The following is a 72,089-nucleotide window of genomic DNA, read 5'->3' on the forward strand; positions in this document are numbered from 1 at the left end:
CGCTTCTGCAGCCACTTGACCACGAATTCATCAGTAATGTTAAACTGTTCTATCAGTCATTCTATAAAGACATTTGTCAGCAGACTCATTAGTTGAGTTACAACAAATCGAGGCAGAACTCTGAGTGACCAGGCTCTACCAGCTAACCAGGAGGAGGAGGAGGAGGAGATGGTAGACAACCTGACTCCTGGCACCTCACCTCCCCACAATCATAAAGTGTTATCAGTCTGTGAATTTTGGAAGAAATATATTATTAAAAATGCAGTGGACAGAACTGTTGAGGCATGGCGTAAGATTAATGTTGCAACAGTACTACACGCATGGAAGTCTTTGTTCGCTAACTCCGAGATAAGTGGGGCAGAACAGACCGTGGCAAGCGGAGAGAGCCAGTCCGTGGCGGCAACACTAATGGACACAGTGGAGGCAGCGCGCTCAGTCCCAGCACCGGGATTTTCAGATGTTCAGGTGGAAGATTTGCAAGAAATCGTTGGTCAACATCAACAGCAACCAACAACTAAAGATATGTTGGAGAAGGATGAAGAACAAGAAGTCCATCAACCAACACAAGAGGATTATGTTAAGCCTGGTGAACCTACAGCACGCCAGCTGAGTGAGTTGCTCACAAACATCGCACGTCTCAGTGAACAGCTAAAAGAATACGATACCAGGCCTCATCCTTGGAACCTAACATGCTCTGCCCTTGTTAAGGGTATGGAGGAATATAAGGCCTTGTACATGCCCTTATTACTCGCTACCTGTGCAAGGCCCAGCCTGTTAATGCCTTGACAATCATCGCTTTAGGAGGTGATGATGGCACCACCAATGATGATAGTGAATTGTTGGGCAACTTCCTGGTGGAAGAGCTGCCTCAAGACTTTGAGGGATTTGATGCTGAGGTTAGAGGAGGTGTAGATGAGGGAGCAGGGAGGAAGCAGTAACCAGCCCTCCCTGCCTCGGAACCCATCAACCAGCCCCGTCAAGCATTTCACTGACTCCATCAAGATAAATTATTCTACAGTATGAGTGTATATAAATATTGTTATCAACAATATGTACAATATAACATGCATGAATACATTACTGTAATGTCATTTTCTTGGTGGGTTGTAGGTCATTACAGGGGGGTTTGGGTGACACCACAGAACTGATTAGGCTTATTTATATGTATTTCAATGTCACTCGTTTTGCGATTTTAACTTTCGAGACGGTAAAACCGGTACCAATTAGTCGCGAATTATGAGATCCTACTGTACATGTATATGTATTGTACAAGTTATAAAGTAATTAGTTGAAATGCAAATTCACACGATATATTAACCCCTTGCATATGGGTTCCCTCTGAGCTGAATAAAATCATATGGAGTTAGCCAAATAAAATATTAAAAGTCGTGTCCCTATAGTGAAGGGGTTAAATGTTGCAGAAAGGTAAATGGTCTTAAAATCCTGGCCAAATCCCCACTACTCAAGTTACTGAACTCAATAACTGCTCTTACAAATATGAGTCCAGATATTACTACCATCTCTCATCACTCAACATTTGTCATCACATACAACTATCATCGCCCCTTACGAGTGTACAGGTACTGCACATATTATTAATCCTCATCACTTATATTTATAGTAACATGCACTACACAAACATAACCTTTGTCAGATCTCATAATTGCTGTAAAGTACAAGACAAACAGGATCAATCACAGCTGTCAATTCCCAGTCTGGCAAAAGCTTTCAAATCGGGACTGACCGGGAGTTGGCGATGTACTACAGTCTATGAACTAACCTTCTCCGACAGCCAACACACGCCACCGTCTGAGCCAGCCTTGTGAACAACACTTTCGAAGGAACCATCAGAGCAGCTACAACTTCATCCTTGCTCAGAGCATTGTACTGTCTTGTGAAGGATTCATCACATCGCCGTTTTGTTGTGCCTCCGGTAAATTCACATCCATCACATGACTCTCCGAGCTGCATTGTCATCTGGTAAATGAGCAAGAAAAAAAACTTTTACAATAAAATAAATTAATAAAGTATAAATACAATGTACAGTAACCACACTAAAGAATATTATCAATACCTGTACAACTAATGACATCTTTTACTTGTTAGTTTTAATATTTTATTTAAATTAAAGAAAAAACATCATGATCTGCTTCACTAAAGAACATCTTGCAATGTCAGATTAGATGTACAGTATTGTATACTGTACTGTACAGTATATAGTACAGTACCTCAATTCACGATAGGATTATGTTGATGCAAACCTTATTGTAAACCAGGACTTAAGGTAAAAGTGTTCAGTGTATGTCGAGATGATGATGTTTTTGTTTTGGAGGGAAAAAGCAGTGTGACATCCAGGGGGTTGAGGTGTTTCTCTGTTTATTTTCATGTTACTGGTGAGTCAAGGTATTCAGTCCATGTTTATACTGATTCAGAGAAACCCTAAGTATTAAGGATTTTATGTGAAGGATGTAATGGATAATTATCTAGTCCGCCATGAAGATATGAGATATGTTCCTAAGTTTTCAGGGCGAGAGAACTTTTGTGTGTAGTACATATTTACAGTTCTGTTTGTCGGTAGGTGCTGTACTCACCCCTGGGTGATCTAAAGGATTACGTTAAGGAAGAAATAAAGGAAATGTGACTTGAGCGACCTTTCTCTTACTATTGACTTTAGCTACTGTGACCAGGTTAACTTCCCGGGCTACACATGTCAGCATCACCTGTCATCTCAGGTCATCGTCAAAGAGAATGACAAAGTCTTGCAGAGCCTGTTATCCCCTCCCCTACCTGAGACCTAACAGTGAGGTTAGCTAGAAGCAGTATTTTTCAACTCAGGCCATTATTAATCCCCTCCTCAGAGATGTGATAGCTCGTGAAATTGGGGTCAACCTGCTTCTGGTCACAAAGGTTGAAACAAAAATGTAGGGTGTCATTAATCAGCCTGTCAGTTCATATATAATAAGGCAGTCCTAGCAAGTCACTTCAGTTTTAGAGACACATCAATGTGTGAACTTGTGGATTTATTTCGCTGAAAGACTTTATATTATAAAAGGTAAGAATCATTCAAATTAATTGTGTAAAAAGGATTATGCTTTCTAAAACAATATAAAGAATTTAGTATTTTGTTATGATTACGTCCAGAGGCACATTTCAATAAGTCTCGCTAGTCATCCCCCCCCCCCCCTTCAATCACAATATATCTCTGTCAATGTACACATCCACTTCAACATTCTCATTTCAGCTCACTCGAGCTTGTTTATGTCTTCCTCTTTAACTGCCATACAACATCACACTCCTCGTGCCAATCTCATACGTTCGTCTTTTCACACGAAGGGAAGGGCCTTTTGCCGTCCTCCAGCCACTTCTGACTCTTGCAGCTAAACAGGCCTTCAGCACCCCCACTAGCACTGATCATGTTACCCAGGTAACAGAACTCATCGACACAGTCCTGGGAAATATCCCCATGTTCAGTTTCTCCAGCCGTACTGTGGGCACATGGGTACCTGTACAATGTACAGGTACCCATGTGCCCATTTTCTGTATGTACAGTGTACATACAGAAAATCAGCAACATCATGCAGTTTGTTATCTACTCCACTGCAACTCTAGTGTAACCACGTTCCACATTCATTGTACATTATGGAGTTGCTGACAAGCCCTTTCTTTGATGACAGCATATGGTCACTTCCACCATGGGTCCCTCTCTCCCATACCACTAATCAGTATTTTTGTTTTTATCACATTCAATCTCAGGCCCTTCCATCCAACCCATTTCTTGAATTTCTCCACTGCCTCTTTAATACACTATCTGCAATCAGCACTAAGTCATCAGCATACAACAACCCCAAGGGCAGGCCAGTCCTAAAGTCCCATAAACCAGTGATACCTCCAGCACCATAACAACAGTTGGGGGTTCAAGAAGACCCCTAATCCAAACACAAAAATTTGATTCTACAAAAAATGGGGCAAATTTTCGAAATAAAAATTGTGATATTGTATAAATATATTGTACAAAGACATTTTTTTGTAAAACAATTCATATGATTTGTCTTGGTACACATCTGGGCCCGGATACTTAAAACTCCTCGTAAGTTACACACTCGGCGATCTTGTAACTGAGTTATGGTATTCAAACTTACAAACTACTAATAATATTGTATATCCCTCATATTCAAAACTATTTTGCAATGTTGTTAGGGTACTGTAACTCAAATGTAAACACTGAGAGTGCGTCTTCCTGCTGGCCGGTCATCCAATCACAGATTCATCCAGAGGGAAAATTGTGAGGGTTACCCCACCACCATACTACCATGTTAAATAAGTAATCCTCCACTATTCTGTTTTGATATACAGGTATGTGCCATCTAGCGATCATTCACTTAGCGATAATTCAAATTCTGTTTAGTAGCAGTAGTTTGCGAGTGAAATGGGCCCCAATCCGACTAGGCTCCAATATGACCTAACAATAATAAATAAACTTAATGAATGTCACTGTTTGTTTGGTAAAAGCCATCATGGACAACAAATGAATAACTAACAAGACACATTGTGGAAATTAAGTGAAACACTTGCAAACTGGATTTCCTTTCTACGAGCAAATTAGTGTACAGGTATAGGTAGATTTATCGGGGTACTGTACTGTGATAGCTGCTTGCCTCTCATCACTAAGATCCAGTAAATAGTGAAGAGGATAAACAAGACAAACGGTGTACCAAGGAAAGGTCTGGTAACTCCGATCCCCCTCGCAGATGGTCATGCATATACAGTACGGTACAGTCCTGTACATACTGTTTCTTTCAAAGTCATTTTAAAAGGACACATCTCATGCCAAATAGATATAAATTTATCAAATATGATTCATTTTAAGTGCAAAATAGATGAATATTTACCTAATTTAATATCCAACAGGAATTCTGGTAAAATAACTACAGCACACTATTTCCTTACTTAATTTACTTAAGTTGTAGAATATGGGTGCCATCTTCTTATGGCCAAAAATATTTTCACTCGATAGTGAAAATATTTTTTCTTTATTTGCACCCGTATATATATATATATATATATATATATATATATATACAGTGACCCCTCGGTTAACGAACTCAATCCGTTCCAGAAGGTCGTTCGTTAACCGAAAAGTTCGTTAACCGAAACCATTGTTTCAATGGGTTTTTGGGTAATTGGTTCCAGCTCACCGAAAATTTCCTTAATTCAACAAAAATGGTAGAAAAGTTCACTTACTTTGAGGTGTGTATGTAGAAGGCTCCTGGATGATGATGATGATGGGAATAAGAATGGGGGTGGAGAAGGAAGAAGAGAAGGCATTGGGGTGGAAGAGAAGTCACCCCATGGCACCATTTCACCCATAAAATTTTAGTTCTCTTGGTGTATTTCAAGATTATTTTCTTTAAATCAACACTGCACTGCATTATATATTGTCAATATGTAAAATATATTTCAAAATGACCAATAATTTGCTTGGAAACACAGAAAAAAAGCGTTTAGTTGAAGAGAGTCTCAAGCAAGATGTTACCTCCACTGAAAACAGAGAGAGACTAACACCTGTCTGGTGTGTTAACAGGCTGGATGGCACGCCAGAAACTAGTTTCTTTACCATCAATTATGTTCAGTAATTGTTAAAATGACTAAAAAAAGTTAATATTAAACTTTTAAAATTATTGAATAGTATAAACTTCTTGATATTTACTAAAATAGTAAGGAATTTAAGCCCTAAAACCGATTACTGTATTGGCGGACTGATACTAAAGCTGGTTGCCCGGCCAGTGCAAGCGAAAACATGTTGAGGTCGGTTCGTAAGAAATTCGTTAACCGAATTTTTGTTCGTTAACCGAATTGAAGATCCTTATGGAAGGCAGTTCGTTAACCGAAATTTCGTTAATCGGCGTTCATTAAACGAGAACTGTATATATATATATATATATATATATATATATATATATATATATATATATATATATATATATATATATATATATATATATATATATATATATATATATATATATATATATATATATATATATATATATATATATATATATATATATATATATATATATATATATATATATATATATATATATTACATGTAAATCCACAGCGTGGATAAGATAAATCTTGATAAAATCACACGGGAAAATGGAAACAACGGAGTACCTTAGCTTTAGTCTTTATTCAAGACATCTTCAGAGGCAACTGCTCCGAAGATGTCTTGAACAAATCATATATATATATATATATATATATATATATATATATATATATATATATATATATATATATATATATATATATATATATATATATATACACGAACTGTCTCTTAAATTGGGTACGAGTTGACATGTTCTGATGGGTACGATTTGCTTGAGTACGAGTTGTCCAGCATCCCCATATTAAGCAGAAAGAACTTACTTTGACATCTGGTACCTAATCAACCTAAACAAGGAGATAGTGAAACTGTTATCAGCACCAGAGTTTTTTGTCAGTGCAAAATTCTTATAAAATTTGATAATAAGTGTTGAAGTATCGGGTTCAAATATTGGTTTATCTATTTGCACCAGATTTTCGTCATCAAGGGGTGTCAGTGCAAAAATTGGGTGCAAATGCCAAAAATCATTATTTGCACTATCAGCTGCAAATACCCATTTCATCTTCTTATATGGAATATGGTGTATTGAGACAATCTTCCTTCATGTATTCATTTGATGTTTTGAATGCAATCATTGAAAGAAAAAGAAAAGCATGTGTAAACAAAAATAACGAGATCTCCACATAATAACAACAGCACACGCTTGGGTCAGTTACATTAAGTTAGTTTATTTTGTCTCCTGTTGGATCAAACTGGTACGGTATATACTGTACTGTACTTAGTTCCATAGACATGTCATAATGCTTGGGGTAAATTTACAGTTTCAGCCACAACTTCTGTTCGACCAAATTTTTTTGTTTTTCCCATGGTATTTGGTGCGATTCATTTGAATTTGACCTTCATTATCGTTGAAAAGGAGTCATTTTGAACTTATCACCCACCCACACAACCTGACCTAACCAACCAAAGGAACTTGCCTAACCTTACCTAACTTCCTAGCTGTCCCCCACTATAGTAAACAGAAATTAATTATTTTGATATTCTGGTACCAATCAAAGCAACTTTGTTTAAGCATCATGGTGTAATTTTACGAGTCAGTTGTAAACAAACAGGTGACATGCGGTGACTGCAGATTTACGCTAATTTCTTACGTGAATTTAGTGTCTTGGTTAATATCCATTTGCGAAGGAAGTGGTAGTATTAGAAAATTTAACCCTATTGACAAGATATGACTAATGGTAAACAAAAAATTGCTCTAACCGAGTTGGGGCTGAAACTGTAATAATACCAAGTTCGGCAACCAGATACTGTTACAAAAAATACTAAGAGATGGAATCTCCGGTGATCAGTAGCAAATAACGTGCATGGTACTGTACATTGATGGCTGGGCGTAACACTTGCAGTATCTCTACTGTTGAGTGTAAACACCCATTCTGTATTTAAATTCAATGCATCAAAACTAGGCTGAGGCTAATTACATGGACAAATCTCATCATGCTATCTCTAGCAACAGCCGAGAATTGGATGATTCTCGAGAAACCTAACCTAACCTCGAGTAAGAGCTATGAAGAGCATAACTTCTCAGCCTTCACAAAACATGACGAGATTTGTCTGTACAATTAGCCGCAGTATCAAAACAACATTATGGTAAAATTCCCATGTATAAATATTTGTTAATAAACATAACTTTTCCTACCGTAAAACTGTACCTTAATCATTAACCTAGAATTTGAGTAATGTCTAAGTTAGGTTAAACTCTCGCTAAATCCAGAAATACCTCAGAGATGGCTTACTTCTGTTCATCAGAGAATGCAAAGGCAATGACCTACTTTTGAACAAGTCAAATGGATTCTAACATTAGTCATTTGGTAAACCTGCTCAATATTTTTATATCAATTTCAATGTTGTAAGTTAATTCATAAGTTTTGGCTCAATTTGGCAATATAATATTAATATCATACAGAAAGATATACAAATTAATAACGTTACCAGAAACATACAAACATAACCTCATTTAAATTTAGACTACTTATGTTTCCTTGGGGCAGCTCATACTTATGAATGGTAAATGCACTTTAATAGCAGCACACAGAAACATCTGAAAGTAAATAAAACATTACAAAACTGATTAATTAAGGTCAGCAATTTTTTTCCATCAGTTGTGTCCTTCCGTGTGTTGATTTGATGTGTCAGTGACATTTCACTTCCAGCAGCATCACCGGGGCCGCCATTAACCATCATGTGAGGCTGTGGTTTAATTACTGACACTACAGGAATGATTGTACTGCCATACTTACTATTTTGTTATCATATACAGAGAGGGGAAGTTGTAGTCTTCCCAGCCTGACTTCCTCCTGGTCGTCGTAAACACCCACCAACTTAGCCATTTTGACCTTATTTCCGTAACTTTGGGAACAAAACTTAAATGACTTCCTTCACCAGGGGCCCCCCGTGTCACCAGTGATCACATACGTCCCTCCTTGGGTTTAAGGATGAGTAATTCTCACAAGAGTGTTGGTGGAGTGTCTTTACTTGCTGTTTCACATTGGTTTGGTTGATGGCAACTGTCCGAATATCTTCACAACATGGAAAAAATATATATCTATTATGTTCACTTGATTCTTGAAGAAACCGTTAAAAGCTTCAAGTAAATATAATAATCATTAAACTTTATATCACTGCAATGTATGATTATTTGTCAAAGTAAACCTTCAATTTGAGAATTTATGATGATGTAGGATGTTAATCGGACGAGGGATTGAGACCGGTTGTGAGCATGCGCAGTAGAGATGTGGTTCATGCTCCATGGAGGGATCGAAATTTAATATTTACTACGATTCTAGAACTGTTTATAAATTCTAACTAATACTAATTACAAAATATTATTTATTAAACAGATATGTCATAGTAAAACTACTATGCAGCTATATCTCCATAAACGTTTTCATATCCTGAACAGATATTTTTCCTAAATCTCTTTAACTTTTTGTCACTTTATATATTTTCTAAATTATTCAGATTTTTCTCATGTCTTCACGAAAAAAGTACCTTCGCTAAGGATTGTAGAATTATTTTCATTTATAAATCAATAATTTTTGATCACACTCTTAAGCGATACTTGATTTATGGATCTCACTTATCCGGCGCGGAAATAAATCTTGTCATTTGTCATAGCCGCACTGATTGTCTCTTTAAGAGCATAACAATACAATAAAACATAATAAACACGATGACATAATAAATAATCCATCAACCTGTTAAGAACCGGAAATATAATATGTGACACATTTTCTTTAAAATAAATACAAAATTATATGACTAATGTGACAAATATTATGTTATGTTAAGCATGATGGATTGTGAATTACACCAGTGAGTGTGTCAGGTATATCACACTCAGGCAACATGTAATGAAAATATTAATAAATAAAACTACACTGAACAGAATTTGCGTCCTGCAAGACAAATATTTGGAAATATTTCTACACACGGATGGTAAACTTAGTGTAAAGAACATATCTATCAGCTCAAGCCGTGGAAACGAGAACAATATTACAGGGCTTCAGTGACGCCCTTAATAATATGAATACAAAAACAATGGAGGGATCCTACACAGGCTACTGGCCTCCTTTCCTCGGCATGGCCATTAGGTCAGCGTCTACCACCTTAGATGGAACACGTCGTTCCAAAGAACTTACAAATCCTTGTTAGCTTATTATAAAAGTGTTAGGCAAAGTATAGGACCCTTACGTCCTTTGTTGCTATATTTGTTAATTTATGTTTTACAACTGTCAATTCAGATTGCAAAATGCCACATTTATTGCCCTTCGTACGTGACCACCAACTGAAAAAACTGTTCATTCAGGCCGAAAAATTTTGTATCTTGGCAATAGTCATTATTTATGTTTTATCTGTAAGTAATAAGGACAACAATCAATCTTCTATCATTATCATGATAATAGTACAGTACTGTGGCCATACATCATGAACCAGCCTATGCCTACGATGCCTTGTAGGAAGACGCGGCTGAGGTATTATTCTACAGTGCTTAAGGAGGGAGCCTCTTGGTGCTACTCACCTCCACCTTCACCATCAACAGATATCATACAAAATTTAAATCTATCTGTAACTGTTACTGAAAACTGTCACATAAATATACGTAACCGTCGTATCTGTTCGGAAGGGACAAGAAAGAAAAAAAGTTGAATTTAGGAAACAAGGGTTCAAGGTTATCAACCCAAAAGTAATGTCATGCAATAGTGGCTGTTGTATATGAGATGTATAGTATATATCAGGTGCCTCAAAGACAGCTGAGGTTCTCAACTGGCTCAACCATGTTAATATTGTTATTATTATCCACTTTGTATCTGTATTTTTCTGACTAAATAAAATGTTTCAATTCAATTCAATTCAACAATTCAAGATTAGATAACACAACAACAAAAATTGCTCCAGGGCAGAGGAAGGCGCGAGGGGGGGGGGGGGTAACTTAGGCCTAAACATCCCCAGGTACATATAACATACAACTGGAGTTGTTGGAACTTAGCCTACAAGTACACAACTCAAGCAGGTATACTGCATGTACAGAAGCACCAGCGTGGCCGAGGGAGGGGGAGGGGGACATGTCCTAAACCTATACAATTTATTATAACTATTTGCATACATAGCGTCCGCAGACATAAACACAATGGGCCTGCACCTATAGTTTAATATTCAAGGACCCAGCGGCTTCCCAGTAAAACAGGTATTAAAAAAAATGAAATTGGTTTCTGGGGTATACAGGGTTCATATCTCTATTGTTGTCTCAAGGAAAACCATTTTTTTTTTGGCAATGATTCCTCTATATCTGATTCTTCTTTAATGATATCTCCCAGTTAATTATATTTACTTTGTCCCTTATGAGCTGATAATACCCATGGTTGAAGTTATAGTATTCATCCTCAACTATTTTCCCCCTCGACTTTAAAATGTATTCCTTGTTAAAATCTGTAGTGGACGCTGGCCGGAGTTAATTTTTCCCGACTTCCCCCTCCGAGAATGAGTCAACACTATAGCACACACCTACTGACAGATTGCTTTTGTTTTGTGCCATAAAATTACACCAAATGGATTTTGATGATCCCATTTCATTTAGTGCGCCATTACTGCTTACTGTCAAGTAGTTGTTGAGATACATTAGTTACTTAGTACACCATAACCTCTTTTAGATGTGTCCCTGAGTGGATGGTGGGCGACACATTGCTCTGCCTTATGACTCGCTGATCCCAATGATGTCTGGGTGTGTCCTCATAAAGGTCAGGTTTTTAATACTATGCTCTTTGAAGGCTGTAACTCCTATGAACCTTAAGGAGAATCATTGTATGTTTATATGTAATTACGTATGCTGTATTATGTGTATACGCCATCGATCAAACTCAAATAAAACTTAAGTGGACTGAATAAATGTGATTCACACACATATTGTATCTTTAATTATTCTGTGTGTATTACATATTTAACACCCCATCCGCCCAACACCTGATGACCCTATCCCCCAGATAAAACATCCTGGCCACGTACAGGTGTAGATTTATCTAAGTCTGCACCAGCATCTACTTACTATCTAAATGAAACTTTTCTTGCTTGAGTCAACAATCTATTATCATCAGTGGCCGGTCGGTGACACCATAGTTAGTGCCTGTTATCTAAACTTATACAAATGATGGAATCCGTTTTCTCAAGACCCACAAGCAGAACTATTGGCGGGGTGTCACACCCTACGACGTTATTGACAAAAATACATTTGGAATACAACGAATGAACGTAATTCTAAGTTCGTGGAACTTGGATGACAAAAAAGGAGAGGGGGAATATAAGATTGCTGCTCTACAGCAACAACCTTGAGTTACAATGGAACACATGACACGACCGATGATCGCCGCGCGTGGGCCGAATTCATAAACATAAACAATGTTACTTTGTCAACAGTGGCGGCTGCCTCACATACCTCACTGGTCTCGTGGCGTGTTTACAGGGCTTAAGCCCACCCGGGCACAGGTCACCTATCCACATTGGTGCCTGGGGGAATATAAATTGAACCAAAAGTAAATACAGAAATGGACAAAATTAAACAAAAATCAAGAGTGAGAAATGATATATGTGTTGTTAAGGTAAGAGAAACAATTGAGACCCTGCAATTGTGTGTAAATGAGGCAGAGAGTCAGATCAGCAACCTGGGACTTGGTCACAATTTTTGTGATGCCAGATGGCAGTAGGGTCTACCATTAAACAATACATTATGCTTCCAATATCTTCCCAGGGGGTAGAACCTCCCTGGTTGATACTGTCTACTGCCTATGAGATACCGTTAGCTATCTAATGAGAGGTTCTATTATAATTACTATCATCATTTTTAGGATAGGTATTGCCTACTTACAGGAGACGACGGTTACCTACGTTACAATATCTAAGTAAGCCCCTTGACCTTCCGCAAATGCAATTTTATTGAAGGGGGAGATACCGTACTAGGCAGGAGGTGGGCAAATCCTCCGCCATGCCACAGCAAAGTCCACGAGTTATATGCGTACCAAGTTTAGTTCAAATCTGCGAATATTTATTCCAGCCAGTTATTGCCTGAGAACTTCGGGAGGGACAAACCGAACTACACACGGACGATAAACATGGCTGGGGAAAATTGGTAGTTTTTTATTACTACCGTGTGTGAAACCTGAGTGGTTAGTTGACAAAGAAGAATTAAATAGTCATTGTATATACTGTAATGAAAGTAGAGATTATTTTACCTGAGATAAACCATCCTCATCAGAACAGCCAAGTAGCGTTCGAGTGACCGCGAGATGTTAATAGTAAAATGAACATCATTCCTTCACTTCTGGGTCGATTAACAAGAGAATTGTCAGGTTGCACTTTGATCCTATGTGTGCCCAGATCTTTTTTTATTTTGTTTTGAATTTTTTAAGAAAATCTAATGGAACAAAAGATTAATCAACCCCAAACCATTTAGTGAGTTATTTAATTATTTTCGATATCAGCATAATCATCAATTGGATTATTACCACAATTATTGGTATAATCAGTTGTTACTACCATTATAAGCATTGGTATTTCGGATCGGGGAAATTCTTCAGGTAGGTCAAGGGGTACGCTCAGGACTCAGGTAATGCGGTCAAAGGGTACGCTCAGGACTCAGGTAATGCGGTCAAGGGGTACGCTCAGGACTCAGGTAATGCGGTCAAGGGGTACGCTCAGGACTCAGGTAATGCGGTCAAGGGGTACGCTCAGGACTCAGGTAATGCGGTCAAGGGGTACGCTCAGGACTCAGGTAATGCGGTCAAGGGGTACGCTCAGGACTCAGGTAATGCGGTGTCAGGGCCCTCGGTCGGGGGGGGCTGGGTAACCAAGACTCAGGTAATGCGGTCAAGGGGTACGCTCAGGACTCAGGTAATGCGGTCAAGGGGTACGCTCAGGACTCAGGTAATGCGGTCAAGGGGTACGCTCAGGACTCAGGTAATGCGGTCAAGGGGTACGCTCAGGACTCAGGTAATGCGGTCAAGGGGTACGCTCAGGACTCGGGTAATGCGGTCAACGGTCTTTTAGGTTTGGTAAGGTTAGGTTAGCCCCTAATCTAACAGACTGCATTGACTAGTGTTTTATTTTTATTTTTTATAAAGTCGTTTGTGCTTATGTTGTATTTTAGTGAGGGTGAGCCATTCATCAGTTAGAACAGGGTGGGGGGGGAGAGGTTCTTCATATGATTCGTTATCTCTACTATTACTAAAATTACGATTAGTTCTGTTATTATCATTATCACCATGATTCTTATTATAATAAAGTTTTACTATTTTATCACTGATATCACCGAGGTTCATATGATTTCCATTCTTATTATTATCATCACCACCATTATTCTCATTTTGCTACTATTATCACTGATATTACTGCCACCATCATTATTATTCTTATTATTACTGATGTCATCATTATTCCCATTAGTAACATTATACCACTATTAACATTACTATTTCTACTACTAATGTTACTATTATTATCAACCTTATTATTACTTTTACTATCATTATTATCCCCGGCGGGTGAATGTGTTGACGTGTCTGGTGAATGTTTACACTTTATAGTACAGTAGTAAGTTGCGGTGACGACCACGACCGTCAGCTGGGGCAGGAAGTGTCTCATGATGATATGCTACGTGGAGAGAGAGAGAGAGAGAGAGAGAGAGAGAGAGAGAGAGAGAGAGAGAGAGAGAGAGAGGTAAAATACAGAGAAGAGAAAGTGATAGAGAAATAAATAATCGAGGAGCGAGGAATACACTGATATCTTGGGGGGGAAGAGGGAGCCGAAACTAGCATTTAACCTCCTTTGAATAAGTTTACTTTTAGCCAAATTATTCTCGTGAAACTACATTACTTTTTTTTAAGAGCAATGAAGCGTAATTTCAGAATGTTCTAAACTCAAGTAAATAGACTTTTTGGATCGCCATGTTTATTAAAGATGTTTGTTCTTGTATCTGATAGGACATTTTCTGGTTGTTGTGCCATGTTTATCGTCATTCCGTCTGTCTGGCTACTTTTTGTTGTTTTTGCATCTGATTGGCAAGTTTTTCTTATCCTTTATCCCTGATCCGAATTACTCATTCATTACAATACATACATGACTTTGATGGGCTAACTTTTATAATGTTCGCTTCTGATCGTCCACCTTTTTACAATATTTACATCTGACTGGCCATCTTTGTGATAGCTACTTCTGATTGGATCTTTATTTTTTTTTTAGGGTCGAAAGACAGAATCTCCTCGTGATTGGTCAGTCTACTGTACCCATAAGCATCTCGACTCTCAAATATATTTTACTAACGTTAGTTAATATTCTCTATTCACTGTGGAGGAAAGATCACAGCGAGTTAACATAAGAGTCTCAGTGTGATTCCGACGCCATATTTCAGTCCCTGTATACTGTCAGAAGGCCTCCCTGTATACTGTCAGAAGGCCTCCCTGTATACTGTCAGAAGGCCTCCCTGTATATTGCCAGAAGGCCTCCCTCTTATGCCCCAAATCACATTCCCCGGCTCTTATCTATATTCAGGACCTCCCTTGAGTGTCAGCAACCTACACACTCAACCTGGGGCTTATGTATGCTCAGGGAGGAAGAGGGAAGGAGGGAGGGAGGGGGCGATGGAAATAAAAAATGGAGATGGAGGGAAGAAAAAAGGTAGAGGGGAGAGATGGAGGGTTGGAAGGGGCGGCGGACGGACAGATGGAAGAGTGGGAATAAAGAAGGAAAATGTTAAGAAGAAGGGGAGAGGAGGAGGAAAAGAGGGATGGAGGAAGAAAATGAAGATGAGGGAAATAGGGAAAGTGGATGAAAGGAAGAAAAGAGTGAGAGAGGTAAGCAGGGAAACGGAGAGATATTTTACTAGACGGAGGCAGTAGAAAATAAAAAAAGACAAACTTAAATGTAAACAGACAGACACAGAGACGTAGAGACAGACATGTGAGCAGACAGACGATAACAGGATATGAAAGGGTCGTGTCCTGCCCAGTGCTGGTCAGACAGTCTCAGTAAGTCCAACTAAGCTTCGTTAATCCCCGAGCAAGTCCTAGGCCTTTCTCACCGCTTTATTAAGTCCCCAATGTGTGTGAGTGTGCGTGGTTCACTTCAGCATCACTACATAAACTCTGATGTTACATGGTTCTTAAGTAAAAAAAATTTCTCTTAAACTGAACGTATCTTGGTATGGCAAAGTTACAGTTGATCATTTTGGCTCACACGGCTTGACGTCGTGAGCGAAGACAGTCAGTGAGAAGAGTGTTGCATCAAGTTAGTGGAGATGTTTTACGTGATTACTGCTAACCTTTAAGAATTAGTGATGTTTCCTTAAATAATTCAGTCAGAGAGAGAGAGAGAGAGAGAGAGAGAGAGAGAGAGAGAGAGAGAGAGAGAGACTTTAAATACCCCACTACAGTATACCTGTATATCCAAGCTACCATTAATATATAAATCTTTCATCGTCTCTGAAGTCTCTTTTTTTTCTACTACCTCAGTGGAATTTTGAAGTGTTCCTAAACCTGCCTTAAGTTCCCCTTCCTAACTTCATTAACATTCTCCTCCACACACAAGCTGACTTAAGCCCAAACAGCGTAGCCAAATACTCCAAGAATCGTTCGTTCAATTTATCGATAACACATTTGGTTACTCCACGCTGCAATTTCGATGCTATTTACGCCACTATATTTATGTTGTAACTATAATACAGGTAGTCTGATGTGTTCTAAAGTCAAGGATAATGGAATAAATTTAACGTAAGAATTCTTGAACGTTCATCTTTGTTTCTTAGCCTAAACGAGCCAGGAAGTGTGTTTTTAAGCAATCACTTAGGGGGAAAATGAACGTAAAACTCATTTCAATCAATTTCATAATCTAAATGAGCCAGTTAGATGCTTTCATACGTTAAAAGTTAGGGTAAAATCCTTCAGAATCTCCACCAAGGATGATAACATTCTACGGAAGGTGAGAATCATAATGGAATAATATTGACCCACACCTTTATATACAGCCGACGATCTCACAACTCAGGTATACGACACTCGACTTTATGTACGCTACTGATGATCAAATAAAAAAATATAATATAATATAAAATAAAATAAATTACATCTCGAGCGCATTAGGGGTTTTCTCACATGAATTACGAGGAAAATCGTGTAGGAATCTTTGATAATACGCTCGAGACTGGTGATGGTTAGTAGAGGAGTCAGATGAGGAAGGAGTAGAAATTATCTCTCAGTCTGGGAGGAGAGAGAGAGGGGGGAGGGGGGGGGGGTACTCCTTGTATCACCGGAAGACCTGGCGTCGAACGGCTTTGGGTTGATGTAGGCAACCACAGACAAACTTCCGACTTTGCTGTGGAGTATGAACATAACAAAACACGGACTACATGAAGTATTAAACACCCCAGTTTATTTTACTAGAAAATTAACCAACCTAACCTCATCTAACGTTAACGTAGTGTTAAGGTGGTTAATCATCATGTGAAATAAGCTGGGGTGTCTAATCTTCAGGTGTTCAAAAGCATATTTACTGACGCAATTAGAAAGAATGGATACCGGTGAATGATGGGTAGTATATAACTCGTAATTCCAACCACCCTAGAGAGGTCCTGAATCAGTTAAAGAAATAGATAGAAAGGTATCTAGATAAACAGATAGATATATAAATATTCGATATATAATTGGACACACAGCTAGATAGATAGATAGATAGTGAGATAGACCGGGAGGTATAGACAAACAGATGGTGAGATACGCGTGTGGGGTGGCTGGGTGATTGTGTGGTGGTCGCTTCCACTACCAAGTGTCTCCCTAATCCAATCTGTAATTTTATTTCGTCGTCGCTCGAGCGTGACGGAAATGTTAAGTATTATCGAAGTCGTGTCTGGGATAATAATAATAATAATAATAATAATAATAATAATAATAATAATAATAATAATAATAATAATAATAATAATAATAATAATAATAATAATAATAATAATAATAATAATAATAATAATAATAATAATAATAATAATAATAATAATAATAATAATAATTAATAATAATAATAATAATAATAATAATAATAATAATAATAATAATAATAACAACAACAACAACAACAACAGCAACAACAACAACAACAACAATAACAATAATAATAATAATAATAATAATAATAATAATTTTATAATTAGAACAAATCATGTTTTATAATATTACTTTTGAGGAATTTTTTAAAGCCCATTAATTTGGGGTCGTGATCTAAAGCTCACAGAAATAAGTGGGGTAAAATGCAATCTTAACTGGCATTACAATTAATTAAACAACAGCTTAGTTTGATTACAACAGTTTAAGACAAAGTGACGTAATACAGTTTACCTACATGTAAGACACTCACGTCGGTCTGTATCAAGAAATATTGATAATTTACCTTTATTTATGTCCAGATGTGCATAACGTACAGGTGTGAATATTTCAAGTGTGGTACTAAAATGGGCAGAGAAAGTATGTATCAGTGTTTGATGCTGTCACTACTTAGTTGTCCCATTTACTGAAATTACGTTGCCCATTATGTTCAACGCATGACCGAACGTATGTTTCAACATCTTGGTTAAATTTAGGACAATTTGTTTAGGTAAATTTTGTTTGGGATAACAAGAGAGAAAACACAGCCAGCAACTGTGGGAAAGGATACCCCGAACATCCGAGCCTACAATAACTGCTCGTCGGCCTCGTCCAGTCCACTCTTAAAGAAATTTTGGCTTGCTTACCTTGGCGAAGAATGAAAAGAGGCAATCTGAAGAACTTTATACCTGTAACTCCGCTTCAGCCTTCAGCCTACACCAACTTGCAATATCACACCGTGTTAACAGGGTATTTGAAAAATTATCCTGTTTACAGACGCTTATATATAAGATTAGTATGAATTCTGGTGAAAATTAAAGAAAACCGAACAAGGTTCGCCATCCCATAGCGAATTAGAGACTGTTTTAGTAAACAAAGAGTCAGCTGGGTGGCCTGCGTCTGACGTGAGAGGGTATTTAAACATGGCGGCCACTGTTTTTTAAAGGGATCCTATATATATATATATATATATATATATATATATATATATATATATATATATATATATATATATATATATATAGATGCGTACGCGCACATATATGGGAATAAGTAGTAAAGCTCGTCAGAAACCGTAACTAACCGGCTCGATAATGAAATAGAAAGAAGAGTATAAAAGTAAAAATTAAATTAACAGTGATAGAAGAACACTCATGGTTCAGACCCAACCGAACACCAATACCAAGATATAACTACCAACCTTTAAACGGTATAATAACAAAATAAAACCCCAAAAATCGGATAAAATGAATAGCCAATTAAAACACTACCAATACAAATTTCAAACTGTTCAATTAAATAAAAAGATAGGACCACCTCCCTGAGAACCAAAGTAGCAAGTTGCAAAAACTTTTCCCTTCCCACCTTTATTAAAGCAAAAGATACTACAGTATGTCTATGATCAGCCAGCTCCATAAAGAACCTGGCCAGAGATCGTCTCCTCTTCCTTGGAATATTGGCTACTGCAGCGACGAAACATGATTTCGAGAAATATGAATGGCCTGAGAGCTAGAATTATTAGTAGTACAAAAAATGAGCCCAGAATCTTAAAATACAGCATATCTTGTTGAACCCGTATACTATTACTCTCCTGCTTCCTTCAAATGTCCCCCTTAGTTACCTACTATTCTAAAACTAATCCTTTCCCAACTCCCAAATTACTTACAACCCTAATCCAACCGCCTCACTCAACAACAAGTCTCAAATTCAAGTGCAAATACACATATACACTATCCACAGACTAGAACATACAAATATCCTTATATACACAAAGAATGACATTAGTTTTTGATGATGTTACCCTCGTTAGCGAGCTATTGAGTACAGGGTTGGCTTGAGAAACAGCAGATTTTACATCTGTGGAGAGCAACATCTAGTGCTGGAGGAGGAGCAGCACACACACACACACAGTGACACATACAGTAAGTACATAGATTTGTACAGTGACATTTGGACGGTTACCAGATCAAAATAGGTACCTTCTGTTTAATATGGATGGGGGTTAGGTAGGTTTCATTGGTTGGTTAGGTCAGGTTCTGTGCATTGTTACATCGTTTTTATTACTTTCTATCATTCAAAGAACATCTGTGGAAAAAATTAACGAAATTGAACAACGTTTTCTGATGTTAGCCATTTGCTCCAGGATTACCAACTATCTTACTAACTATTGTACTACTGTTCCTAACAATCTAATACCTTGCATGCATGTTGAGTATACAAGAATGTGTCAAGTCTTTGTGTGCTGTGTTGCCACTTTTTCCTCCTACTCTTTGTCTTGCACTATTTGTCCTATATTATTTACCCCCTCACCCCCCCTTCCTGGAAGTTTCTGACCCACCTCATATATAAATGGGGGAGGAGGAGGAGGTTTGAAGAAAATATTTGTGGTCACTGGTAAAGTTAGCACCATGTCAACACCTCACAACAGTCCTGGTGGTGACAGCATGGAGTGAGGTGTACAGTGAGGTTTTTATGGTGTCTAGTTGGCTCTTGTGTCAGCCTTCTCACCTTCACTCACTGTCATTTGTAATGTACATAAAGGACAATTAAATTCTACTATATTATCCATCATTTGTGCTAATTTAGACACCAGCATGTTACACAGTGTTTGAGTTTAGCCAGTTATTACTAATAAATATTCCATTACAAAGAATCCTCACTTATGAAGAGTTTTAAGTAATTGTAGTAGTAGTAGGCAATGTGTCTCTCGCCTCATGTACTGTACTAATTCTCTCATATGAAAAAATATATAATAATTAAGTAAATTTATAATCATGATTGAAAACTGAAGTATTATTCATCTCATTCAAGTAAGAACGAGCTAACAAGCCGATCAGTGGTGAAGAGGATAAAAGAAAAGAATGGGCATTAACAAACACATTCTTCTATTAATGTGGTGAGATATGAATTACTTGCATCTCCCTTCACAGGAGTGTCAGCCCATGTAGTGTCTCAGAACTGTTACAAATACAATTTCCATGGAAGTTCCTACATAGCAATACAATACAGTATACTGTATATAAATAAAACAAATAATACTGTCCGGGCATTTCCTATTCGTGGCCTTTATTAAAATTTGAAAGAAACAACATAAAACACTGGATAAATTACTCAATAGAAGAAAGATGTTGTACAAATGAGGTAATTCCAGGCAACTTTATGATTGTACATTAAATTTTCACACTGCAGCATAATACAAAGTACAGGTAACACGGTGTATGTGAGTATAGATATAGGTACACAATAGACTCCTCATGAAGGCAGTCATGGCAGCCAAAATGGAGGATAAGGAAAGAAAATTTTTGTTTACTGATTTATTCAAGTACAATATATACATTAGAGCCATCATCACCCCTGCCATGGGGAACAAAGCGATGCTTAAACTCCAACAACTGTTTCTTTACAAGTACTGTAGGGTGTTACCATAATTTTAATGTCTATTTTTTTAAGGTCCATGATTACCATAAATCTTTAATTTAAATTCCAACGAATGTTAAAAACTGAATATAAATATATGCTGACTATAATTGGATTTTCACGAATATATATTCATTTTATTATGATGAAGAGATCCATTATACCTGTACATAAATGGCCTAAACCAATGGTATAGCTGCCTGGTTAAGACTAAATAAACATTAAACCAAATCATGAACTCGTATAATGTACACAATATACAGTACAGTGTACTTTTAAAGACTACATTCACATGCCAAACTAAAAAAAAAGTGAAGGAAAATCATAAAGTAAGAAAACACTAACTCATTTATAGCCACAGTTCCCTCCATTCCATCACAATCACCATTTTACAAACGTGTGGCATTTTTTTAATATACTGTATATATAATCATGAACCTTAGAACCATGAGTTCCTGGTGGGTACAAATTGCTATTCTCTTACATATCACAGTCGGACTAGGCCTATATCAGCCTCCCCAAACACAGGCTCATCTGAGGTCCTTACACACATTAAATGGTCAATACAGTAATACAGATTCTAATTTAAGTTTATAACTGTAATTCCTTTATGCCACTCAGAATTTCCTTTAAGTAAAAGGATCAAATCTGACAGTAGAGAATCTCACTTAAGTTTTGTAGACTTATGGTACATTCCTTTAAACCACTCAGATGTTCCTTTAAGCTAGTTTAGGCTCATACATGCTAATTTAACTTTTAAGAACAGTACACAGAAACTTTTACAACCTTCAGAAGTCACCTTTGGATGTTGGCTTACTACCCAAGGAATCACACTCCAGTTAGCATTGTAGCTGCTTCTATGGTTTATGTTCCATTAATTCTACAGTGGTTCTTGGAAGCTATAGTATATGGAGGCTCTTTATAAGTTCTACTTGCCTCTTGGTAAGCCATGAAGGCTTCTAGAAGCTACACAATGAGTTAGATCTTGTTCAAATGAGTTTGTCTCATGTAGTGCAACAGTACATACCAAAGACACGGTCCTGTTTAGCTGAAGTTTGTCTCCTATAATGTACCAGTACATTACAGACACAAGGTCTTGTTTAGCTGAAGTTTGCCCCATAAAGTGCACTAATACATTACAGACTTGGTTTTTTGTTCAGCTGAAGTTAGCCTCATAAAGGGCACTGATATACTGTACAGTATTACAGGCTCATGGTTTCGTTCAGCTGAAATTTGCCTCGTGTAGTGCACCAGTACGTTAGTGAGACTCAAGGACAACACAAATAATTTACAACAACATAGAACAACAAGTATGTACTGTAATGGGTAAATGAGGCCTTAAACCCTCTAGCTTACCATCTTACTCATAGTTATGTGACACATGAATGAGAATTATGGTTTAAATCTGAAGTTGGTACTTGGATGAACAAAAGAAAACCACTGTAAAAGGATATTGGTTATATACTCCATTGAAAAGAATTGTATGAATTGTAGCTGTCGTGGCAATAACTTAAAAAAAAGAGGCTAATTTGAACAACAATCCAGATTTAGATTAGTTCTGGATACAGTAATTCACAAATTCCTGGGTTTACACATAAATCAAAACAATCCTTCACCTTTACCCCTATAATTATAAAGTATAATATGTTATTTTTTCATGTCATGGCATGTTTTATCAGCTAACAAGAGATACTCAGTTTCAAATGTCTGAAAACTGAATCTAAACTCCCTTTAAAGTCCACATTTTAAAGAACCAGGTTCTGAAGATCCTTATACATATTCAAATGACAAGCTGGAGCTGATGATCCACGCTTTGATAACCCAAATCTGATTCTGAATTTTTGATGGAAGCAAACTTGTAGTTTTGTCACTTCAGTGCACTAAATAAAATGATGAAGGATTTAAAGCATAAAACATTGCAATATCATAAATAAAATATAGTTTTAATTCACACAACACAACCAGCAGTAATAGATACCATAGACGTCACTGTTTGCCTGTCTTATGCATGTGACAATAAGCGTATACAGGTACAGCATTTAATACATATAATACTCATAGTTTCATAGATACAACCAATGCCAGTAACTTAGCTGGGATATATCAAATAAGTTATAAACAGGGTCTTCATATAACCAGGGTTTTTATTCAGAACTGACTGCTGGCCACACTGATTGAGCCAACTGACATATGGGTCACATCAGATTGTTTCTCTTGTAAAGTCTTCATGTATCTGACAACAGAATAAATATTAACTCAATCTTAATTTATCTCTGAACACAACTGTATTCTAATTCTTCTCAACACAGTAAATCAATGTACAGTCTCTCCTCGACTTACGACATATGTGACTTACGACAACCCGGACTTTAGATGGTCATTGTTGTTATATTATATTAAAATATTTTACAATATTTTTGAATTCTAGACGTTTGGTCGTAATGTCTAACGATGCCTTACGACAACTTCGGGTGTCACGCTGCCGCGTGTGTACAGCATCCACGTCGTATCCCGCTCAGTTTGTGTATTAAAAAGGTAAAAGTTTTACAATTATTACCTGTACTATGTATTATTTTCGTCGGTTTGACTTACGACTCGATCGACTTATGACCTGATAGTCGGAACGGAACCTCATCGTAAGTGGAGGAAACACTGTAGTTCATCCTGTATGTTTGATGATCTATCTTACTGCACACTGCATAAGTCATGGACCTCTTCATCCCTGGCCTCTTCAAATCCTCTCTGGGTCTTCTACAGTACTTAAACACTTAGTTAAAACCCTGAACAAAATAACTAGTCGTCTTAATGTTTCTGTTTAGAGATACAAAACTAAAATTAAATACAGTACTGTAGTTTTATCTCTAGTAAATTTATATCATATTTCCATCAACAAAAAAAGGAATCTTTCACTGTTCTTAAAACATAAAAATATCATATGTTGAAAAAAGGGTTTAACTGACAAAAGTTTAAATAATCCGTTAACCTTTAGGATTCACAATTTTCTCCTATTACTGTACTGTATAAAGAAAAAAATGTAAACATAAAATTTGTATCCTTGATATATAAATGAAACTCCAGTACCTGTAGTACAAATTAATAAAGAGAAAGGGTACACTAGATAATGTACGTAGATATGCTGAGGTCATGTTGTGAAGGGGAACACCATACCAGAACCCATTTAGTAAGGTAGATAAAAGAAATAAATGCTAGTGAAGGGGGAGGAGTACCTGTTGATCTTGATTCTGGTTCTGTGTCTTAGTGAGAATAGGCTTGTAAGAAAGAGAAACATTATCATTCAACTGTATACACTTAATGGTAAAATATATCACCAGTACATATAATATCATGTACCTGCACTACTTTTAACTCCTACATATTAAGGACTGTCTTTTCTGAAAGTAATCAACTCAGTGCACAGTTGCAGGTCAGAGGTCCCAGGTCCTAAAGGATACCATTAATCTTAAAGGATTCAACCCTAAAAGTTAGATTAAGTTCGGTTAGACTCCAGCCTCTTAGAACTGGGCCTACTTAACCCACAACCAAGGCAACAAGTGAGGAAAAAATAATGGGAAACAATCCATAGGTCTTCATAAAGTCTGGTACATTTCATCAACCTTCTGCATCAGGACAACTTGGGCTACAGAAATGATGCCCAAAATACTTGCAGGCAACTTCCCCCCAAAATAATATTTTTTTCAGACCCCCCCAAAATGTCTGTTATGATCATTTTAAGAAATAAGCTTTGATGTATTTTTGTTTTCCAAATTTTCCTTTAAAACAAACAAAAATTTCTTTAAAAAACATAAATTTTCCTACAATGTACATAATTGTGTCTTATTCATCTCAGAAGGAAGAATAACACTGATAATTATCAAGTGTAAATAGTTATGCTACAAAACAACAGGTTGCTGGTAATAGTGTAAATAGTTTTCTCATAAAGGGAAGGATGTGTGTAGTGATGAAAGCCATATTGTTGAATGATGCTTTAAATGTTCTGCAGCCTTTCATATTCAGATCTACAATAAGATAAAAATATAATTACCTGTACACAAAATCTGTACTGTACAAGTAATTATATTTTCTGATATTATTTTAAATCCTCCTGAACTATTGTCAACAATACAGATTTCATTGCTTCCTTGAGTCATCAATTTATACAGACAGTAAAAATTAAAACCTCCACAAGGAACACCCACTGTACATTGTAATTGTTCTCGATAATCTGGTTGGCCGCCTGATAATACCGTGCAAACTTTAAATCAATACTGTATACAGTACAGTACACTCATTGGTATACCCTCAGGTTTAACTTACACAGTTCCTGAATACCTACAAGACACATGTAATAAAGAAAATAAAGATATTGACAAAAACATAAGCATAATTACCTGGTGTTTGGACTTAATCTTTTAAACCAAACTATGCAGGCATCCAGTATTTTTTGCATTATATTTGTTTTTTTTCTTTTTGTAAAAAAATAAAACTTGCATCTATTGGCAAAAGAATTCCATCATTGTGGTTGATAATCTAATTCAAACACAACTAGTTATCTCTATGCTACAATATTTCTCTAGATAAATTTATCTGGGAGGTGCACCATACCTAAGCCTCCAAAAAAGAACCAAATTAATCCTTATTCTTAGCTTAATACAAGACAATGTGTTCACTGGCTGAATGTTCCCCTGTTCAGTTCTTACAGACCCTAAATAGCCAAGCCGTTAAGATGGGGCATAACCCCAATAGCCCTTTATACCCCAATCCTAATGGCTAGGTCAGGTTAAATTAGGTGCAGCCTATCAAGAATAAGGGTTTATATGACCTATAATCCACTTGGAGTACAGTACTGTACAGTACTCCAGTCTATCACAGGTGGAGCAACACTGCTCTTGAGCCCCCACTGTGACGTGAAACACTTGACAACACAATACTGAACCAACTTCTGCTATAAATATTCCTATAAACAATCCAAATTCTTGTCTACCATTTTTCAAACAATTAATTAAAGTATAATTAAAGTGTTGATTCCGAAGGTAATGTACTGTTGTAAGTACAAATTTCTGACAATAATACTGTATCCAATTCTGTGTGAATTAATGTGATAAAGTAGGTCATCAAAACCACACCTATGGAAAAATGTCATTATTCCACGAAGTTCAAAGTTCTCAATAATTATGTCTTCATAAGGAAATTAAATACACCAAAGCAACCATTTACATTTTGTATCAATATATATATATATATATATATATATATATATATATATATATATATATATATATATATATATATATATATATATATATATATATATATATATATATATATATATATATATATATATATTTATTTATATATATATATATAAAGTGAACTTTCAACGTGGGTGTGTGTGCACAGAACTGTCTCAACATTAAATACCTGTATACCGATTATTGTACAATAGAGTACAGTATTGTAGTTACTGAGGCTGACGATGGAAGATCAAATGGTTAACACAATCTCACTAAACATAATATGATAATTATAAAAAAAAATTCTCATAAATTGCCGTGGATCCAGTCAAGATTAACTACCCAGCTTCATCATCTTGCATAAATATCTATTCCAAATGAGTTTTCAGAAAGATTATGCTAGAGTACATGGAGGAAAGACACCATTGTTAATTATCTATACTGCAGACAAAACATGTGTGTTGACTGGTCACTTGGGCTCACACCTAATAGACCCCAGTCTTAATGGGCCCCAATCCTGATGGTTAGATTAGGTTAGTTTGGGGACTCAATACTGGGACCTACAGGACTTGGGCCCATTTGACTAGCAACCAACCACATGTGTACAACACTCACCAGTGTATCCATGAAGAGAAAACAATTCTGACTATGAGTCAGACACACATAGAGTTGAAATTATACTAAAACTGACAAAGGCTGGCTACTGTTAGTTCACAATAATATAAATAAGGCTGCCTGCCTATTTCTGGACCAAAGATCAAGAGGAATATTTGGCCTTACACAAACACACATAAGTAATAATTATGAGACTGAAAACTACAACATCCAACATTATCAATAGTTCTATGGTTATTATTAATATTTTCTGACTAAGTCTAGATTGTCTTATTTCCACAAGGTGGAGACGAGTGAAGCAGCACAAGGGATAACACTTCTACACAAGATCAAAAGAAAGTTTTACATAGTTCCTGTGAGTACTAATATGCCTGAAAGATTCTAACTTACACTCTTCCCTCAATGTGAAAGATACCAGTATGCTTAAGACAACATCATATATAATTTACAGCAAGCTTATAATACTGAAAATTGTCAAGTGATATTCTTTTGCAATAAATACTGATGACAGTATACAGGACTCCCGGAACCTGCAGATGACAGAGTGAATATATATGATGAAAAATGATCCTCGGAGTCACTCCCACTGTCATCTGCCTTACGTTGTTCACTCAACCGGGTGTTGCTGCTATTATGCAGAAGTGGGGGATGAGTTGTGGTAGACTCAGACATTATATGTGTTGTATACAACCAACTCAGTGCCTGGCAGGTAGATGGAATACCAACAAAAGAGAACAACATAATAACACGAGTCCTGGCAGTGCCGCTGTGGTTGTATCACTTGCGCTCACCTGCTGGGCTGTGGGCAGCTGGTTCTCACTTTCTGTCGTAGCTAAGGAGTCAGATTGAGGCTTTTTATCATCTAAGGTTGAACCTCCATCAGTTGTTGGTGTTGTGGTAGTTGTGGTTGTGGTCGTGGTGGAGTGAACAAGAATTTGTGAGGTTAAAAATTCTCCTTCAATCTCAGTATTGTCTGAGAGGTAAAAAGGCCTCGAGAAATTAGCTCGTAGTTCAGCCAAATAAGTGTGGATATGAAGGCCAGTGATGGTGCGTGAGCGACGTACTTCATCTTCATACACGGCTGTCAACTTGGCTAAGTATGGGGCTTCATACTTATGCATTACAGCAATTAAGTCCACATTGATGCCAGCACCAGGTGGCAACTTAAACTTCACCAGCTGCTGCACCATGTGAGCCAGTTCATTCTCAATGCCCCAGGTGATTTCCTTCACATTCCCTGAAGGATCCATGACAGTAGTTTCCAGGCCAGTAATAGTTCCCCTAACACGACCCCAGTAAACAATCTCCCTGGCGGTATAGTCCAGCGTTTCGCTTATCTCCTGTTCCTCTACCCCCGGGTTGGTTAATGTTGTATTGGACACAACTTCTTCTGAAGTGGTGGTCTGACTGTGCTCCTCATCCCTCACCACGTGATCCACTTTATAACTCTTGGGTTCGTCCTCAGTCAAAATGGTGGCACTGGTCTGTTCCTGGTACTTGCCATCCTTCAGTAGATAAGCACGGCGCTTTTTAGAGTCGACGTAGCCAGGAGAGACATCACCTTCATCAGACTTGGCGATGGCCAGCAACATTGTTGAGGTGGTGATTCCATGAAGAGGAATAGCTCTGAGACGATCCCACTCCTTGGGCACCACTCTGGCTGAGTCATTGATGGACACTAGCACCTCATATTCAAGCTTCTCAAACACTTGATTAATAAATGGAATGTGGCACTTGCCATCCTTCACGGCTCCAGATATCCAGTTGGCACTATGTCGTGCCCGGCACCACAGAGGTCCATCCTCAGTGATGGTGAGGGCATTGGAAGGCGGAGTTTGGCCAGACTCCAGGTCCACCCACTCCAGGGTGGAAGATGTCAGGGTTCGGGAATGCTTGTCCGTGATCTTGGCCATCTCTACACAGAAGCAACATCCCACCAGGGCCGCCACCATCACAATCACACACCCTGTAAGATAATGTCCAAGTCAGTCCAATATAAATGCAGTATTGTACATATAAACCGGGAGACACCGGATAATTACAGCCTGAATAACCAAAAAATCCATAATTTAGATCCTGATTTTCATTTTTTTCCTGATCAAGGGAAGGAAGCACACAACCCTTCATAATGTTTTCCCTAAAACTATGCTCTTATAACCAACTACTCATACTACTACCACTACCATTATTACTTTTGCCATCATTACTGTATTACTATTATTTTTGTTATTACAACTACAGTGCTGAAATCCTAAACATACTACTACAGTACTACATTTACTACTACTACAACAAATAATATATCTAATAATAATTCTAAGAACACATTCCTTCCTATACGTCCCCCTCCCCTCACCCCCTCATAAGAGAGCAAGATGTAGTGAAAGTTGAGTTGATACCCCCCCCCCTCCTGAAACACCTACGACCATCTGACCATACCCACACCCCATCTGAAACACCTATGACCACACCCATGCCTACTGATCACTCATATGGTGATAAAACACACATACTTCCATCTGGCCACGCCCACGACTCGACATGGTTTTGATTTCAGGCGTGGCGCTGAACATATATGAGAGAGAGAGAGAGAGAGAGAGAGAGAGAGAGAGAGAGAGAGAGAGAGAGACTTTTATTGACAGTGGCGGAACAGTTGGTTGGCCTCATAGGTTCCAGGCGCCTTATGTTGTGAATGTGTCTTGTCTGGAAACCATTTTAAGAATTTTCTCTCATAAGAACGATTACATTTATATTTGTATTTGTTTTAAATGTATTCTGAGGGGAAACAAGTTATTTTTTATTTGTTTATTTGTTGTAGGATGAATGCTGGGAATAATAATAATTTCTTTAGCCATACAGATGAGTTTTCTTTCCTCTCTCACCTGTAACACTCAGCATATAAACATAGCAATACACCTTTAAAACATTCGCTTAAACATTGTATTAGATAATGTCGCACTATTAAAGACTACAGACCACCTGCCTTACTGTATCATGAACTATGTAACTTCTACACTGAATCAGGAGTTTTTGAAGAGATACAGTATTCCGTCAGTTTATCCTAAATTTGTTCGTCCACACTGATTAGTCCTCAATTATAATATAACAGTAATGACTATGACCAATACTAGTATCTCCTCTTGTGTATGAACCTCTGGCCAGCGTGACAGTAATAACAGCTTCAGTGTCAAGACCTGATTGATAAGGCAGAATTGGACCTCAATCTTGCCTATGAAGATGTTAAATTAAAAATATCTCTCTCTCTCTCTCTCTCTCTCTCTCTCTCTCTCTCTCTCTCTCTTCACCTCACACCTGACCTTCTTTCACCCTTTTTCCTCTCCCTTATCCCTTCACTCCCTTCTCCTCTCCCTCACCCTCTCCTTTACCCCCTCCTCCTATTCTCCCTCAACCCCTATTCCTCCCTCTCCCCATCTCTCTCACCCTCACCGCCCCTCCCCCCCTGCAATAAGTAGTTGGGTATCACCATTTCCATTTTTGAGGGAGCTATCCCGGCCTGTGACGAATTATTAATCGGTGGTGGTGGGCGGTAAAGCGGATGGCCTCACCTTCACCACACACCTGTAGCCCACACCTACATACACCTGTAGCCCACACCTACATACACCTGTAGCCCACACCTACATACACCTGTAGCCCACACCTACATACGCCTGTAGCCCACACCTACATACGCCTGTAGCCCACACCTACATATACATACGCCTGTAGCCCACACTTACATATACATACACCTGTAGCCCACACCTACATATACATACACCTGTAGCCCACACTTACATATACATACACCTGTAGCCCACACCTACATATACATACACCTGTAGCCCACACCTACACACAGACACCTATATCATCACACACACAGTTACATTATCAGCTCTCTCTCTCTCTCTCTCTCTCTCTCTCTCTCTCTCTCTCTCTCACACACACACAGTCACGTCACCAGCAAGGGTTCAGTATCAACAAAGCTCTGCAGGGAGTTAATCAACAATATACTCCACAATAGACTGCCTCACTCCGCCTACACCTGAGACTCAATCTTTTAATTAACCCATTACACTCACTTGCCACACCCACACAGGTAATCCTATTCCCACTGTGGTACATTCACGTCTCCATTGGGTGTAAAATAACAAAGTGCAAGAAAAACTGGTGATTATATGATTACAAATAAAACAAAAGTCAAACAAATAAAAAACAAAGACAAATACAACATGAATAAAAAAAAGCTGAAATAGTTTGTAAATACAGTCCTAAGCAATGAAGCACATACTTACATACATACATACATACATACATACATACATATATACATACATACATACATACATACATACATACATATATACATACATACACACGTTCAAAATCAAATGTGATTATGTTAATTCAGACTCTGTTTACCTGACCTACTGACTTAGCCATCATCCCATCACCCCCTTCCTCTACCCCCCCCATCATCCCTCACCCCCTTCCTCTACCCCATCATCCCTCACCCTCCTCTACCCCCATCATCCCATCACCCTTCCTCTACCCCCCATCATCCTCACCCCCCCTCTACCCCATCATCCCTCACCCCCTTCCTCTACCCCCCATCATCCCCTCACCCCCATCATCCTCACCCTTCCTCTACCCCCCATCATCCCTCACCCCCCCATCATCCCCCTCACCCCTCCTCTAACCATCTCCTCCCACACATACACCCCCTTCCCATCACCCCTTCCCACAACTCCTGTACCCTCCCCACCCACCCATAAACCCTCCCCACTACCCATAAACCTCTCCCCACTCCCCATAAACCCTCTCCCCACCTACCCATAAACCCCTCCCCACCTATCCATAAACCCTCTCCCCACTCCACCATAAACCTCTCCCCACCTACCCATAAACCCTCTCCCCACCTACCCATAAACCCTCTCCCCACCTACCCATAAACCCTCTCCCCACCTACCCATAAACCCTCTCCCCACCTACCCATAAACCCTCTCCCCACCTTCCTATCAACCCTCCCCATAGTCTCTCCCCTCCCCCCTCCTTCGAACAATAAAAACAACACAAAAGCCACAAAGTTTGGTAATAAGTTTCTCCCCGGCTGGAAAGACTCATCACCCCACATTCTCTCTCCCTTATTGATGCAATTTATTGGTAAGCCTTCACTGGGGAGGGGAGGAGAGGAAGAGGGAATGGAGTAGGGAAGAGGGAGAAGTCGTAAATGTAAGGGGGAGGGGAATGGGGAGAGGAAATAAGGAGGGAGAGGGGTAAAGAAGGGAGAGAAGAGATACAGGTAAGAGGGAGAGGACTTGAGAAGGAAGGGGAGTAGGGAGGAAGGCGGGGAGCAGGGAGGGGGAGAGAAAGGGAGGACAAATAGGAAGAGGGAGGAGAGGAGGGGAGAGCCAGAGTCCAGAATCACAAAAGATCGTAAGATAAAAAAAAAAAATCCTCGTAACTGGAGATGTCAAGAATGTATCTACCTGGTTGAATTAAGTTAATAGTTAAATACTAAATCACATTAATACTACACCACACCTTAACAAAACGCTGTGACCAACTTACCGTAAAACGTAAAATTCCATAAGTGTTTCTTAAAAATTTCTAGGTAGAGTCTCAGCGTAAATTTGATGCCATGATTGATCTTATGATACAGCTATTATGTAACCCCACACTATATCTGTATCTCAACCTGTATATACACGATTAACATCCAAATACAGGTCATATAATCCACACTGGACCTGTAACTCAACCCGTACATACACAAACTCCATCCAAATAACTTTTATAAAATATACGACCTTCAGTTAAAAAAAAAAAGGTCAATTACCTAATTAAGCCAGGCCATTTAACAAGTCCATCAGGTAACGAGTAAATTGTGTAATAAATCCTGGTTGGTTGGTTGAGTTAAATGGGACCCGGGCCAACAATATCACTAATTGGGAAGAGATTATTTAATCCCAAAGCTAATTTTTTGGGTCCCGTTTAATAAAGTCTCGTTAATTACTCTATGTTAATGCCCTAAATAACAATACCTTAAAACTCCCTCAGTAACTATTGGTATCTATCTATCTATCTAGCTATCTATCTATCTATCTATCTATCTATCTATCTATCTATCTATCTATCTATCTATCTATCTATCTATCCAATCAATCTATGTATGGACAAACGTTTGACGTCAACATCGTGAGAGAGGGAAGAAGAAGAAGAAGAAGAAGAAGAAGAAGAAGAAGAAGAAGAAGAAGAAGAACCCACACTGAAACTAATCTACCATCTCTCCGGTTTCCATTAATCTCAGAAAAAAAAAATCTGCAGTGACTCGCATTTTTCATTTTCCGGAGAGCAAAGCCAGGTGGAGGATGACCCAGCCACAGGTGGAGGATGACCCAGCCAGTCCTTGAATTCAGAGCTTAACCCCTTGAGTATGACTCCAATCTCTTGAGTACGACAGTCAAACCCTTGAGTACGACAGTTAAACCCTTGAGTATGACACCAATTCCTTGAGTACGGCCTAGCCAAACCCTTGAGTACGACAGAGCCAAACCCTTGAGTGCCAAACCCTTCAATACGACAGAGCCAAACCCTTGAGTACGACAGAGCCAAACCCTTACGACAGAGCCAAACCCTTCAATACGACAGAGCTCCAATCTCTTGAGTACGACAGTCAAACCCTTGAGTACGACAGTTAAACCCTTGAGTATGACACCAATTCCTTGAGTACGGCCTAGCCAAACCCTTGAGTACGACAGAGCCAAACCCTTGAGTACGACAGAGCCAAACCCTTCAATACGACAGAGCCAAACCCTTGAGTACGACAGAGCCAAAATCCAGAAATTCGGTGATTAACCCCTTGAGTACGATGTCTATCTTGTTTATGAGAGCAAAAGCTTGAGTACGAAATCATCTCCTTTGAGTACATCATTCTCTTGAGTACGACGTCATCTTGAGTACGACGTCTAGCCTTTCAATAAGACATAAGGAATCACTGAACATAATGTATGGCTAAACATAATACTGTATATTAATGGTATAAAAAAAAATCTTATCCTATATGTTTCCATAAAATCAACCAGAGAGAAAATTAATATACAATAGAGAAACAGATAAATAACATGAATATAACATGGATATAACACAGCATATTACAGCACAGCATAATACAACACAGCATAGCACAGCATAGCACAGCACAGTACAGCACCACCGTCGTAGTAGTCTCTCTCTCTCACTACCAACCTGAAAAAGAAGAAAAGAAACATTTGATAAAACCAAACTACTCAATAACATACAACAGTGTACAGGGTGGTTAAAAAAAATGTTACCAATTTAATAAGGACAGAGGGAAAAAATGTGTGTGTTTGTATGTAGAATAATTATAACGAACGTAAATATACACTTGCATTTCCTCCACAATATTAATCTCACAAGCAAAAAATTCCCTCCCCTTCCTTTCTTCCCTCCTCTAGTCACCCTGTAGTGTTGACATTTATTTGAACCACCCTGTATATATGTTAAATGTAGATAGATATATAAACTGAAGTTGTTTGTGAGTTTATATATAACATAATCGTAAAGGTATTATGACACATTATTTAAGATTTATATATATTGAGAAATTTTCCTCATCTCTACAAAGATAATAATGGCTTCAAAACTGCACCGAGACTCTACCACTCTCAACACTGCACAACCTCACTAACTCATTATTGGCACAACCTCAAAAATACACTTGGGCACAACTCATCTGACTCTATCCACTGAACACTGACTGCAAGCACAACCTCACTAACATCACCACAACACTGCACTGCACAACCTCATGCACAACCTAACTCACCACAACACTGCACAACCTCACCAAGAACACTGCACAACCTCACTAACATCACCACAACACTGCACAACCTCACTAACATCACCACAACACTGCACAAACCATCACTGCACAACATCACAACCCTGCACAACCTCACTAACTCACTAACATCACACAACACTGCACAACCTCACTAACACTGCACAACCTCACTAACATCACACACACTGCACAACCTCATCACAACCCTGTCACAACACTGCACAACCTCACCACAACACTGCACAACCTCACTAACATCACCACAGCACTGCACAACCTCATCACAACCCTGCACAACCTCACTAACATCATCACAACACTGCACAACCTCACTAACATCATCACAACACTGCACAACCTCACCACAACACAGCACAACCTCTCCTCCCACATCATCAGTAATCACCTTCAGTGTTGGGTCAGCCTCCCGCCTTGGCTCAGGACCTCATCATGCAGGAGTCATTATACTGCTGGAGTTGGCATGTCACCACCTTCAGGTTGTTGACATTATATACTGCAGGTGCGAGGTGTGTATTATTCATGTTGTCGTATACAGTTCTCGTTATGGTCCGCCCACAGCCGCCCACCAAACTGAGTGATACAACTGACTCCATTATGCGCCGCCCACCACAGCCCACCAACCTGACTGACGCAACTGACTCTATTTTGCACCGCCCACCAACCTGACTGACACAACTGACTCCATTATGCGCCGCCCACCAATCTAAATAATACATCTGACATCTGGATCGGTGTAAATAATTCCTGGAACGAATGACTCAGGTGTGTGATGTTATAATTAACCTGAGCCTTCATTAATCTCTTAGTACATTAGTCTTCACACCTTCACCCGGAGTTACTGCTGAAGCTTAACCACCCCAGCTTATTTCATATTAAGATTAACCTCCATAATACTAACCTAACCAAGTGTTAATTTAACCTAATGCAACTTGAATTAACTAAGCTAACCTTACCTAACGTTAAAATAACCTAGCCTACCGCTAACTTACTGTTAATCTAATATAACGCTAACCTAACTAAATGCTAACTTAACCTGACCTAACCACACCTAACCCCAAGGTATAGTTATAGGGAAGTTAATAATCAGGTGAAACAAGCTGACGTGTCTAATCTTCAGGTGATCTGTTAATTAATCTACAATATAATAACAGGTAAAATATGAACCTCTTTGCCCCACCGTCTTATAAACACATCTACCTCAATACTTAGTGAATAACATACAAGTAAACATCAAGTATCAACCTCGAGAAGGACTCAAGACTTATCACTCCACCTTTACTTCATCTCAGGTAACCCTCATCGCATAACAGGTAAATCACCTTAATGACCCTTAACGCACCGCTATCTGACCCAAGACTGCACTCGGTGGGAGGAAAGGGTTGTGAAGTTATGAGGGGGCGTTGACCTCTTTTAAACGTTATGACTTTGACCTCTGACCTAGGAATACAGAAGTGACTGTCAGAGGTGAACATTTTTTGCTTTCTGTTGACATACATACATACATACATACATACATACATACATACATACATATATACATTTTTATAAGCTCCTCTTATGTTTGCGGTGGTGTTGGTGTGCGGATTATTGGATCTCATGTTATTGACCTGACCTGATGTTATGTAAGGTCGCACTGTGTATATAAGCCTCTCTCTCTCCCTGTAAATTCAGTTGCCTCTGAAGATGTCTTGAATAAAGACGAAAGCTAAGGAGTTCAATTGTTTCACATTTTCCTGTGTGATTTTATCGAGATTTATCCTATCCTCGTTTCCATTGTTGATCTACATGATACATACATACATTTACATAAAATACAAACATATAGTTATACATATACGTAAAATGTATACATATACGTAAAATGTATACATATACGCGTACATAATATATATACACAAAAATACATCCATTCACAAGACACAAGTGAGACATAACCACACAATGACCAAACAAACTCACTGATGGTGTATATATAGCGAACAATATTATCCTTGTGTTGTTGTGGCAGTCATCCCCCCCCCCCATTCTCTCCCAGCAGCCTCTGAGTAACCATGACAACAGGGGACGCTCACCACCGGCCCCCCGCCCCCCTCACTACCTACACACACGTCATTAGCAGTATTGTTTTGGTGCGACATTACCCCCTCCTTTCCCTCCCTTACCCCCAGCCGCCAACCGGACCTGATTTCTTTATTTCTGTCTGTTTGTTTATCTATCTACCCTTTGCTATGCTTATATTCAATCTGTGACCCAGAACCCAGCATTGATGTGTAGTATTATGACGGATCACCTGAGGATTAGGCACCCCAGCTTATTTTACCTGGGTGTTAGGTTAGGTTAACTTTAGGAAGTTTAATCAGGTAAAAATAGTTAGCTTGATAAGGTTAGCTCAGATTAAGTTAAGTTATAGTTGGTTAGGTTAGCTTCAGGAATTTCAATAATCAGGTAAAATAAACTGGGGTGTCTAATCTTCACGTGATCCATTAAAGGGCGTAATAATTGTTTATCAGACCACAGCTTACAGCCCAGAGAAGAACAACTCATATAACAGTAAGTGGTAACCCACATAAGTTGACACACCTACAGTGACAGCAAGACCTGTCCCAGGAGAGCTGACGGTCACAAAGTACTTGAGTTAACCCTTTAACCGTGTTAAAGAAACCACGCCCAGCCAAGACACACCCGGTGGTAATAATTAGGAAGCATTACCGACCTGGGACATGACCACGCACCCGGGCAAACACAGATGTCCAGATCTGACCCAAGGGAGGTCAAGTTCACAAGGGAACCAGAATACTCACCACCACTCGATCAGCTCAACCCGGCGTCATGACCTTGTTACTTCAAGGAACTGCTAACCAGACAGCACTTCTGTTACCCGACCTAACACCCGGTCAAGACACACCCAGTTGAGTGTTAATCGGGAGAGGTCAACTGCCGGTTGGATATCTCTAATATATAGGCCCTGCAGCCCCTTCCATGCGCGATCACTTTCACATCACTATCGACAGAAGACGGAGTTACGCTCGTCACTAACCAAGGTCGGGAGGGAGACTTCCCTCCCCAGCACCGTGTCTCCAGCTAGCAGAGTCTCCCACAGGAGACATAGTCCAGCAGCACCCGCTGGGCCTCCCTCAGGTCACACGTGAGTCATTGTCAGAGCTATCCATAGGGTGAGTTACTTACGGTGGGAAGTGTATCCATTTCATGTTTGTGTCCGAGAGTCAGTGTCTAGTAACGTAAATATAATGTTCTAGTAACTTCGATATAATGTTCTAGTAATGTGTCTGTGTCATTGAGTGATTAATAAATAGCTGTACTTAGAATTGTTGGTTTAGAAGATTTCCCCTAGGATAATAATCAAGTGTAAATAACTAACCGGCCAGGCTACCAAACTTCCTCACTTTCCAATCCTACAACTAAATATTCTATCTGTATCTTCTATACCAGTTTTTACTTGTTATAAGGGCGTTATTACCTTGAAGGGAACCATTACATTTAAAGGTAATGGCTCCCTCAAGATGAACGTCTACCTGGCCATAAGACACTCAGGTATATTACCCACAATAACACCAGGTATATTACTTTTATGGGCAATAAATTACATATATTACAACAAACTAACATACAGTACCGGATCATTTATATATATACTATAATAAATAAATAAAGGTGTAATTAGTCTTTGTAAAGTATAGGCATTATACGAGACTTAATATATAAAGGTAATTCTATAGTGTAATAAATATATAAAAAGATCACCTGAAGATTAGCCCCCCTAGCTATATTTCACCTTAATATTAAACACACTAATGCTACCTAGGAGGGTTAGGTTTGGTTTTGGTTAGGTTAGGTCAGATTAGGTGAGGGCCCATTTGTCCTATACTTGACCTGGCAGTAACAGACCCTTCCGTACACACCGTCATCACCCACCTGTAATTAAGGTTATTAAGTGTAATCAGGTTAGGTATTAAAAAAGTTTGATTTCAAGCCTAATTTATGTTTGTTTTGATGGTAATAAAACTCGATAATTGGTATAATTACTGTTAATGGCACAATGACAAAAACCCAAATTCTGTTAATGATTCCCACTCGTAATGTAATGATTCTGATGCTAACCTAACTTAACCTCACCTAACCTGACCTAATCTAACCTAACCTGACCTAATCTAACCTAACCTACTTCGATTGGGCACTATTAGAACTGAGCTCTAATCCTAATTGTTTGGGGGGTTAGATTAGGTATTGGAGCCCGATTAGAACTGAGGGCCTAATAAGACTGGGGCCTATTAACTCATCCTTCCTTCAAATGAGAGAGAGAGAGAGAGAGAGAGAGAGAGAGAGAGAGAGAGAGAGAGAGGAAATTATCACTATTAAATATTTCTGTTTTATGTCTACCTTCAACATAAGAACATAAGAATGGAGGAAACTGCTCATATAAGCATCCAACCCATGTTTGAAGCTCAACAACTTATTACAGTAGTTAAGGACAAGCCAAAAATATATGACTTAATTTCGTTCTAATCACCATCACCGACCTCCCCCCCTCATCCCCCTCACCTCCCCTCCTCTTCCCCTCACCCCTCCCTCTCACCTCACCGCCCCTTCCCTCCTCACCCCTCCCCATTTTATTTTTTACGAGAATCAAAATTTATCTCAACGCTGAAGAAAGTTTTAATAAGTTGCTTAAAATATCGTAGTAAGGCGAGGAAAATAAAGACCTGTATTCTCAAGTGATCCTACGTTAAAATTTTCCCTTAAGAGGAAAATACGAGACGGGATGTACCAGACTCACTTTAGTCACGACATAAACATGGATTCTGAAAAAAGTTCGTAAGTTTTTTTTTTATGTGGATGTTAGATCATATTTAACCGTCTAACCTAAACTAACCTCTAAATTAACTTAATGTAGTAAGAATTAAACTACCCTAACATTACTTAAACTAACCTGAGGAAAAAACCAATAGCTACACACACACACACACACACACACACACACACACACACACACACACACACACACTGTATGTTCCTTCACCTTTCTCTAATGAAGGCTTTTGTTAAACCACCAATGTATGTAATAAGTCATTTATGCCCAATGTATATTTTCAGCCTTCGGGCTGCAGAACTTTTTCAATAAACCGTTAATTATTATTATTATTATTACACACACACGACCACTATAGGCACCAGAGCTCCTATATTACTAACCTAACCAAACCTAACCTAACCTAACCTAACCAAACCTAACCTACCAATAGAGTAATATATAATTATTCATATAAACAAAAAAAAATTTAACTCTGAAAGAAACAGTAAATTACACTTAAAAAAATAATAAATAAATAATGAAGGCAGGAGAGAGAGTTAGGTCAGTTTAATTACCTCGTTAGACACATAAACGACGGTCATTAACTCAGCTGTAATTGTATTTTTATTTTTTAATTGTCTAAGATAATAATAATTAATAAATCATAATATAAAAAATTTACTCTCATCGATAGAAACAAATTGCGTAGTTCAACTCATAAACACAGGGTAGTTTATTTTTTCCCTTACCTGTTAAACCACGCCTTGATAATTCAGTTTTCATAAGGGTATAAAGTTTTAATCAGATGAAAGGTTTAAATCATCACTATACCTGTTAGCACTCGCCATTATCTGAGTTGTAATTAGGATTAATTTCAATAGTTAGTACCTGTGAAACTCTATGATGATGATGACGATGATGATGATGATGATGATGATGACAATGGTGATGATGATGTCAGAGGGCGGTGTCCACTTCCATCAACTAAGTGCACTTTCAGAATATGAGATGACCTACCTAGCCTGACCTCCCCTCAACACACACACACACACACACACACACAGGTGATAGGTGTGGCGGGGTAGTTAGCATGACAGGTAAGGGAACACTACCATTACGTGACCTGGCCTGACCCTGCCTCACTCACGCACACAAGAGGGGCACTAATGGCACGTGCACAGATGGATGGATAGATAGATAGATAGATAGATAGATAGAGTACTAATACTTGTTTATGTTTGTATTCATAGTAAGCATTAACCCTACCTGGGCGAACACCTGTAATTTTGTCTCTCTATATATACGGTGTAGTGGTGATGAATGGCGCTATCGCATGACCCCGTCCGTTCACTACCTGCCACTTACCTTCGTTTCTGCTTTATTTATCCACCTGTGTGTGTGTGTGTGTGTATGTGTGTGTGTGTGTGTGTGTGTGATACTTTTAATTCCTTCCTCCCTTCCACTTCCTTCCTTCAATGCACTAACATCTACCTCCCCCTCCCTTCACCCTCCTCCTCCCTCCCCCGCCTCCAGCATCCCCACCTTTCCTCCTTCTCCCCATCTCGTTATCTCCCCTTTCCTTCACCCTTCCCCCCACCATTGCATCCCCATCCTCTTCCTCACCCACCATATCCCCAACAACCTCTTCCTCCCCACCATCCCCTCAACCCCCCCTTTCAATTCCCACCATCTCCCCAACGCCCCTTCCTCCCCTCATCACCATCTACCCTCCTCCTCCTCCTATCATCACGCCATCTACCCTCTCTGCAACCCCTCTCCCCTCTCCTCTCCCCTCTCCCACGATGTGTTCAATCTCCACCATCCATCTGGTCATACAACACGACTCTGCTCCCCTTCGATCAATCGGCCACACTCAACTGGACAAATTTACATACGGGTGGTAGATTCGCACTCTCTTAACTGCAATTCGCACATACTCGTTACGTACTAAAAAAAATAGACATATAATGAGAAACAAAAATACGATAATTGGTAAAAGAAAATAAATACAAAAAAAAAATACGTACAGTAAATAAGCACAAATTACTATGACCTCTTGGGCTCCCAAAGTAATCTCTTCCTCATTTTCCCAATAATTCGGTCGTGTATAATTAGTGGGGTAATTATACACAGTTATTACCATCCAGGAATAGATGATGATGATGATGATGATGATGATGCAAAGCTATAATTTCCCTTGAGGTAGTTTTTATAATTATATTAGTTTATTATTGCAGGCGTCATCTACGAGTCTACGAGAAACGACCTGAAACGAATTGGGCAGATCGGGATGACTTGTATAAACTGCTGCGGTGTTCTGATATTGTGACGTCACCACTAACCCAGCTGGTTTGAGTGTGAATGAGTGAGCTTATGAGGTTCCAAAATGCCCCAACTGAACCTTAATCTATCTTAAAATCGAGGTTTTATTAATAGATTTTACTCAATAAGGTTCTAAACGTCAAAAGAGAACCTCCATCACTTCTAGAAATATTAGAACCTCAAATAATATAAACAACAGCTGTTATTCTTTAAAGGTTCTAAATGGCCTTAAAAGAACCCCAAACGATCTAAAATTGAACTCTGCTAAATTCTAAGGTTCTAAATGGCCTCAAAAGAACCCCATTACCACACTTTTCCTCTCTCCCAGGTTCTTTCACTGGCAGCCCGACGACTTTTGAACCCTGGCAATATTGAACCTCATCCATACGTATTACCTCCTTTGCATATCATTAAGGGATGTGGGAGGTGAGATAATGACCGATAAAGGAAAGAGAGAGAGAGAGAGAGAGAGAGAGAGAGAGAGAGAGAGATAAATACACTGCAATGACCACCACCATTAGTCACTAACCACACTCACCTCACTTAAATTAAAAATATAAACTATTTGACCAATACGACCTTGGGTGGAACCAGGTCAGGGTGGAAGGGTTCGTGACTAAATACAACTCAGGGGACAAATATCTGGATCCGCATTTTCTCAGCAGTCACGAACGAGTTGTGTTTTGTGGATTCATAAATGAAGTCGCCAAGGACAGTGTAACCAAGTGTAACATATACACTATTATTACGGTTATTATTATTATTACTATTATTATTATTATCATTACTATTATTTTTATTGTTATTACTACTACTATTATCGGTATTACTATTATTATTATTGATGTAACTTATTATTATCATTCTTACTGCCATTATTATTTCCATTACTGTTATCTTTTGGTAAGTGTTTTCCAGATAAAATTGCACTATAGTAACAGCCTGATTGAACAGCTCGTCCCTACTTAAACGACTCTATGTGTGTGTGTGTATTTAAATGTGTATAGGTGTATGTATTGTATGTATGGATGGCTCTATGTGTGTACTGTATGTGTAAAAAAAATACGACCACAATATCACTGGAGTACGGACATAAAGGTTTAAATTTATCTCTTTAATAATACCGCCAGCTGCACCTGGTCTGAGCCATCACTGACCTGTGTTGTGTTAATTACTAGCCGTTAAGGTGAGCTCCCTGCCCCCCCCCCTCCTCCTCAAACATGGTGTGGGGGTGTGTGTGTGGGGGCTAGTGGGGTGTGGGGGGTGTGTGTGTGTGGGGGTTGTGGGGGGTGGAGCTGTGTGTGTTGGCATTAACCTACCACACAAATACACACACACACTTCTCAAACACCCACATCCACACACTCTCTCCAACACACACACACACACACACACACACACACACACACACACACACACACACACACACACACACCCCGATCGCTCTAAACTCAGCACCGCACATCCTGGCGGGTCGTAACACACAGACAGACAAAGACGCAAGAAAGGGCAGATTCCGCGTGTCTCCGTAACGTATGAGGGCGATTATTGAATGAATGGCAGGGGTGCTGGTGGTGGTGGGGGTGATGGGGTGGGGGTTAGGGGCTGGTGGTTTTAGTGTTGGTGAGACAAGAATAGAGTGGGCTACGGTGGGCTAGGGTGGGTAGTGGTGGTTGTTGTTGTGTGGTTGCAGTGACAGTGGTAGCAATGATGGTGGTAGTGGTGGTCATGGTAGTAGTGGTGGTCGTGGTAGTATAGTGGTGGTTGCAGCGATAGTGGCAGCTGTGGTGGTCGTGGTAGTATAGTGGAGGTTGCAGCGATAGTGGTAGCTGTGGTGGTAGTACTGGTAGACGTTATATTGTTTCTAATATTACGGCAGCAACAGTTATGACCGTGTGTGTGTGTGTGTGTGTGTGTGTGTGGCAATTTCGAGGTGAGGGGGGGGTTGAGGAGCTGGAGACCATAGAAACCCACATATTAAGGACCTCACCACCCACCCTCTTTCCTTCCCCTCCCTCACCTCCACCAACAAATCCATCAACACCCTCCCCCTCCCTCACCCTCCAAAATACAACTACCACAACCTCCTCCTCCACCAACAACCATCGCCACCACTACCACCAAACCTTACTCACTCTACACAAACAACAACCACCACTACCATACTATTACCTCCATCGCCTCTCCCTCTCCACGAATCACCAACATTCTCACTCACCCTCCAACAACCACCACCATTACCACCAACACCAACAACTATTACTACCATTACTACCACCACCACCATCACCAACACCCCCCACCACCATCACTCCCACCAACAACCACCATCACCAACACCCCCCACCACCATCACCCCCACCAACAACCACCATCACCAACTCTCAGTCCAGCAGCATTAAGCCTTCAGTTACCACCCATTAACTCACTCACCCTTACACTCTTAACTACCTCAATAAACTACCCTCTAAACAGCCCTTCTCCCCTCTAATGGCCTCTTGCTTAACACTCCCCTCTCCCACACTCTCCCCTTAATAAGAACAGAAGGGCACAGGTCACCTAACACTCTTTAAATTATCTGATTCGTGTAGTTTTTCCTTAATTAATCTGTGTATGGGAGTAAGGTATTATTTTGACAATAGTTTCCTTTCATTCCTTCTTGACTTAATCGAAAAAAAAGACCAAATTTATTCTTTTTTGACTTAATCGAAAAAAAGACCAAATTTATTCTTTTTTGACTTAATCGAAAAAAAGACCAAATTTATTCTTTTTTGACTTAATCGAAAAAAAGACCAAATTTATTCTTTTTTGACTTAATCGAAAAAAAGACCAAATTTATTCTTTTTTGACTTAATCGAAAAAAGACCAAATTTATTCTTTTTTTGACTTAATCGAAAAAAGGACCAAATTTACCAATCAATATACACCGATGTCCTTCTCCTCCATTCCTCTATCCTGGCCAATGGGTTGTCCAAATGTCTGTCAGGTTATTCCTTTACACTCTGGCCAATCAGGAATTTAGTTTTAGCACAGAGACTGGGGAAAAGATTCACAATTACGTCAGTACAAACTTTGGGAAATTACTCGTTTCAAAGTTTTCCATCTTTTTAATGTGAGTTTGATTACCAATTTTAGCTAAGGATGCTTTTCTATGACTTCTTCTGGCAGATATAGACAAAGTTAGAAGTTTAGGGTGTTGCAAGGGTGAGGGGAGTGTTGCAGGGGTGATGGGATGTTGCAAGGGTGAGGGGAGTGTTGCAGGGGTGATGGGATGTTGCAGGGGTGAGGTGGTGTTGCAGGGGTGATGGCGTGTTGCAGGAGTGATGGGATGTTGCAGGGGTGAGGGAAGTGTTGCAGGGGTGAGAGGATGTTGCACTGTTGCACTGTTGCACATTCATACCACCACCACCTACACCCCCCACACACCCCTCTACCACCACCAATCCCCCCTCCCCTCCAGGTGGTTTGGTCAACACACACACACACACACACACACACACACAGACACACACACACACACACACACACACACACACACACACACACAGTTCCCTCTCTTCCCACCCCACACTGCCAATCGCACCCTAACAATTACACTGATTAATACAAGATACATTACCATACTTGATTACTGTATGAATTAAGACCACAACGCTTTAATTACACAACAAAGAAAAGCTGAATCAGTAATACAACCAGACGATAAATGTACAGTAATTACGTACATAAATTCACGTCACATAACCTAACTGGGAACTGAGAACGTATTTAATTCACGGATTCTCAAAGCTTCGTATTTTAAATTTGTCCCTTTAACAGGTAATGAGATAATATACCAAACCAGGTAACTAACAGTACAGGTTAATGATAAATTCTCTCAACATTTTATAGACGATAATTTTTTTTTTCATCTTCGATAATAACAAAGTAGATTTAACTGGTTCACTTAAACAATGATATATAAACTGTCTACTGAGGTCTTGTAAGTCTTTTAAGTGGGTATTGTAGCGTATGTTGATGTTACAATGTTTACAACACTTCAACAACTGAGGTCTTGAAGTGGGTATTGTAGCGGGGGGAGGGGGGGTGTTGATCTCATTACCGTCTCCCTCAAGGTGTGTATGATGGACCTCAGGTGTTTATCGGTTTCCAATGGGAGGGAGAGAGAGAGAGAGAGAGAGAGAGAGAGAGAGAGAGAGAGAGAGAGAGAGAGAGAGGGAGAGAGAGAGACGACTGATGCATCGGTACAAGAAGATGACATGTTGTTTTGACACAAGATGCTGATCCATTAAGTATTGAGACAAGAAAGTGAAATAATAATCCCCCGAGACAAAAAGCTGAAACATAAAGTTTTGAGACAGGAATAGAAACATTAAGCTTTGAAACAAGACGAGGAATGAAGTAGAGACAAAAAACTGAAAAATAAAACTTTTAAATACGAGACTTTGAGACATGAAGCGTTTATCAGTTGATTTAGTGCCTCGTGTATGACTGAGATTGAAAGTTGAAATCGGCTTTCAAATTCACCATCATATATTTCTCACTCTTCAGTCCTCAAGATATGTTCAAGAGATCTAAACGAACCTAACCTAACCAAACTCTACCCTACCCTAACCTTACCTTACATTACCTAACCTAAACTACTCTACCCAAACCTCACCTTACCTTACCTTACCTTACCTATCTTAACCTAACCTAACCTAAACCACCTTACCCTAACCAAACCAGACCTAACCTAACCTACCCAAATCTCCATCAAAGTACGAAGGGATTCACTTAAATAATCTATCCACAGTTGAGTCTATCCACTTAAATGGCTGACACAAGCCTAACAAAAAACTATCCAATGGCTAATCACCTTTGACACTCTGGGGTTAAGCTAATCACGGCCAGGTAATCACCCCCTGGCAACCTGGTAATTAACCAATCATGACTCGTTAATCACCTACAGGAGAGAGCTGTTAATATGCATAATAGACCAATCCCCTACGGCCGCCCAAAACCTGCCTAATCATTGTTGTTAATTCATCTAATCCATCGTGTCGTGTTGTGAGCCTTTACAAGTCTATGTATGTATGTATGTATGTATGTATGTATGTATGTATGTATGACGAAGAGGAGAACCAGGGAAAACACAAACATCTTGACCAAGTTCTGGGGTAATGGTTAGTCAGTGCAGTTGGTGAATTGTCCGGTCTTCTGGGACTATTCCTTGACACTGGGTCATGCATCTCGTTAACTCAGGGTGTGGTTAGGTTAGGTTAGGTCAGCCCCCGCAAACATATGTCTGGGTGTCGTTAAAAAGATATCTTACAACACTAACCTGTCTGTCTGTCTGTCTGTCTGTCTGTCTGTCAATAAGGAACAATATACGGTATCTGAAGAATGCGTAGAGTGAGGGACAGGTAAGAGGCCGAAGCGTACTCAGGGGTGGAATGTACTCAAGAGGGGGACGGGGTATTGTACTTCAGAAGAGGAGGCTGAGGTGTACTAGAGGGTGTATTGTACTAGAGAAGTGTGGGCATGGTGTACAAAGGGAGGAAGGAGAGTGTAGGTATACATGTGAAGGGTGGAGGGTGTACCTGTAGAGTGTTGGGTGGAGAGTTAGGGCAGGGTGTTGGGTGTAGTGTGATGAGGGGCTGTAAGGTGTAGGCGAGGGTGTAAGGGAGAGTGTAAGGGGCGGGTGTAAGGTGTAGAGGCGGGTGTTAGGTGTACAAGTCGGCCTACTGGTAATACTACACTTATCTCTCTTGATGCTTTCCACCTGTTAGCTCTCTCTCTCTCTCTCTCTCTCTCTCTCTCTCTCTCTCTCTCTCTCTCTCTCTCTCACTACATCACCTCAGTTCACCAAGTAGCGGCAGACACTTCACGGGTCATCAATACACATAACAATTGCCCCGGTGCACTATAACCACAGTCCAATGGTCGGTAACTCTGGACAATACTGGCACAATATAGTCCAAAGGAGCCATAACATTGGATAATAAAGGCCCTAAATAATGATTATCCTTCCCTATGCCACAATATTGTCCAAGGGGGCCATTAACATTGGATAATAATGGCCCTAAATAATGATTATCCTTCCCTATGCCACAATATTGTCCAAGGGAACCATAACATTGGACAATAATGGCCCTAAATAATGATTATCCCTCGCCGCACCACAATCTAAGGGACCATAACAACACAATAAGCCAAAACACCGACTATTTTCCCCCCCTCTGCACCATAGCATTTCCAAGGAGCCACAACTCGGGATAATCAACACGGAATATGCTGACTGATTATCGAACGCGTCTGAGGCCTTACAATGATCTATCCATACTCTAAGTTTGGCTAAAATTCATTCGAGTTATGGCGTCTACAACTTCTGAACGGATGGGTGGATGGATGGATGGATGGATGGACAGGTGGATGAATAGATGGACAGATGGACGGGTGGATGGATGGACGGATGGGTGGATGGATGGATGGATGGATGGACAGGTGGATGAATAGATGGACAGATGGACGGGTGGATGGATGGACGGACGGATGGATGGATGGATGGATGGATGGATGGATGGGAGGACAGGGAGTGCCAATTCGTATACCTCGGTGGTCTCAGGACTGCGGGGTACAAGGCAACACTTACCTCAATGTCTTATGTTCTGGAATGAATCTATATCTCCGTTAACCTCTCCCGTACATACCTGGAAAGAGAAAATAAAATAGTTTCTTTATCTCTGTCTTTTTTCTCTTTCTCTGTCTCTAAAAATAATTAAAGATATAATTAAATCTCTCTCTGTCTGTCTCTCTTTCTCTCTCCCTCTCTAGGAAACAATTTGAATCACTTTATACGTTTCTCTCTCTTTCTTTCTTTCTCTCTCCCCATGAAAAAATAAATAAAATTGCCTCTACATCTTCTCTCACACCCCCTCCCCCCTCCCCACTGTTCCTCACCCTCTTCCCCCCTCTCACTGTTCCTCACCTACTCCCACTGTTCTCACCCTCTTCCCCCCACTGTTCCTCACCTCTTCCCCCCCCCACTGTTCTCCCACACTTCCCTCCCTCCCCACTCACAACAATGGCTGACACACGCACACACTTACCCTTACGACCGCCCCAAAACGCCTCACATTCATTTCCCAGTAGAAGACTATTTTTCTCTTCCGTAGACAAACAATTACACACACATCCTTAGGAGGCAGTTTTTTTTTCCTTGAGGACAAACAAGAGGAAAATTAACGTGGGTACTTTTCTTTTGTTCATGAAATAAGATAACTAAAAAACGTGGAATTTTTACGAACAAAAATTAAATTATCCATTGAACATCACTCAAGGTCGGTGACAAGTCTTATTGGATGGTATATTATTATCTTAAAGCTCTGACCTTAACCTTTGACCTCAATAAAGCATAATCAGTTCTATGGGGTTGTTATGGGGGGAGGGGATCTGTTAGGTGTGAATGTTACAACTCTACGGGGGTTATGGGGGGAAATATCCGTCAAGTATGAACGCTAAAGCTCTGTAGATTCTCCAAAAAAACAATCAGTTAAAATGAGAGAGCACTGACCCCCCCCCCCCCGCCCTTTATATTTTGTAAAGAAAGGATAAAAAAATCCTCTTCAACATTCACGCATGAAAAACCTCTCTCACATCTATGACAGTCGCGGTACAAATTCGACGCCATCTTGACCGCCATCTTAGTGTCGTTCCTTGAAACACTGAGGTAGCTTAAGGACCCTTGTTGTTTCTTCAGTTAAGGATAATAACATTAGCATATAAATCTTTAGGGATCCATCTTTGTGTCGTGGGGTGAGTGAGGCGAAGAGAATTCTCACACCAGTTAAGAAAACAATACTAACTTGAGATCCTTTATCTACCTTTATGTCGTAACTTAAAGGTCCAGTAAGGGACATTCTCACCCCATCAGTTAGGGATCTTCTCACCCCATCAGTTAGGGATCTTCTCACCCCATCAGTTAGGGGAGAAAAACATTAAGGAAAGAAAGTTTAAGAATCCGGATTTAGAGCTGCCGTTAATGGCGACTCAACAAGAACACAACAAATCCTTCTTGACGACCTTCCTCAACCAAAGTTTTGGAGAGAGAGAGTGGAGGGAAGAAGAGGGAGGGAGGGAGGGGGAGGAGGGGGAGGAGGGAGAGAGGGAGGGAGAGGAGAGGGAGGAGGGAGGGAGAGGTGAAGGAGGGAGGAGGAGAGAGGGTGAGGTGGAGTTTGGAGAGAGATGGTGAGGGACGGAGGGGTAAGAGGGAGGGGGTAAGAGATGGAGAAAGGGAGGGTAAGGGAGAGAGGGTGATAGGAGAAACTGGAAGGATGGAGGAAGGGAGGGGAGAGGAGAGGAAGGAGGGCACGCAAAAGGAAGGAGAGAAAAGGAAGAGGGAAGAAGGAAATTGGAGGAACGGGAAGGTGGGAATAGAAAGAGGAGGGAGATAGGGAAAGAAGGAAGGAGGGAAGGGTGGAAGAAAGAAACGGGAACTGGAGGAAGAAGGATAAATGGAAGGAAGGACATAAACCAAGACCAAGAAAAAGAAGACATAACAAACAGGGGAAGAAAGAGAGTAGAAGACAAGGAAGACAGAAGAACGAGATAAGGAAGACAAATGGCAGGAGGAGAAGAGGAAGAAGGAAGATAAGAAGAGATGAGGAGGCGGGACAAAGAATGAAAAGAAAAGAGGAAGAAGGGAAGAGAAAGAAGCAGATGAAAAAAAGAAGAAGAAGAAGAAGAAGAAGAAGAAGAAGAAGAAGAAGAAGAAGAAGATCGAAGCCACCCCAAGAGGTACAGATAAGACAGCATTTGGGCCAGAGATTAGGACTCGAGTAATATTTGTTTACAAGAGTACGGACACTTATGATTCCCGGACACAACTCTGATTCCCGGACACAACTCTGATTCCCGGACACAACTCTGATTCCCGGACACAACTCTGATTCACGTACACAACTCTGATTCCCGGACACATGGACACAGGAAGACACATAGAAGACGACTCGGCAAATGGAGAGGAATTACAGGCCCATTCCCGTCCTACAACCAACCTGGGAGAGAGAAGTCAGCCAACTCGGGAGAGTGTCTGGGGTCGTGGGATTATCCTATGGGATAACTTTGGCGACTCATCTATCCTCGCCAACATCTCGCGAACAGACACAATCATGAACAATTTCCTACTGCAAGAAAAAATGAGACACGAAAAATTCAAGTGGACACCATAGCATTCTACTACTCTCCTTCCTCCCCACCCTACCATCATTTACTCTCCCAGCACATTAACCACTTTCCCTCCTCTCCCTCCCCTCCCAAAGTGACTCCGGAAGGTTACAGGGGGGTCAGCACACAGTAGAGACAATCACGCCCTGATGGCCTCACTATGTTCTGATTGTCTTATGTAAGCTGGTGAAGATACGGTGTGTGGATGTGGTCTACCTGCTCCCACCCTCTCTCTCTCTTTTGGGATAATCACCTCAGATTTCACCTGTAGACACCCTGACGAAGATACGGTATGTGTGTGTCTGTTTATTTATCTGTCTGTCTGTCTGTCTGTCTGTCCCTCAGGGGGTAATTACCTGAGTATTCACCTGCAGAAACGCGGCCTAATTAAGTGCAGAAGCCTTTAGATAACTCCCCTGCGGGCGGCCGTCATTTATAAATCAATTCAGACGCAGCAAAAGTTAAGAAGATAATTTCCAGTATGTTGTTTGTGTACCTGTGTTGTGGTGGTGACGAGAGAGAGGCAGCAACGCGCATAGACGCACACCTGAACAGATACATAAACATTTACATACACAGACAAACAACATCTTTCAACACAGCCCAAATCCAGTGGCTCTGCCATCATTTTGCACCTGTTAGTTAAATCATAATCAATAGAGGAGTAAACAGAGGCGCGCCACACACACACACACACACACACACACACACACACACACACACACACACACACACACACGATCTCTGATGAGCACTTCCAGGCCGTGTCAGCGTGAAAAGGAAATAAAACCAGAAAAAATGTTAAAATTCACAGGTCAAATTCAGCTCTCTCTCTCTCTCTCTCTCTCTCTCTCTCTCTCTCTCTGGAAGCCGTACAACAACTTCGACGGGATGATTGGCAGCACGTGCCCTTGCTGCCAGACGTACAACGAATACCAATAAACATTTTCCTCATAACATTTTTCATCCAATTGGTCTGAATGAGAGTATTTACTATAGTCTCAGTGCCAGTCGACGCCATTTCTTAACGTCTCACATCACCAATTACGAGAAAATTTAATTAAAAAATATCTTAGGAATCAATGGGTCGAATGAAGACGATAAAACAGACTTACGATCGAGTCTTGGGTTAAATTTGGCGTTCTAGTTAACAACTCATTACCAACAACACCTACCACACAACTCACAACACCTACCACACAACTCACAACACCTACCACACAACTCACAACACAACTCACAACACCTACCACACAACTCACAACACAACTCACAACACCTACCACACAACTCACAACACCTACCACACAACTCACAACACCTACCACACAACTCACAACACGCCTCATAATTTTTCCTCCCTTAATTCCACCAAATACTCTTAACCTCGTCCACTTCCACCTTCTTCCTCATCTCTTTTTATCTCCCTCTCATCTCTCTTGCCCTCTCTTCTATGCCTCTGTTTATCACGGTTGGCATCCATCTCCCCTGGACATTCCTTCTGGTTGGTTGGGTGCTTTCGTCGATACAGAACTCTTGGGAAGGCCTCCGAACTAAGTCACCAACAATTAATGCACACACACACACACACACACACACACACACACACACACACACACACACACACACACACTTCCCCTCAGCCAATAAACACCTCCAACTGCCCTTCCACAAACAACTTTTCTTTTTCCAAATATTTCTCACCTCACTGCCATGCCAACTTAATCTCTTCTCCTCCCCCTTCTATCTCCCTTAATTACTCTCTATATTTACCTCATTCATTCTCTGCATTCTTTCACGAACACCTCTTCCGTCTTTCTTTCTTTCTCTCCTTCTGCCATATACGAGTTTGGGTTCAGTTAAGTGGACAGATGTTTGACAGGTGACTTTATACAGGTGTTGACTCTGTTTGATGGTTCTTGTTTTTACGTATGGGCTGTATACACATGTAAACTCACGTAAACGCACATGAAACGACACACGTACACTGACAAACACTCAAACGTAATTGCACACACACACACACACACACACACACACATCACTTACAAGATTACATCTCATGACCCGACTAATGACACCATTAATTACAATATTCTTGCTGCAATCTAATTAAGAATTAAATTCATCCAATTAAGGTAAATTTCACATACAGGGGTTACCTCAGGGGGTTGGCGGAACGCAAAAATTAAGACCTCGCCAAAAACCCACCAAGAGCGTCTCTTTTACACACACACACACACACACACACACAAAATAACTCTTAAAAGATAAGTCATCGTACTCAGGGGTTGAGAAAGTCCTCAATCAATAAGATAAGTCATCGTACTCAAGAGATTAAAATACCTTACTCAATGGGCTAAATCATTGGTACTCAGAGGGCTGGCACAGTACTCAAGAGGTTAAAACAATAAAAGTAACACCTATGACATAATTAATCTGGTTTACTACGTTTTAAAATCATGCTAAAACCTTATCTACGAGAGAAAACTACGATGACGTGTATTATGATTTATCAATGACTTCTACTACAACAGGACTACAATCTTATGAAGTGGTATGTTTACTTTCGCTTAGCTGACGTCACAATCTCATCAATTAAAACGAGATTTAATTTTAAAGGGATGTAGTACCCTAAACTTGTATAGATGTATTTCTAATTTATTTTATAGACTATACTGTATTAAACCTTGATGAAGAAACTTGTATTTACTGAAGATATAAGGCAGAAATTGAGACGGAAAGACACACAGACAGACAGACAGACAGACATTGTTTGAGATGTTGTCAGGCAAATAATTAATTCTCTTCAAGACATACAAGAGCAAAATGGCGTCAGAATTGCCCAGAAACTTAAAACTTGATCATTAAAAAAAAAAAATCTTATGGTAAAAATTCATAATCACATTAAATAAGATAAATTATGTATCCTCAACTTACGACTCTTTGTGAATCTTACTGTCATAGGGTTAAGTGAGTCAGTCAGATGCGGTTAGGTTAGGTTAGGAAGTTCTCTTAACTCTACTGGGGTGAAAACTATAACAATGAGAACCTTTAATAATCCATCTTTCTATCGTAAGTTAAAAGAGTTATTTAAATTCATTCTCAAATCTTTAGTTACGAGAAAAATTAATCGTAATGTCTGAGAATCAATCGTTATACTGCAGCGTTAAACGAGTCAATTACACACGTTCATACAGCCAGTTAGGAAGGAAAAAATAACCAGTGTGTAAACATTTCAGAAGCCAAGACAAGAACGGTGAGAAATGTGGAGAAAGTGCCAAGTCGTCCTCAAAACCCCGGGAGGAGACAATTAGAAGGCGGCGAGTGTTGTGTTGTGGTTCCCAGAAGGACATCTACTGGCTGACTCACTCCCATGGCGCTAGTGTGTGTGTGTGTGTGTGTGTGTGTGTGTGTGTCATCTCCGGGATAGATCTCTGACTGCGAGCTAAAAATACGCATCACTGTATTTTCATTTCATTTTCTTGGTTTAGAGAATAATACAAGTACAGGTAGAGTTACAGATAACAAGACTCAAGTACATTGCCCTAGTACAAATATATACAATTAAAGGAATAAATACAGGTAAAAAATATGTACAATTACAAAAACAAGTACAGATACAAATACAGGTACAGTTACGGTTATAATGGTACAAATACAAATAAAATTACAGGTATTACAGGTATTCAAGATTCAAGTAAAACTGCTATTACAGGTACAGTTGCACGATGTATAACCAAATAGCCAGGTACAGTACAGGTACAAGAATAGATAAAAATACAGATACAGGTGCAGGTACAGCAAAAGGTACAGGTGCAGCTACAGGTACAAGCAGAAGAATTTAATCCATACTGCCTTAAGAAAGTTCAAAGGTAGACATTGGTCGACTCTTCTTGCCAACTTAAAAAACAAACAAAAAAAACAACAACAACATAAATCTCAAACTCATTCATACAATAGAGTCCCAACTAAACTGCCACGGTGGAGTGGATACAGCACTCGCTTCCTGTCCTAAGGTTCACTAGTTCGATCCCCGGGCACTCTCAGTCCACCGAAGGCTTAGTATACAGTGTGTTGAGAGAGAGAGAGAGAATAACAACATTCATTCTCTCCCTCTGGATGATCCAACAACCGACCTTAACCTACGTCTTCCCCTCACTCTGCCCCAACTCCTCCCTCTCCCCTCCTCCACTCCTCCCCCTGTACTAATTGTTTCGGGGCGTGGAAGCGTCAACTCTTCTGGGAAATCTTTGTGCAGGGGAGTCAGTGTGGGCGGGTATCCATTTTTTATAATATCACCTGACACCGCCACTCAGATCTCCCACTCAGATCTGGCACAGCAAACATACACACACACACACTCAGAACAGACGGTGACACTGCAATCTCTCTCTCTCTCTCTCTCTCTCTCTCTCTCTCTCTCTCCTCCTCTCCTCTCTCTGCACCTTCTTTCCCTTTCTCCCCCTTTCAGGTCCTCTTTTATCCCCACTTCTCTTTCCCTCTCAACCCCTTTCATCTTCTCACATTCACTCTCACATTCCTCCTCTTTTCCTCTTTCTTTTCCTCTCCCTCTCACTTACTTTTTCATCCCCCCTCCCCCTCTCTCTCCTTTGTTCCCTCTTCTCTCCCTTTCATGTTCCCCTTCTCGAACTTTCCTTCCCTCCCTTTGTTTCCCCTTCTCTCCCTTCCCACCCTTTTATCTCCTCTCTCACCTTCCTTCCCCTTGATTTTCCCTCTTCTCTCACTTTCTCTACCCCGTCAAACAGACAGACCAGCTGATTGATCAACACACCCATAGGAGATTAATGACGGGGATAACGACGTCTGCTCGTTAATCCTGGCGGCTAACGAGGAGGAAACTGTCATTAATAGTCCCGCAGCTGTCTATTGTAAACTGTACACTTTCCTGTCTCCTGTCTATTGTAAAATGTATACTGTACTTTACTCTCTTCTGTCTATTGTAAACTGTATACTTTCCTGTCTCCTGTCTATTGTAAGCCGTATACTTTACTGTCTTCTATCTATTGTAAATTGCATGCTTTACTGTCTACTGTAAACTGTCCACTTTATTGTCAAGAGTCAAATATTTACCCAGTTGTAAACATCATATTTTACTGTGCAAGTTAAACTGTCTATCCAATGTTAAACTGTCCAATGTTGACCGTCCACAATGGGGCTCTCTCTCTCTCTCTCTCTCTCTCTCTCTCTCTCTCTCTCTCTCTCTCCTTCTTTATCCCTAGCTCTCTCTGCATCTATTTCTCTTTATACGTCTCGCTATCTTTCTCTCTTTATCTCTCTATCTCTCCCTTTATCTCAATTTCTTTCGTTATACCTCTCTCTCTCTCTCTCTCTCTCTCTCTCTCTCTCATGACCGTTGACCATGAGGTGAAAAAGCTGATCTCATCTCATTATCATCACGTACTTCCCCTTCCTATCCCCCTCCCTCTCCTACCACCCTCCCTTCCCCCTCTCCTCTTATCCCTCCCTCACCTTTCCCCCCCCTCCCTCTCTCCTCCTTCCCCACTGGTGTAATTATTCATTTCCTCTTCCTATTTCCTCTTATTTGCTGTCTCCTCTGCCCACACCTGTCCTTACTTCCTACCTACGTGGGGGCATACCTGCTGGGCAAGGGGGGGGGGAGAACAGAAAGGAGGAAGGAAAGTGGAAGAATAGGGAGAGAGATGGGCAGGTTAGGTTAGGTTGGGTTAGTTAGCGTTAGGTTGGTTACTCTCCAGGTGAAATACACACACACACACACACACACACACACACACACACACACACACACACACACACACACACACACACACACACACACACACACACACACACAGTCACCTACATCACAAGAGGGTAATTATCATAAACTACAACAATATAAATAAGTCATATTTTCTCTTCCAGTGACCAACCCACAACTCCCCATCTGGGAGGGAGGGAAGGAAGGAGGAACAGAAAGGAGGAGGGAGTTGTTGACAGTGAGGTCTCTCTCTCTCTCTCTCTCTCTCTCTCTCTCTCTCTCTCTGTGTTATATTTGGAGAGCAAAAATTTTCCGGCTGGGTTTTTAAATTCATATATGCAATTTGTGTTCAGTACAATTTGCATGGATATTGTGTATGTGTGTGTGTGTGTGTGTGTGTGCGTATGTAACTGCAGCACACACACACACACTCCCCCTGTCTGAGTTACCTGGTTGGGAGAATCCAGGTGTAGGTGGTGAGGGAGGGGTTTAAGGTGAGGGGTGAGGTAGCGTCACATCCTCGCGTGGGGTAAGGGAGAGGGAGGGAGGGAGGGGGAGAAAGGGAGGGAGGGGGAGAAAGGGAGGGAGGGTTACATCTGCCCCACGCTCTGTCACACAGTTGTAACGACAGCTGTCATCGCGAGAGAGGGAGGGAGGGAAGAGTAGGGAAGGGAAGGAGGGAGAGGAAAGAGGAAGGATGGGAAACAGAAAAGAGGAGGGAGAGGAGGACGGAAGAGGATGAAAGGGAAACAGAGAACAGAGGGAAGATGATGATGGGGTGGGATAATGAAGCCGGAAAAACGGAAGGAGAGACAAGAGAAAGAAAGGAAGACAAAGGAGGAAGGAAAAGGAGAAACAAAAAGAGAGGAAGACAAAAGATGAAAAAAGAAACAAAAAATCGTAAAAAGGTAAGAAAAATCAGAGAAGGAAAAAGAGAGGAAGGAAGAGATGAAGATAAAGAGATGAATAAGCAACAAAAGGAGAAATATGACGCAGGACAATAGGATAAGAGTAAGAAATATCACCCAGTGCTTCCGATAAGGTCAAGAGGCGATAAAGAAGACGATTTGTACTCTGGGTGGGAAGTGGATTTGGCGGGAAAATGAACACTTGTGTGGCAGGTATTATGGGTTATGACACACACACACACACACACACACACGCACACACACACACACACACACACACACACACACACACACACACACACACACACACACACACACACAGGTTGCATAAAAAACTTACATTCTTCAATTGCTTCTGATCCCCGACATCCTTTATCCGGCGTCCGGTGTCCGTGGGAGAGTGGGAAGTGAGAGGGAGAGGTGAGAGAGGGAGAGTGGGAAGTGAGAGGTAGAGGAGAAGAAGAAGGCAGGAGAGTGGGAAGTAAGGGGGGAGAGGTGAGAGAGATGGTGAAAGGGAAAATGAGAGGGAGGAGGAAAAGAAATATGAGAGTGGGAATGGCAAGTGAGAGGGAGAGGAATAATAAGAACAAGAATACGAACAAGAACAACAACAATAAGGACAACAACAACAACAATAAGGACAACAACAACAACAACAATACTCCAACTACAATCACCGCAGTTAAATTCCCCTCATGGACAGCTTCGTGTACCTCCAGTCTATTAACCAATCAATCACGCGGGAGACGATAACGACGCGCTGATTGGTCGAAGGGGGTCACGTTACGGCCAATCACGGCGTGAGAACAGTGAGTAAAGCGGAGAGGTGAAGGTTAGGTTGGTTGCAGGATGGATGGACAGGGTTGGTTGGAAGTACTGACGTCTATATGTCCCTCTTGATCTCAGCACCCAAAAGAATTAATAGCAGTACTAGAGCGTCTATATGTCCTTCTTGACCCCAGCACCCAAAGGATTAATAGCAGTACTAGAACGTCTATGTCCCTCTTGATCTCAGCACCCAAAGAATTAATAGCAGTACTAGAACGTCTATGTCCCTCTTGATCTCAGCACCCAAAGAATTAATAGCAGTACTAGAACGTCTATGTCCCTCTTGATCTCAGCACCCAAAGAATTAATAGCAGTACCAGAACGTCTATGTCCCTCTTGATCTCAGCACCCAAAGAATTAATAGCAGTACTAGAACGTCTATATGTCCCTCTTGACCCTGCCTCTCTGTGTCATGGCGGAAAAAGGTCTTTAAGAGAGATAAGAACAAGATAAGAGCACTGTATTTATTAGCGACCGCCGAGAGCTGGGGGCGTTATCCACTACATGGTTTCCAGCAGTGTAGGAGAGTGCCGCTGTCACCAGGCCAACGGCAAGATGACGAAGTGCCAAGAACCAGCGGGGCACTCTCTCTCTCTCTCTCTCTCTCTCTCTTTCTTTCTTTCACTTCCCCTCTCTTTCATTCCCCTTCTCTGTCTTTCATTCTCCCCCTCTCTTTCATTCCCCTTCTCTGTCTTTCATTCTCCCCCTCTCTTTCATTCCCCTTTTCTGTCTTTCATTCTCCCCCACTCTCTCTTTCACTCTCCCCTCTCTCTTTTTCACTTCCACTTCTCTTTCACTCCCTCTGTTTCTCTCTTTTTCATTCCCTCTGTTTCTCTCTTTTTCATTCCCCTCTCTCTCTACTTTATCCCTTTGTTGACATTCTCTCTCCTTCCTTCCCTTATTTTTTTTGAGTTGCCTCCTCTCCTCCCCTCTCCCCGTATGAAGGCAATCTCCCTCCTCCCCCCCTCCCTACACTTGCTGACAGCCTCCATACTTCCATAACCTGACAGCTTCCCTCCCATCTTATACTTGATAACAACCTCCTCCATCCTCCACCTCCTCCACCAACTACCTCCTCCACCACCACCTCTACCTCCTCCTACCACTACCTTCCTTCTCCACCAACTCCCCTTCTCCACTAACTCCTTCCTCCACCACCACCTCTACCTCCTCCACCACCACTACCTTCTCCTTCTCCACCAATCCCTCCTCCACCACCACCTCACCTCCACCACCAACTACCTCCTCCTTCCACCAACCTCCCACCACCACCTCTACCTCCACCACCACTCACCTCCTCCTTCTCCACCAACTCCCTCCGCCACCACCACCTCCACCACCACCTCTTCTACCTCCTGCACCACCACTACCTCCTCCTTCTCCACTAACTCCTCCTCCACCACCACCCTCCTCCCCAACAACAACATATACAAGGTTAATAAAGGTCGAACAACTTCCAGCGTCCGTCTATGATTTTTTCACCCCACCTCATCCTGGAAGGTCGCCAGGATGACACGGCTCACAGGGGAGGGGAGGGGAGGGAGGGGAGGGGAGAGGGGAGGGGGAGGGGAGAGGGAGAGGGGAGGGAGAGGGTTGACCCGGCCTAAACTAGTACGAGGGAAGGAGGGGAGGGAGGGAGGGAGGGGATGACCTAGCCTAAACTGGTGCAAGGAGAGAGGGAGACGGAGGGTAGATGGTAGAGGAATGGGATGAAAGCGAAGAGGAGGTATGGAAAATAGAGAAGGGTAGATGGGTGACGAAATGGGTAGGGTGGGGGAAAAGGGAGGGGAGGGTGGTAAAGGAAGGGAGTGTTTCATTACGATCCTTACTGTGGCTTCATCATGGGCTCTCACCTGTACAGTATCCTCCAAACACCAACTAACACGATGATCAATACTGACAGCCTCTTATAGCCGGGTAGAAGAACACAATTGTTATGTCTATCTGAACTTTGTTTTGGTTTTGTTTTGGCGAACATAAACGCCAATCATATCGCTGGAAAGAGACCCATGTATTCCTCCGCCCAATCAGCAAAGCCTAAACATTTACGTCATGTACTACTTTAGTTCTGGTGAGTACAGACACCAATCATATCGCTGGAAAGAGACCCATGTATTCCTCCGCCCAATCAGCAAAGCCTAAACATTTACGTCATGTACTACTTTAGTTCTGGTGAGTACAGACGCCAATCATATCGCTGGAAAGAGACCCATGTATTCCTCCGCCCAATCAGCAAAGCCTAAACATTTACGTCATGTACTACTTTAGTTCTGGTGAGTACAGACGCCAATCATATCGCTGGAAAGAGACCCATGTATTCCTCCGCCCAAACAGCAAAGCCTAAACATTTACGTCATGTACTACTTAGTTCTGGTGAGTCAGACACCAATCATATCGCTGGAAAGAGACCCATGTATCCTCCCGCCCAATCAGCAAGCTCTAAACATTTACGTCATGTACTACTTTAGTTCTGGTGAGTACAGACACCAATCATATCGCTGGAAAGAGACCCATGTATTCCTCCGCCCAATCAGCAAAGCCTAAACATTTACGTCATGTACTACTTAGTTCTGTGAGTACAGACACCAATCATATCGCTGGAAAGAGACCCATGTATTCCTCCGCCCAAACAGCAAAGTTCCAAACATTTACGTCATGTACTACTTTAGTTCTGGTGAGTACAGACACCAATCATATCGCTGGAAAGAGACCCATGTATTCCTCCGCCCAATCAGCAAAGCCTAAACATTTACGTCATGTACTACTTTAGTTCTGGTGAGTACAGACACCAACTATATTTAGAAACAGATCCATGTATTCCTCCGTCCAATGAACAAAGCCTAAATATTGACCTCATATATCAAGTGATTTACTACTAACTGAAGTACATCTTTTAGAAATACTTCCTAAATACACGAACAGTAACCAACTTTATTCAAACTGATTTACAATATATTTTACGCACTTACATATCTGACCTACATATCTGAAGGGTGTCAGAGTATATCAGAATGTGTTGTCAAGTGTTGTTAGGGCATACCATCTCCTCAAACATCTCGTAATTACATAGTTGTCTGTGACCTATAATGACCTAACACCTTCAGGAGGGTCAAGACGTAGAGGCGGGTGGGGCGAAGCTTAACACACCGTCAGTAGGTAACACAGCAATATGTATGTAAAGTGTTGCTAGAGATATTGGTGGGTACAAGATGTTAACAAACTGGTTCCGGTGTGTGGTGGCTGAGGGGAGGGAATGGGGAGGGAGGGAGGGAATGGGAGGGAATGGGATGGAGGGATGGGGTAACAGTTATACGTGATCCATGTGGCCTTCACCATCACCACCATTCCTATTACCATCATTACAGTCACTCTTCACCACCACCACTACAATCAGACTCAATGACAAGATAGCTGTCATATTAAGACCGTGTTCACTCTGATGCACCCAGTATCGAAATCAACTCCTATATATAACACTCAACACACTCTGACGACTCTCCTGCACATGTGAATAACAAGTGTGCAAACCAAACATACGGTCTCACACACACACACACACACACACACACACACACACACACACACACACACACACACACTGCAGTATGCCGTCACTCATCCTGGTGTGAAGAAGTCAACCTCTATATACAAAACACGTACTGGAAATAATCTGTTATATTCAATGCCATACTAGCCTGATTACTGGGGTCAGTTATATACACCCTCTGTGACCTCTATTCTGTAATTTTCTTACTCTACCGCTCACCACCACCATAACCTCAAGTCTCTACCATCACCACCATAACCTACTACAGCCTCCAACATCACCCACACCACCATCACAATCTCCACCAGAGCCACCACCACCACCATAGCCTCCCCAACCACCACCACAGCCTCCACCACCAGCAGCAGCACCACCACCACAGCTGTGAGTGGGTCGATACAGCTTGTCTGCTGCTGCACACTGCGTCATACACCTCCTACTTTCATCTCTGGCTTCATCCAGTTTAGTCATCTCTAACTGTTTGCTTCGTTAAGGCCCCAACACACACACACCCTCCGTCAGCACCTCTCACTGTGCCTCCGTCGATACTGCTGTCTGCTGCGTTATACATTTTCTGCTTTCATCCTCTCCCTGTATTAAGGTCTTTCACGTCTGCTTTATTAAGTCTTTCACGTCTGCTTTCATCTCTGCCTCTAGTCAGCTTTTATCACGTGTGCTTTCATTAATTGCCTCGTCCTCTGCGGCTTCATGTTGTGCTCTTTGGTGAGGCTTCTAAAACCTCCTGGCTTCAATTTGTTCGCTTGTCTCTGGTTACATTTAATAGAGGTATCATTAAAGTTCGTCAAGGATGGCTTCACTGAACCCTCTTCCTGATTGGCTTTTGGTACCTTCTTCTTCAGCTGTCTTCAATTCCATGCAATTATTGACTTGACTAAAGCTTCACTCATGTGTGTTCGCTAACGGCATCAGAGAGAGAGAGAGAGAGAGAATAATAATGATGATGTGTGCGTGTGTGGGTGTATATATATATGTGTGTGTGTGTGTGTGTGTGTGTGTGTGTGTGTGTGTGTGTGTGTGTGTGTTTGTGTCTGTATTTGTCGATGTACTCACACTTACGTCATCCCATAAAGAGGTCATAGCCATCTGTCCACACCTGTACCACCTGCTCTAAAAACCCCCACACCACACACCACTATACCCCCCCCACAGCTCCACACCTGTACGGAACACCTGTATGACTCATTCCCAGAACCACTACCGTCACCTCATACCACTACTCTCTTCATCACTGTCTACTCTATGTCATTCCAATGTATTTAGTTCTATAAAATAACGTAAATTAATGGCTGCTATATTACGCAGTGACATAAAATACTGATCATCTCCCACAACGCCATAACATAGTCCATAACTTGTGTAAAATAATGAGAAAATACTGATTATTCCCCGCCACGCCACAACATATTCCAGGCGCCATAACAGTGTAAAATAAACATACAAAAATACTGTTCTTGTTATGGTGCAGCTGAAGCCGTGTTGTGTTATACTGTGTGTCAGGTATCTGTAGCCACATCCCAAGGTTAGTTATGATAGCCTTTTGCACCATAACCACGCCACTAACAGGATCTCCACACGCCTACACTATAACCACGCGACTAGCAAGACCTCCACACGCCAACACCACAACCACGCCACCCGCAAGACCTCCACGCCAACACCATAACCACGCCACCCGCAAGACCTCCACACGCCAACACCACAACCACGCCACCCGCAAGACCTCCACGCCAACACCACAACCACGCCACCCGCAAGACCTCCACACGCCAACACCACAACCACGCCACCAAGACCTCCACACGCCAACACCACAACCACGCCACCCGCAGACTCTCCACACGCCAACACACCACAACCACGCCACCCAAGATCTCCACACGCCAACACCACAACCACGCCACCCGCAAGACCTCCACACGCCAACACCACAACCACGCCACCCGCAAGACATCCACACGCCAACACCACAACCACGCCACCCGCAAGACCTCCACACGCCAACACCACAACCACGCCACCCGCAAGACCTCCACACGCCAACACCACAACCACGCCACCCGCAAGACCTCCACACGCCAACACCCAACCACGCCACCCGCAAGACATCCACACGCCAACACCACAACCACGCCACCCGCAAGACCTCCACACGCCAACACCACAACCACGCCACCCGCAAGACCTCCACACGCCAACACCAAACCACGCCACCCGCAAGACATCCACACGCCAACACCACAACCACGCCACCCGCAAGACCTCCACACGCCAACACCACAACCACGCCACCCGCAAGACCTCCACACGCCAACACCACAACCACGCCACCCGCAAGACCTCCACACGCCAACACCACAACCACGCCACCCGCAAGACCTCCACACGCCAACACCACAACCACGCCAACGCAAGACCTCCACGCCAACACCACAACCACGCCACCCGCAAGACCTCCACGCCAACACCACAACCAGCACCAAGACCTCCACACGCCAACACCACAACCACGCCACCAAGACCTCACACGCCAACACCACAACCACGCCACCGCAAGACCTCCACACCAACACCACAACCACGCCACCCAAAGACTCCACAGCCAAACAACCACGCCACCCGCAAGACCTCCACACGCCAACACCACACCCACCGCAGACTCAAAACACCACAACCACGCCACCCGCAAGATCTCCACACGCCAACACCACAACCACGCCACCCGCAAGACCTCCACACGCCAACACCACAACCACGCCACCCGCAAGACCTCCACGCCAACAAAACCAGGAAACCGCAGCGATTTGTCCATAAAAACATAAACAAACTCCCTGACTCGTGTGTCCTACAGCCAATGTTAACAATCACTGATTACTGTACAGAGAGAGAGAGAGAGAGAGAGACTACCTGTTTATTTATTTACCAATCACACGAGAAAGAAAGAAAGAAAGAAAGAAAGAAAGAAAGAAAGAAAGAAAGAAAGAAAGAAATAATTTAATACATATATAAAAATAATGTTCAGTCAAATGAATTCATAGACAGAAAGATAAATACAGTTAGACAGACAGACAGACAGAAAGAGATAACCTACATTATAAACTGATATATAGAAGCACCATAGTGTAATACATACATAATAAACTTACCTGTGACCACCTCTCTCTCTCTCTCTCTTTCTTAACCTGCGCGTCACCAGCTTGTTCATTTACACCTGGGAATCACCTCATCACACCTCACGCTTACCTGCAAATGAAAAATACACGTAGTTAATTAATTGGCTAGGAATGGGTGAGGATAATCGGATAGGAGGTGAGGAAATTGCTTAGGTGAGGATAGTTGACTGGGGAGTGGAGAAAATTGGCTAGGAAATGAGGATAGTTGGCAAGGAAGTTAGGAAAATTGGCTAATAGGTGTGGATAATTGGCTAGAAGGTAAGGGAAATTGGATAACAAGTGAAGACAAATTTAGAACAGAAGAAGAAATTAGGGAAGAAAATAATTGTCATAAAACTATACAACACAAAATGTCAACAAACGTACGTACGACTGACGCAACAAACGTACGTACGACTGACGGACAACAAACGTACGTACGACTGACGGACAACAAACGTACGTACGACTGACGGACAACAAACGTACGTACGACTGACGGACAACAAACGTACGTACGACTGACGGACAAACGGACGTACGACTGACGGACAACAAACGTACGTACGACTGACGGACAACAAACGTACGTACGACTGACGGACAACAAACGTACGTACGACTGACGGACAACAAACGTACGACAACGATAGAAAATTATTACGACCATAGATGAAGGCTAGAGTTTTGCCATAGGAGCGCCAGTCCAGAATTAACAGCGCCAGACGATCATTTGCTCGCCTTGAGTATTAGGAGGATCATTGACACATTTACTAAATCATATGTGGTCAAGTGAACGTTCGCCAGCCTTCTGCCTCCAGTGGCGAATGTGTTATACTAAAATACAGTTAATGAACAAACAAACCTAACCAGACGAACATTCGCCAGCCTTCTGCCTACAGTGGCGGACGAGTAAGCGTGTTAAGCCAGGACACCTTTAATACAAGCTGGGTGAAGGCACACATGTGGCCCAGTGTGGCAGTGAGGGTACAGTCTCTCTCAGCTGCTTCCCTCTCTTCAGCTATTTCGTCCCTCTCTCAGCTATTTTCGCCTTCTGGCTCAGCTGTTTCTCCTCCTTCTCTCTTTCTCAGCTATTTCTCGTCCTCTCTCTCTTCAGCTATTTCTCGCCCCCCCCTCTTATATTCTCTCTTATCTCTCTCTATTATCATGTTACTCCACTACACCTTTCTTTACCTCCCTCACTCATTGTGTTGGTGAAGAGAAAAGGAGAAGAGAACAAGGAGAAGAAGAAAGGGGAAGAATTTAACAAAGAAACAATGAAGGAGCCAACAAGTACAGTAAGTGGTGGTGGTGGTGGTGGTGGTGGTGGTGTAGTGTAGTGTGTGTAGTGGTGGGTGGGTGGTGTGGTGTGGTGGTGGTGGTGGTGGTGGTGGTAACGAGGCGGGGGCCAAGAAAGTAGCATGTTGTTGTGGTAGTAAACACACACACACACACACACACACACACACACACACACACACACACACACACACACACACACACACGAGATGCTGCTGTAGGTGTGACTGATCTCATTATTCAACCGAAATTCCTGTGATTCCCCCACGATAGCCTCCTACCTCACACACTGTCTGTCTGTTTATCTGCCTGTCTGTCTGTCTGTCTGTCTGTCTGTCTGTCTAAGTACAGGTCATCATTCTCCCACCAATCTACTCTACCTGTCCTCTCATCCAAGTAATTACCAGGTAAATAATAAGCAAGACGAATATAAGAACATGTGATACAGAAAGAGAATAACGCAAAAGACCGACTAAGGCTTGAGAAGATGGCACACGAACACAGGGAATAAGATAAACGAATGATTGGCATAATGGATAACTGAATAAAGGATGGGAAGAGGAAGAGAAGAATACCAAGGAGATGAAAGGATAAGTGGGGAAAGACGTGAAGAAAGCAGCGGTGTGCGTGCATGAGTGGATAGCATGGCGTGTTGGTGATGGGGGTGATACTGGTGATGGGGGTGATCTGGTGATGGGGGTGATACTGGTGATGGGGTGATACTGGTGATGGGTGGTGCTAGTAATGGTTGATGGTGGTGATGGGTGATGCTGGTGGTGATGGGTGATACTGGTGATGGGTGGTGCTAATGTTAATGGTGGTGATGGGTGATGCTGGTGATGGGTGATACTGGTGATGGTGGTGCTAGTAATGGTTGATGGTGGTGATGGGTGATGCTGGTGGTGATGGGTGATCTGGTGATGGGTGGTGCTAGTAATGGTTGATGGTGGTGATGGGGTGATGCTGGTGATGGGTGATACTGGTGATGGGTGGTGCTAGTAATGGTTGATGGTGGTGATGGGGTGATGCTGGTGATGGGTGATACTGGTGATGGTGGTGATGGATGAACTGACGCAGGTTTGGTTGAGTGACGTGATAAAGGTAAACAAGGTGTCAATTTTTAAGGGCATTATGTAGAAGAGCGACACTACTGAGTGACAGGGGTCAGAGAGGATGAATGGCGGTCAATGAATGAGTGAATGACGTCAGTATATGGGAGAGACAATTAATGACGTCAGAATGGGTGGAGGAGACAAATAATGACGTCAGAATGGGTGGAGGAGACAAATAATGACGTCAGAATGGGTGGAGACAAATAATGACGCTCAGTATGTGGGGAGGAGACAAATAATGACGTCAGAATGAGGGAGAGACGTCAGACGTCAATATGTGGAGACAAATAATGACGTCAGAATGGGTGGAGGAGACAAATAATGACGTCAGAAGGTGTGTGGGGGTGGGGGGAGACAAGTTATAGTCACTATTTAATCATCATCTTTATAACTCAATTTCTGGTTCTAATTTTCTCAAAATTATCGTCTGGGAAAATTGAATCGAGAGCCTTTCAAAACTAATTAAGAGGATAAGGTCATTTCAACTCAGCCGTAAATCACCAATTTTTTTTAATCATGTGTAAAAGTTTCAAAATCATTACGAATTATAAATAAAACTTGGGATGAGGTTTAATCTTCAGGTGATCCAAACAAATAAACACAAATCAATTAACCAAACATCCAAACAGGTGACCACTGCTGATGTATGGTTGAGCATTACCTTCACTCTGGCTGTGTGAATACCCAGCCTCATACCTTCAATTATACCTGGATAAAACTGCACCCGAACGACGCACTTGCCTCCTATTGACCTGTTTAAGATGGGGGGGAGGGGGTTAACTGAAAGGGGTGTATCGGGAGAGTTGAAGATAGTGCTATACTGTTTTATTGGACAATTGGGGGTCTATAGTGCTATACTGTGCTTCATGTCTCGTTTCGTCTTAATATGTAGGGAGGAGGAGGAGGGAGGAGGAGGAGGGAGGGAGGAGGAGGAGGAGGAGGTGTGTGGGCGGGGTAAGCCAGGCAGTGTTCATACTACCACCGCCCAACAAGGAGAACATCTCTCCCTCTCTCTCTCTCTTTTTTCTCTCTCTCTTTCATTGTCTAGTAACACCTCTCCCACTCTTTCTCTCTCTCTCTTTTTCAGTGTCTATTACCCTCTGCTTCTCTCTCTCTTTTTCCTCTCTTCCATTGTATCCTCTCTCTCTCTCTCTCCCTTGCTTGCCGACGTGGCTCGCCAACACTGTTCATAACTTTGTGTTTCCCTAACTACTGCGTGTGCCAGCAAGTGCCCCCCTGTCTGCTGGTCAGTGCCATTATGTCTGCTGTATGGTGTCTCTCTGTCTGCCTTTCAGTGTCATTACGTCTGCTGTGTGATGTCTCTGTCTGCCGTTTACTGTCACTGTCTGCCTTTCAAATTACTGTATGCTGACTGGTAACTGTCTGTCGATCTTTCACTGTCATTCTGTCTACATGTTTCTCTGTCAGTCTGTTTATTTTCCTGTCTTTTCTCTAATTGTCTCATCGTTTGCCTGTCTGTCTATCTGTCTATCTAGATATATATGCGGAGGGTGGGAATGAGAGATATGTGGAAGGGAGGTGGGGAATGAGGAGAGATATGTGGAGAGGGTGTGGGGAATGAGAGGAGAGAGATATGTGGAAGGGGAGGGTGGGAATGAGGGAGAATGTGTGGAAGGGAGGAGGGAATGAGGGAGAGATGTGTGTGGAAGGGAGGGAGGAATGAGGGAGAGATATGTGGAAAGAGGGAGGAATGAGGGAGATATGGCAAAGATAAAGATGGAGGAACACTATGGGAAGGAAGGAGAAGGAGAATGGACTCAGAGAGAGAGAGTTTCGAAATTTCCCTGAATAGGCGATTATAGGCACCGTGTTGATTTATTGGATAGGATAATGGGTGATATAACAGGGAGAGGGGAGTGAGAGGGAAGTGAGAGGGGAGTAAGAGGTAGAGTGAGAGGGGAACGTCGTGTAGGGTACGGTGGGATCGACTTGGATTTATGGCTCAAAACCTGTTTAAAACTTATTTAGAGCTTGTTGAAAACCCAGACGGCCGGAGGATGAATTATGTATGTCGGGGGAGGCCTAGAGAGTAGAACACAATTCTCTCAGTGCTTCAGTTAGTCGAGGAATCAAACAATCAATCAGTCAGTCAGTCAGTCAGTTAATTAGTCAGTCAGTCAGTCAGTTGGTCAGGTAAGGCGGACATTGACCTCATTAATGCAGGTAAAAATGCATGGGAGGTTCAATAGGTCAGGGCAGCCGACCTTAACAGTTTAAACCTGAAATGTTTCAAACAAATTTTTGGGGTCGCACTGTGGAAATATTTAACACTTAAAGAATGAGAATGTGTCTGTCTGTCTGTCTGTCTGTCTGTGTCTCAAAGAATTCGCTGCCTGTCTGCGTTCTCTCACATCTATCTCTCAAAAAATTCTGTCTCTTTCTCTCTATCTCAAAAAATTCTGTCTCTTTCTTTGTCTGTCTGTCTGTCTCTCCCTGAATCAGAGCCAACCATCATGACCCCACAGTTACATAACACGAAAACCCCCAATGACGTCACTACATCCAAAAATAACACAACAATTATCATTACTTCCCCCCCACACACACCCTACCCCTCACCCCTCTTGAGCATTATCTTCCCCCCCCACACCCCCTACCCCTCACCCCCTTTGATCATTATCTTTCCCCTCACACCCCTACCCCTCACCCCTTCCCCTTCACCCCCACCCACTTTGAGCATTATCAAAATCACAGCCAAACTTGAGGTCATGATAGAGCAATGACATACCAAACGTGACAATCCATAACACAAAAGGCGTTACACAATCACCCAAGAAATAACAATCTTAGACACACAATCAACCATCACAAACACCAATACTTACAGGATTCTTTTTATCTTGACCTTTATATAGTGAGGTTGATAGCTGTGTTCTTGATGACCGTCTTGCAACACTCTCCTCACGCAACACACACTTGACCACAATACTTTATGAGACACTATGAAACACCAACAACACTGTGGCTTCAAGGAGTAGTAGTAGAATAAGAGTCTTCCAGCTCACCCTCAAGCTTAACACCACAGCTTCAAGGAGGAGTTGTAGTAAGACTCTTCCACCTCACCCTCAAGCTTAACATCACAGCTTCAAGGAGGAGTGATAGTAAGACTCTTCCACCTCACCCTCAAGCTTAACACCACAGCTTCAAGGAGGAGTGATAGTAAGACTCTTCCACTTCACCCTCAAGCTTAACACCACAGCTTCAAGGAGGAGTGGTAGTTAGACTCTTCCACTTCACCCTCAAGCTTAACACCACAGCTTCAAGGAGGAGTGGTAGTAAGACTCTTCCACTTCACCCTCAAGCTTAACACCACAGCTTCAAGGAGGAGTGGTAGTAAGACTCTTCCACTTCACCCTCAAGCTACTTCTGGTTTAATAGTCACTGTGGCTCTAAGGTGCAGGCATAAGACGCAAGGGGAGGGAAGCACCATCAAGACCCAACCACGGTGTTCATAACTAAAGACCTTCTACCTTTTCCCTCTCATGAATTCCCAGGTGAGTCATGGCAATTACCTGCTGGTGGTATAAGACACATCACAACTTTCAAATTATTAAACTTCTCTAACAACACAACGGCCCCAAAACACCAATGGTCTTCCAGCACACCTTAAGGCAGCAGCGGGGAGGGAGTGAGTGAGGGGGGGTAGAGGGGGGTGAGAGGGGGTGAGAGGGGGGGAGGTGAGAGGGGGTGGAGGGGGGTGAGAGGAGGGGAGAGGGGAGGTGAGGGGAGGTGAGAGGGGAGAGGGAGGTGAGAGAGGAGGTGAGAGGGGGGTGAGAGGGTCATGGAGGCCTCATAACCCACTTCAAGTTCCCAGAAAGCACAGGACCTTGGTATTATAATAATGTTTTTGTTTTGTTCCATCTGCAGGGGTCACAGAGGCCTGAGAGAGAGTGAGAGAGAGTGAGAGAGAGCTAGCTAGCTTTACGTAACACCGCCTCACAACACACCTTGAAAAACAACCCATCAAGTCTTGCGTTGTCTCAAGAGTAAGAGTCATTCAGGCAAAACTGTAGCCAACTCTAGGAAGGGTTTGAATAATACTACAATAACACACCCACATAACTATTACATAACACTAGAACACATCCACATAACTATTACATAACACTAGAACACATCCACATAACTATTACATAACACTAGAACACATCCACATAACTATTACATAACACTAGAACACA

At 41.4% G+C, this 72,089-nt stretch overlaps 2 protein-coding genes across 2 annotated transcripts in view; both read right to left on the reverse strand.

Annotated features, from left to right (window-relative positions):
* Window positions 1-8,906, reverse strand: part of LOC121862180 (gametogenetin-binding protein 2-like) — a 21,789-nt gene extending 12,883 nt beyond the window's left edge. The window contains exons 1-3 of the mRNA XM_042360257.1: window positions 8,822-8,906; window positions 8,410-8,688; window positions 1,781-1,977 (exon numbers count right to left, since the gene is read on the reverse strand). Of these exons, the coding sequence (XP_042216191.1) occupies window positions 1,781-1,977; window positions 8,410-8,499 (287 nt within the window). The 5' untranslated portion in view covers window positions 8,500-8,688; window positions 8,822-8,906. The remainder of the gene's footprint in view (window positions 1-1,780; window positions 1,978-8,409; window positions 8,689-8,821) is intronic.
* Window positions 8,907-21,083: 12,177 nt separating this feature from the next.
* LOC121862182 lies at window positions 21,084-29,290 on the reverse strand. Its single transcript, XM_042360258.1, has one exon. The coding sequence runs from the start codon at window positions 28,997-28,999 to the stop codon at window positions 27,743-27,745; it is 1,257 nt and encodes a 418-aa protein (XP_042216192.1). The 5' UTR covers window positions 29,000-29,290; the 3' UTR covers window positions 21,084-27,742.
* Between the last annotated feature and the right edge of the window lie 42,799 nt (window positions 29,291-72,089).

Source organism: Homarus americanus, unplaced genomic scaffold (assembly GCF_018991925.1).
Source record: "Homarus americanus isolate GMGI-L3 unplaced genomic scaffold, GMGI_Hamer_2.0 scaffold25013, whole genome shotgun sequence".
NCBI lineage: Eukaryota > Metazoa > Arthropoda > Malacostraca > Decapoda > Nephropidae > Homarus > Homarus americanus.

Coding starts and splice junctions, on each gene's coding strand:
- LOC121862182 (XM_042360258.1), bottom strand. CDS start 28,999: ATGGTGGCGGCCCTGGTGGGATGTTGCTTCTGTGTAGAGATGGCCAAG.